Genomic DNA, 72,089 nt, shown 5'->3' with positions numbered 1-72,089 from the left:
ACATAAAAGATCTACTTGGGGCACAAAGTTATTAGTAAATTATATTCTCAAACTTATATGAATGGTATCAGCTTACCCTATCGTTATAATAGTAATAAACAGATGACGCATGTATTGTATAAACTCACTATACAGTTATCGTTACAGTATGTTTGTATGTTCTGCTAACAGCATAAACTATTGCATTCAAAAAAGACATATTCTAAGTCTGTATGCATATTTACACTAGATATGCCTCTGCCAGGGAAGTCCTACTCACTGCCTTCTCGTGGCGGGGGTGTTGCTTACGAAATTGAGAGGACGAAGAGCGAATGTCCGGCGCTTTAACCGGGTTGGTGGACACGGAAAGTCCACCTAGGGGAGTTGGAAAACCCTGATTCCAAACCAATGGTGCACATGGGATCCAAGATTTTGAAGGAACAAATGGCGTATGAATCAATCGTTGGTCACCGGCTACCATGGGACTGCATCTCCTCACGATGCTCCACTGTCTTGTGGATCAGACTTTTAGGTCAAAGGCTCCGGGTGTGGCTCCCTAAGAAAACCGCCTGTTTTAGTTTTGGCACCTGGGCAGTATCACAGCCCTCACACAAATCTCATTCGATTTGTGTGGCGCATATATATCTGGTGCCCCTTTGTACCAATATTTATGTGTTTAAATAAAATAAATAAATATGAAACACAAAAAAAGCTCCATCTAGGTAAAACAATGACGATAAAGCTGTCCAACTCACAACTGATACAAAATTGTCAATATCTGTGTAAGGACACAATTCTTTTTTTATTAGGATGCTAGATTTCTCCAAGTGTTTATCTCTTATCAGTATCATAAATTAATCCAAAATAGTATTGCTTTAATGCTTACTTTTTTTTAGTTTTTTACGCTAAAAACTCATATTTTTCTTCATTTTTATTTGTTTATTTATATACAACTTAAGTCGCCTACTACATAATTCAGGTAAACTTGAATTTGCCATTAGAAAGTTGTGGTTTATAGTTCGTTTTTTCTGCTAGTAATCTCTATCTCTTTGATTCCTTATATAATTGCAGTAATTAACAACTATATTCAAATCAATTCATTTTCATGTCAATAAAGTCTCATTTATCGCGTGGTGATTTTCTTTGTTTTTGGTTAAGATAAAGAGATTGAAATCTATTTCTCACCCCATGCCCCAATATTCCCATGAAATCTGTGCGCAAACAAATAAACAAATTGTGTTCAGTAGTCCTTTTACGCTCAAAAGCTTTTTTTTCAATAATAATATGATGATTTGGTGCCAGATAAAAGCTCGGCATATATTAGGAAGGCCCGACTGGATCTTGCCAACTCGTGCTGTAGGAGAAATATGAGTCTTCCGACCAAAGAACGAGCTTACTGGGCAGCAGTTCGCTCCCTTCTATTTTATGAGTGTGAAACATAGCCATTAGAAGTAGAGCATGTTCGTAGGTTACTAGCATTCGATCATCGATGTCTTCAAAGCATTACTCGTGTATTTTAGGACCACTGAGTAAGAAATGTCTGGGTTAGGGATATGAGTAGGTATTAGGTAATGATGGCGAATCGATTGAAGAGGTGGTAAATATTCATCAAATGAAGTTGTTCGGACAGGTGTGACGTATGTCCAACTACCGCTTATCTCGATGGGCGACGTTTTCTGATGTAGGAGTAGGATGAAAGGAAGCTAGGGTGATCATACCAAAACTTGGGATCAGTCCATCAAGTCGTTGACAATTGGACTGAGACATGTTGATAGTTGTATACTATGTGGTTGAGGTCCGCGTGAGTATTGTAACCAGTGGTTAGAGACTGAATGACACAGCTCAAAATTGTTTGGAATGGCTCAGGTGCATCTGTTCTTCCAAATCCCCTATAGATTTCTTTGATTTTATTGCACTACCTTATATGTTCTTGAATCGTACGTTCGATGCCTAATCATTTCTGTTATCATTAGAGCTGTTACTACCTCTAGTAGTCTTGGATTTGTCCTGACGAAATTATCTCTCTGTGTTAATGGGTTATATGCAGTTGAACCGATGTACAAACATACATATGAGGTTCTACTTTGTGAATAACGTATCCTTAACAAGAAATTTGTGCTACTCATATGGAACTATTTCATTCGCTGGGAACAGTCTGTAATAATGTATTTATCTCCGAATAAATCTTTTTTGGAATTTATTCCTCTGTTAACAGATGGGATCGTTGTACACCTCTCTGTTAGTTTCTAATATATTTCCACACATGATTTCACGAAAAGTTTTTGTTACAGTTATTATTGATTATGAAGGTCGTTTGTCTCATTAACCTATTTTTATTTATTACTTTAATCTTGTTAAAGTTTTACAATGAAAGCTATAATAATATATGTTCATTTAATAAATTACTGATTTTCTTCTGCAAAATCGACATTTTTTAAAAAATCTGCATTCATATCTGATACGTGTTTGCATGTACACGTAACCATAATTTTTTAATACTATCTTTTAATGTTAGTTATTCTGATCTGTCTTCTTAGATCTGGTAACTTTCTTAGGTTTATTGATTCCATCATCATTATTAAACATTATCGTTTTTTAATTCATCGAGATTCTTTTTAATTTCTAAAAGTTAACAACACATTTATTGAAACACCATTAAAAATCATGAAATACTGAACCACTGTATTGGAATTATGAAACGATCCAAGTTAGACCATCGTTGAAAACCTGGAAGCACTAGACGGCTGTTTCGTTCTAGCATGGGTTTCTTCGACAACACTCATCCACGAGCCTGCATACTGGAATCGAAACCAGGACTTTCGGCCTCGCATGTGAACGCTTAACCTTTAAACCATTCACTCAGCATCCGACGGCGTTAGTGCTAAACGTCGATCAACCTAGAGGTTAAGCGTTCGCATGTAAAAAACCATGTCTTGGTCCTGATTTCTGCATCCAAATTTGCAGCTGCACGATCCTTAGGAGCCCGATACTAGACCAAAATGGCCGTCCAGTGCTTCCAGTTTTACAATGGTTGTCTAACTTTAATCAGTCCATGATTTCAAAGAAATTCAAGTCTCCGAAATACCATACTGACTCAATTGTTGTTTAGTTTTCTATAACCAATACTAGGATACTAACATCTGTGAATGATAACGACAGAAACTATTGAATAATCACATTTTGTTATAACTAGGAAATTTCAGTATTAACTAGTATCTTATCAATTGTTATAATGTAAGTCTTTGCATATATAATTCAGTTGTTTTGTACACCACTTTATTATTCAAAAAATCCGATAATTTTGAACCACTTTTGAAGAATTCACAGTTAAGCAGGACAACAAACATGTTTAATATATTTTCCTGGTTTTTATTTCTAACGATCCTTCAATTAATACTACTTTGAAATGATAAAATGTAATAACGATAATCTTAAAACGGTTATCTAAAATTCATAATGATGATTCCTAAAAATCCTAACTTGTTAGCTTATATCTATCTGAATTTTATTTGTCAATTTCGTTTCAGATATCAAATGCTTTAAATTCAGCTGTATCAGTGGTTACCTCAAATTTTGTCACACCATTATTATCATCCTCATCGTCGTCATCAGTAGCAGCATCATCACCAGTATCATCTTCAAACTCAATCAGAACAGTAAATGAGGGTATCGAAGATCCCCCTACTACCACATGAGCCACTATTCTTTCTTTGTTTGATTTTTCCATTGCAACATCTTATCTATGTATTTTGTTGTTATTTTATTCTTTTTTTATGATCAATATGTCGTAGTAGAATTAACAATACAATAAGTTGATTAAGCAAAAAAATGTCCGTTTATCTTTTTAATTTCTTCAAGATCATCAAATAAGCAACTCTATCAATTCTATATATTTAAATTGTAATATTTAATACATTATAACATTGATATAATGAATTGTCTTTTTTGTGTGTATCCTTTACCTTCAAACAGTAATGATGATAATTGTTATTTGTTTGACCGACTGCTTTAGTTAATTCATTCCATTCAGTTTTTTTAATGAAGATTCCCACTATTACTTACATATAGAAAATTGTTTTCTGTTGAGTTAAAAATATATATTACATCAGTACATAGAATACAATTTTCTTATTGCTAGTATTGTAGATCGTGAGTTTTCTTTTTCTCAACTTTCTCACACCGTTGTTGTTGTGCTACTTATATCAACATAAGTAGTATATATCGTGGTCAGGATTAGAATATCTGGCAGCAGAAGATTGATAGGATCCAGAAGGGAAGAACAGAAACAGAAAGCAATTAGTATGGGGATGAAGGAACAGTGAAGTCTGAGACGACTGATTGACATTTAAAAAGGAGCAGTCAAGTTTGATTAATATTTTGCAAATTAAGTATTTACTGTTTGATTCTCAGATTTTACCAAGATGTTCTGTAATTTTTGTGTTGAAATGCATCCGATTGTTCCCACTGATGTTTGTGTTCACCACAGTGTTGCTGTTATTTTATTCAGGAATTGGTTATGCTATTTGTCAAGTTGTAGTAAACTTGGACGGTACCGTGGTTCAATATTCCATTGTTTTTTTTATCTTTCTGATATTTTATGGTGGCAGATATTTCGAAATCCGGTCAAAGTAATACTTGTAGTAGACCCCTACTGAAGATGATATCTAAAGTGTTCTTGAAACCTCTTTTAATGATGAGTCAATCTTTAAAACCAGTTGAACGAAAAACAGTAAGGATGGATAGGTCTGTCACAACTAGGAATAACCTGTATTACATACCAGATTGTGTTATAAAAACAACCAACTAAATTACCATTATCGAAATATCAGCTGAAATAATATGAGTTCGATTATATTTCCCCTTGTTTTCATGTACGTATGCAAAACCCCACTGGAAAGTTTGTCATAATACCACTTGATAGGTTTCGAGAACTGTGAAGTAAATTCTTTACTTATTGGTATTATGTCATTTGTACACTTCATATCGAAAATACTGTCGATAAAATATCAATGTCAAGAATTAAGACTATGAATAGTTATCTAAGTAATTAGTGATATGGAAGATGAAAACGTGTTCGTAGTACTCAATGTCTGAACTAAAATGCTTTTAGAAATTAGATCATTAAAATAGTCCAAGACTTCTTGGTCCAGAATTTCCTAACGTTTTTATTTAACTGATTCAATAATATTTTACATATATTGTGTAAAGTCTTTTAAACAGATAAACTCAATTTGTATTTATTAGGTGACTTTGTATGTCTAAAATTAGTTATCTATAATCATCTATAAGTAGATTTACTCTGTTTAAAACTGAATTTAAAAGTTATTATTTGTTCATCCTAGTTGCTTGTAAACAATGCATACTTATATGAGGGGCACGAACTAAGCCTATGAATTAAATCTTCGTGGATCGGAGAATGAGTGACGTACAAACTAATTTCCTCTGATCGCCCAAGACATTATGTGTATTTTATGTTAGTCTTTCGTATATATGCATTTTTTTTACAAAGTACTCTACTTCTGATCAGCAGTTTCGTCTTTGATTCCAAATCATTTGGGAGCTTGCGTCAACAATACGGTCTAGTGCACACTCTTCATGGCCAGATGCATAATTGCACATCATCGATGAATCAGTATTATACTCATTGATTATGACAATCGGAAATCCATTTTTACAATTGTGATCCATAGGAAGCACAAATGTGGATCGACCCATGGTGATACAACCAGGACCATCAAACCAATAAACTCTAGTCACAAAATCAAATCCAGTGAGGTTAAAGTTATCATGCTGGTAGTAATGCTAAACTAAAATCAAGGAGAGTGGTTCATGAAGAACGAATGAGACTTGGAGTGAAAAGTACGTAATCATTAAACTCAAGTTAAATTAAGCATATCTACCACAATTCAGCTGATTTTAAATTATCTCCAATCATAGAGTATGATTATCTCCCTGGCTGTAACCAAAAAGTTTAGGCATCCCTACACGGCTTAGATTAAGAATCAATGGCTTCATGGATTGTTTCTATGTCATGTCTCACTTTGGATAGCTCTGGCCTTTCAGTTAACAGACGCCCTAACCAAAACTACTCAATCACCCGTCCCACCATATATGAACAATGTTTCAAAGGCAGTATATATAAGTTTCTGAGAAGTTATTTTTTAAAATCATTTATAATTGTATTAGAAATGAAGTAAACCAATTTTAAATTCGCTATCAAAAGTTTACTTACTATATTAACTGGACAACAGCACCGATCTCTGCAACATACTACGATTTCCTTGTACATAATATTTCTATTCAGTAACAAACAATATTAAGCACATGTAGTCAACATTATCGTCAATCCACAAATATTTAAACAGCTTAAGTGTACAGTTTTACCTTTCCATTGTTTTATTTATAACAGAACTGATAAGTATTCATTTGAAGTCCATAAAAAATTTTATTAAATGCATAAGATTGATGTAGTTGAAAAAAAAGTAACCAATAACCTGATTTATGAAATCGATCAAATCTACTAATTGTCCATGAAAAAAAGCCAGAGTAAAAGACTCATAAAGTACTAATTGTACAAGGCAATTTCAATTAAATGCAACTCGATGTAAATAAAAACGGTTAATAAAATAAAGTATAAAACATGGTACAAATAAATAATTTTCTGAAACGTCTACCATGATAAAAGGATTGTATATATTAGAGCAAAAAAAAGTATTCGAAATTAAGCGCCAAATTTTGGACGGATTTTATCAAAATAAATCTTTTCTTTATACAATGCAGAAAATCTTGAAAGTGGTTGGTGTGAAGACTGTCCTTGGAGAGCATTGAGTATTGTATGGAATTCTGTACGTACAAAGTTGTAAAACTCTTGTTCAGCTTGCCAAATCGGATTGTCTTGATATATTTTAGTCGTTGCCTTACTAATTGGTAATTTATAATTTGTGCGTCTTAGATGCCATTTATCTTTTGAACGAGATATTAGATTATGAGCACCGGTAAAGAATGATGGTAAGAGTAGTTCTAACAAGTTGACAAATTTATCAAATTCTTCTGTCAGGCCAACAATAAGATAATCTTCAATCACACGACGTTTAGCAGTTTCTAAAGCAACTGGATTACCAGGGATTCTGCAATACATTGCTTGTCCGCAGAAAAACGGTACCTTAGAAATTCATAAATACAGTGAATCAATAGAAAGTTAAAATTTTGGATAATATACGTTTGTCTACTAATAATTTGATTTGGGCATATGTTTACTAAAGTTAAGACTACATATGACTGAGTATATGTCTCAGTATCTACATCTTCGACGCATGTCAGTTTTTAGTTCTATTCAGCAAATGTCTGAATATTTCCCTATTAACAGACTCAGAATCAACTAAACTGATGAGCTGTGAGCCTACTTAACATAAATTATAGTCATGCTACAGAATAGCAAACGTTCTAGCGAATGATATATATTATTTGTTTAACTTTTAATTCAGCAAAAGATTGATTGAAAAAAAAGTACTAAAAGATATGCTTTGAAGTAAATTCTTATTAATTTAGCTTACAAATAAGCTTCCCGTAAATACACTTTACCATATGTAAACCAGATTCACTTTAGCAATACACATTTATAGATTGAATAGCTGTTTGGTCTGAGATTCTACTGCAAATCACAGTCAAGAAATCTTAACACTAGATAATATCTTGTAGAGAGTAGGTTTTACACCGCCCCCAAATGTCCTGGTACGGCCGAGAGTGGGGAGAGTCCGCTCTCCCTCTCGAAATGCTCTCACATGGCCGCGCGTATATAGCCCCTGCCAGGGAAGTCCTACTCACTGCCTTCTCACAGTGGCGAGGGTGTTGTTCACAAAAGTGAGAGGACGAAAAGCGAATGTCCGGCGCTTTAACCGGGTTGGTGGACACGGAAAGTCCACCTAGGGGAGTTGGAAAACCCTGATTCCAAACCAATGGTGCACATGGGCTCCCGTATCATGAAGGAACAAATGGCGAATGAACCAGTTATTGGTCACCGGCTACCATGGGACTGCATATCCTCACGATGCTCCACTGCCTTGTGGGTTAGACCTCTAGGTCAAAGGCTCGGGGTGTGCCCCCTAAGCAAACCACCTGTTTCGGTTTGGGCACCCGGGCAGTATCACAGCCCTCTCGCAAATAAATGAAATGAAACATTCAACTGACAATTGTATTCTCGTTCATACTAGAAACAAATCAATTTGCATTATCACTATTATTATTGTTATTATTATTATTTACCATATCGCTAATTCACCCCCTTTTATCCCCAATTTGTGTAACCTTACTTTTCGACTTATGCAGCAGCTCGCTCTTGGTGGAAAATCTGTCCTATCTAAACGATCTCCAGTCACTGTCTGGTTGAAAGTGAATGCTTCCACCGATTATGAATACTGAAGCAGTCTTTCTGAAACCACGTACGCCGTTCAAGCTGGCTTCCTTCAACGTTCGCACACTAATGCATATCAGACAACAGATAAGGCTGGCTATGTCTTTGGAAGGTCTTAATGTTGATGTTTGTTGTCTATCCGAGACCCGTATTCAAGACTCTAGTGAAGTACTACAAATCCGCTCTCCATCTGTCGCCTCGAAAAGCTTGTTCCACGTGCGCTTATCCAGGGACCCTGTGGCATCTTCGTCTGGTCTTGCTGGCGTTGGTGTCGCACTAAGCGCTAGGGCTGAGGCAGCACTAATCGATTGGATCCCCATTAACAGTCGGTTATGTGCTGTTAGATTAGAAAGTTCCATCAAAGTGAGAAGAAATCGGCGTGAGAAACGGTGTCTTTTCGTCATCTCCGCCTATGCCCCGACAGATTGCAGCCCGGATGCAATCAAGGATGAGTTTTACCATCAGTTAACTGTTCTCCAGAAAGCGCGTTCGACAGATATTGTAGTACTAGCCGGAGACTTGAATGCACAGGTCGGGCGTCTAGGCACAGAAGAGAGTCGTTTAGGTGGCCGATGGGGACTTGTTGGTCGCAGGACAGATAACGGGGACCGTTTGCTGCAACTGTGCACAGACCACAACCTGTTTCTGGCCAGCACTAACTTCCGGCACAGTCATCGCCGGTGTGCCACCTGGCGTCCTCCCTCTGCATCCCAAGCCTGGACTCAGATTGATCACATCGCGATCAGCTACCGCTGGCGTGGTTGTGTACAAGACTGCCGCTCCTTTTGGAGTACCTATCTGGAGTCTGATCATGCCCTGGTCTGCGCCAATCTCACCTTACTTTTCAGTGGCCGAAGGATTGACCGCCATCAACGGATCGATGTTAGTAAACTGGCTGCAACTTCTGTTGCAAGTAAGTATCGAGCGGAGCTAGCTTCTAGGCTAGCTACCATCCCACCGAAAAGTATAGATGAGCATTGGTTGCATCTTCATGACGCCATGAAAATGGCGAGTAAAGCCGCTTGCGGCTTCGCGAAACGTCCCGCTTACAAGCACTGGGTTTCTTCTGGCTCCTTACAACTGATGGAAGCCCGTCGGTCTACTCCGGGTGACCGTGAGTTTGACCACAAACGAAGGCTGTTACGTAATGAAATTGGGCAAAGCTTGCGTAGGGACCGAGAAGCCTGGTGGTCGGAGCGTGCTAATGAGATGGAAGCAGCAGCTGCATCTGGTAACTGCCAGAAGCTCTTCCAACTCATCCGAGCCACTGGCAGCAAGAAGTCTGGTGTGAGTGAAACAATCTACGAGGATGATGGGATGCCAATCACTAACATCTCTCGACGTCTTGGACGATGGGCGGAATTTTTCGAAGGGCAGTTCAACTGGCCTGCTGCTCCGGCAACATCAACCAGTTTGTCCTGCCCCCCATGGCCGGTGACGACTGATCCACCAAACGAGGCGGAAGTCCGCAAGGAACTCCAACTCTTGAAACGTTACAAATCACCGGTCCCAGATGACTTACCTCCGGCTCTTTTTAAAGATGGTGGTGACTTTCTGACTAAGGAATTGACTGTGTTGTTTGCAAAGGTTTGGGAGCAAGAAAGTGTTCCAACATCATGGAATGAGTCGATAGTCGTCCCTATCTTTAAAAAGGGTTCACGTTGTTCCTGTAATAACTATCGGGGGATAAGTCTACTTCCGATTGCGTCCAAACTATTGGCTTCTATCATTCTTCGTAGGTTGTTTAAAACCCGAGAACGATTGACTCGCGAGGAGCAGGCTGATTTTCGTTCTGGTCGAGGATGCATTGACCACATCTTCACCCTCCGCCAAATGTTAGAACACCGTCATACTTATCGCAGGCCAACAATCGTAGTGTTTCTTGATATCAGGGCTGCCTTCGATTCGTTGGACAGGACTGTTCTCTGGGATTGTCTATTGAAGAAGGGTGTGCCTGAGAAGTTCATTAACATCTTAAAGGCCCTGTATACGAACACCTCAGGTAGAGTGAGGGCATACAACCACCTTTCTCCCTTGTTCCATTCGAGCAGTGGGGTTAGGCAGGGTTGCCCAATCTCACCATTCCTCTTCAACTTTGCCATCGACGACATCCTGGAAACAGCTCTGATGGATGTAAGTAATGGCGGTGTGGATCTGCTGCCTGGAGAACTTCTCGACCTCGAGTATGCGGATGATATTGTCTTACTGTGCGATATTGCCCAAGGCATGCAATCCGCACTTAATCAGTTGGCAATCAGTGTCCGCAGGTACGGCATGTGCTTTGCACCCTCCAAGTGCAAAGTACTCCTACAAGACTGGAAAGATTCTAATCCTGTACTCACCCTGGATGGTGAGCAGATTGAAGTAGTTGAGAAGTTCGTGTATCTAGGTAGCTACATAAGTGCTGGTGGGGGCGTGAGTGATGAGATTGATGCACGTATAATGAAAGCCAGAGCGGCTTATGCCAATCTGGGCCATCTTTGGCGCCTTCGTGATGTTAGTCTGGCTGTAAAAGGTCGGATCTACAACGCGTCGGTGAGAGCAGTTTTGCTCTATGCTTGTGAAACCTGGCCTCTCCGAGTTGGGGATGTTAGACGTCTCTCTGTGTTCGATCATCGTTGTCTCCGAAGGATTGCTGACATCCAGTGGCAACACTATGTTAGTAATGCAGAGGTTTGGCATCGTGTGTTCGGGCGCAGAGATGATAATTCAATTGGTGTCACCATCTTGAAACACCGACTTCGGTGGCTTGGACATGTTTTACGAATGTTGTCCCAGAGGCTTCCACGTCGTGCATTATTTGCCGACTCTGGGACTGGTTGGAAAAAGCGGAGAGGAGGTCAGTGTATGACATGGTGTCGTGGTATGAAAGAAAGCTGCAAAGGGCTAGCTTCTGTTGGTCCTTCACGACTCCCTGGCTGGGGTCCGAGAGATGGTGCAATACAGTGGCTAGAGACGTTATCAGATATGGCTCAGAATAGAAGCCAGTGGCGATCCTGCTGTAACCTTCTACTTTCTTCATAAAGAGCGGCTATAACTTTCCTAACTGAGAGAGCTCTTCTGGTTGTACATTTCAGTTCCCCCCATCATTACTCTTCCCCTTTTCTTTTTTTCCTTCCTTTATATATACGCATCTTCTTCCTTCTCCTCCCATTCTCATTATTTTGTGTGGCTCATATGTATCTGGTGCCCTTTGTACCAATATATGTGATTAAATAAAATAAATAAATAATAAAAGGTTTTACACCGAATAAAAAGGACTAGACAAAAATGACATTAGTCACTACTCAGTGATCAATCAACTGCACACTGAAGTGTTAAATGACGCGAACAATGCGGGGGTGATTTATATTAAAACTAATTAACTAGTGAGACTTATGCTACATCAGTACTATCCAGTCATGGATCTGGATACAATAGTTCTAACCAATGAAAAGTCGGGATTCTTCAATAATAACAAAGCAGATGCTTCCTCTAACAGCCAGGGCAACAATAAACAAAGGGACGTGGAATGTTCAAAAACATAAGACCGCGAGGGTAATTCAAAGAGAGGCAAAAATGAGAAACTATAACCTAGCTCAGCTAGGAATAAGTGAAGCTTACCGGAAACAATCTATAGACAAATGACTGGCGTTAAGATCTCTCTTTATACGACCTAGATACCTTACTTGGTTAGCCCCCAAGGCAGAACGCAGTTGAACAAGAACGAAATTATATTCCAAACAAACAAAGTTAAGTGGGACTAAAAATCAGTGGGAAAACCATTGGTAAATTCATAATTTACACACAAGAATATTCTAGGGTCTCCTCCACATATCATCTAGTTGTAATTGGCTAAAAACGGGCAAATTAGCGTGCTCCAACAAAGAAATCTAAACAACGGCGACGTGAAGATTGGAAAACACACTCAAGATGCCTACATCAGATGACCAGCTCAAACGAATTCTGCAGTAGCACCAAACACAAATTGATGTACAAATGTGGTTGTTAGAAACTCTGACGAAACAGCTTAACATGCACTGTTCAGATCCGTATGTTAAGTCAACTACTTGTGATGCAGTTGCCAGCACCATTCCATAATTCAGTAATGATCCTGGGAGTGGGAATACTCTATCCGCATGGTTCGAGTATTGGGGAGACATATTTAGAATACGATGACGCGTGGGAGACTCGATTGTTGATATCCAAGTTGAAGAACAACGAACATTCACACTACACTGACCACATATTGACACGGTATCTGATATAACCCTAGTGCCTAGAGAAACGAATGCTCTGCTTGGAAGACCGCCAGAGAAACTATATAACAGCTAAAATATATCGCGGGGTACGTTGAAACTTGTTGGCGAACAACAGTGAGAATTTTCCGTGACTGGAATTAATTCTAAAGAAATACGTTATCTAACAGACCGACCAAATACTGTTCTTCTTGGTCTAGATGTGTTAGGAAAACTTGGAATAACCTATCAACAGTGCCTGTAGTGTGTCGTGTTCATCATTGGACACCTCGAGATCTGCGACAAGGACAAGTGGGAGCTCATTAACCAGTACTATCAGATGAAGTAAGAGAAGAAACTCTTCGAGACTCAGGCTGGACGGTCAGGAAAGTACGCCAATTATTCAGTCGTTTCCGAGAACTGCAAAGAGATTACATTACTTTCAGTATCAGGCAATGGTTTCGACAGTGTTGGTGAACCGAATGAGGGATTTTGCAGACAACCGACTTCGAAACAAAAAAGCTGGCTTTCGTAAGGACAGATTAGATACCGACGAAACCGCAAAACTGCGAATCGTTGTTAAGCAATCTATAGCATGGAGCTAACCATTATAATTCAAATTCCTCGTTTCTGAGAAAGCGTTCGACAGTATAGAGTACCTGGAAAGATTTTCAGCGGCATACATAAACCCTTCGAAGGATTGCATTTGAAGTAAATACTGATGTTAGACGAAGTTGTATACTCTTGTCACTTCGATTTCTTCTATCTGTTGACTGAGTTATGAAGAGTTCCGCATATCAGGAATAACACAGGGTGCAGTAACTTGGACTCGGGTGGATGAATTGGACTTTGCACATGATTTAACCCTGGTATCGCATACACAGCAACAAATGCAGGTAGAGAAAGCCAATGTAGCAGTACCTTCTGAACCAGAGGCCTCAAAATTCACAAGATAAAAAGCAAGATCCTGAAGTATAGCACAGCAACCACCAACCAAATTTGGAAGTGGCAGAAACCTTTATGTACCCACCCAGCATCATCGATGAGCAACTTTCTGATGTAGATGTCAAAGCACGATCTGAAAAAGCAAGAGCAGCATTCCTATAATTGGGGATTATGTGGAACCCAAAAGAATTGTCACACAAGGGCGGAGTCAGTATTGTTAACACCAATGTTAAAGCAGCTCTATTGTACGGAGCTGAAAAGTGGAGGACAACCATAACCAGCACCAAAAATGTACTGGTACTTGTGAACAGCTGTCTACACACGATATTCAAGATCCACTGGTCAGAGACAATCAACAATAATCTACTCCAATAGAGAACAAACTAACTGCCATCAGAAGAGATTGGGAAAAGACGCTGAGGGTGAAAGGAAACACTTCCGAACAAATAGTTTAACAAACTGAGCGCCGAGTATATAAAAGATATCAAATGGATATATTATATTTGAAACAATCTCAACGATTGAAACTTGAGTAATTTCAACATTTAGTCCAGCAAACTGGTCTGAGCCTCTTTAGGGTTATAATTAATCGCTGGAATGATTTTAAATACAGTTTTTCACGTTTAGAAATAAAAGTTGTTTACTTACTTGGACCCAGAGAAGTTGTGGACTACAATCACTACCATTTACAAGAACACATTCATCAAATGTTTGGTTGCGAGTCACAAGATCAAACATACGTTTACGCATCAGATATGGCCTGTAATCATCGCCATATCGTAGAAAGTAATAATAAGACACTAATCTGTCTAACGGATTTCTTATCATATTAATATATATTGGGTTAAACAATGATCCATATTTGAGAAAATTTATATAAGCGAAATGCCCATGTATAATCAGTGGATGCATACTGGTCCAATGTGTCAGATTATCTATAAGATATAATTCATTTACACGATTTAAATAATGTTTACTTGAAGAAATGTTCAAGTGTATCACATGTGTATGACTGTAATTTTCTTCAATTAATTGATAGACTAAGTTTATTAAAGATGTACTACCTGTTTTAGGGATTCTGTTGTAAACAACAACTGGATATGACTTGATATTACTGTCCGCACTATGAGCATTATTGTTATTGACAAATGAATAATTATCTGTTTTTGAGAACTGTTTTGCCGACATAAAACAATTTGCATAATGATAATTTAGAAACCATTTATTAGCATAAAAGATAAAAATCAGAAGTGATACACTACTGAATAATGAAAATAACACGAACAATCGACGATTTAGCAGAACCCTGGTAAAAAAAATTATGATCAAAAGAGTTGTATGAGTTAAAAATGTACGTATGTAAGTGTGCCGTATATAATGCTCATAAGCGTAAATGATAAATTATTGATAAATATCTACAACTAAGTATATTTTTAATGAATTGTTCATATACCCTAGAAACAACCGTGTAAAACCAGGAAGTACCGGACATCTGCAATTTCATGGCTGGAAGGGCTCACAGAAAACTGACGTTTGTTAAAGTCTTTAACTTGAAGAACAAAGTCGTTTACATGCTTTTAAAAGGTGGTAATATTCACTAGGACCGTGAAAAATTTATCTAACCTGCAAACACGGAGACACCTCAACCCGTTTATGTCATCTTGCGAAACCATGAGGTAGACAATTACTAGTTTATGGTACTTTGAAAATATAAGGATGGTCATGGTATTAGTTCTTATTTCGTTATTTCATCAAGGACTAAACATTTGGGAGGACATTATAAAAGAATTCAGAAACCAAAGTCAAGTAGTTTGCTTCCGAGTTTTTATTTAGAGCATTTAGTAATGAATTACTGTTATTATTTACCAAAACATATAACACTAGGAGCTTTAGATAGGTGCGTTCAAAAGTGACTGAATTTTCTCAGTTACAAACGCAGAAGAGTAAACTCCCAATTTTATGACTAGTTTGAAAATTTTTGGGTTACTCTTGGGAAAGTAGTAATGGAAATTTCGGGTGAGTTTCAGGAAGATGCGACTAAGAATCCCCAAATTTACCTGTGTAGGATTTTTCCAAAAGTTCACACAATATTTTTTGAAGTCAAAGACTTTTTACAGAACTGACCCCCCCTCCTAGGTTTTTGTCTATGAGACAAAACCGACCGTCTTTACGGATGTTAAGGATTTGGTAAGACTATTAGTCATGGATGGCCTTAGAGTCAAGTACTTAATATAATTCATTGAGTAGTGAAGAACATTTGATTAGTGTTTGGTGGAGCGAGTTAATATTATCTATTTTAAACTCACCTTAATTTTCTTGAGTTTCTGAGCAGAAGGATGAAAAAGCATCATAGCTAATGTTAGATCGTGATTAGAACCTCGGCCCCAATTTCCAAACCTGACTCAAAACTCAAGCTTAACTGGTAGCACCGAACTCTACCTTTCTTGCACTACAACTAATGCAAGTCGGTGGCGAAAACTCTTTGCAGTGATAACTCTAATTCGACACACTAGCATGACTTTTAATATCTGAAATTAATTCAGTTGACTGATCATTTTCTTTAACTACAAAGGATATGACATCCCAATCTCATTATGTTGGGGAAAACTTCAGACATTTTGGGAAGTCTCAGTAGGAAACTTTGGGGAAATGGCAGAAAAACTCAAAACTTTCCGCAGGTCCGGGGAAAATCCCCAAAATATTGGTGGAAATTTTCGGTTTTCTCCAATCATTTGGAGAAATTAAATAAGCGTGCATGGCGATCCAAAGAAAAGGGTGAACTAAATCCACTTTAGGTCTATGATTATTATTTATTTATTTAAACATAAATATTGGTACAAGGAAGCACCAGATAAATATGCGCCTCACAAATCTCATTTGATTTGTGTGAGGGCTGTGATACTGCCAAGGTGCCCAGACTGAAGCAGGTGGTTTTCTTAGGGGGCCACACCCCGAGCCTTTGATCTAAAGGTCTAGTCCACAAGACAGTGGAGCATCGTAAGGAGATGCAGTCCCATGGTAGCCGGTGACTAACAGTTGGTTCATACGCCATTCGTTCCTTCAGGATCCTGGAGCCCGTGTGCACCATTGGTTTGGAATCAGGGTTTTCCAACTCCCCTAGGTGGACTTGCCTTGTCCACCAACCCGGTTAAAGCCCCGGACATTCGCTTTTCGTCCTCTCACTTTTGTGAACAACACCGGTGCCACGAGAAGGCAGTGAGTAGGACTTCCCTGGCAGAGGCTATATATTCGCGTGGCCATATGAGAGCATTTCGAGAGGGAGAGCAGACTCTTCCCACTCTCGGCCGTACCAGGGCATTTGGGGGCAGGTTTATGATTAAATACCGGTTTGTGTTTATATTAGTTTCTGATAAACATTTATACTGAGACAATTACTTCTTATTTTCAGCAGGTTTTGCAAGTGTTAACAGTCGTAACTGTAAGTCTTTTAATTCAGAATATAATTTTGTTATGCCGCTGGTACGTAAGCAACCTTTTCCATGGCATTTAGGATTCACAAGTTGGATGATTCCCATGACATTTGTTTGTTTACTAAAGAGTAGCTTTTTTCTCTTGGAAGAACATTGTGAATGAAATTTCAACATCTACTCAACGTTTTTCTCCGAAACACATGATCAGTTATTAAGTATTGAAAGACCTTATGTACCAATGGATAATTTGTACTCTATTGAACTTTAATAAACATTTACATGTGCGACGAACCAGTCTTTTAATTACCACAATGCCGATTTATCGCGACAGATCGGCTCTGGTTACCAGTTGTAGTTAGATCGCTTTAGCACTGCGTTAACTGAGCGAAATCGACAGGAAAAAACAAATGGAATACATGAGTAGAAACTTTTGGGTACTTATTATCAAATCGCAAAGCCTTCCGGTGATATATCAAAAATTGCGTAAAAACGACACATATGGAAGAATTTCCCCAAAAGTTACCTCATTTTCGAGGTTTCACTACAAAATGTAGATGGATTTCCCCGGTGTTATATGATTCTAGGGAAACATAGAGGGAAAAACCCAAAATTTAATGAATTTTCCCAGATCTGAGGAACTTTTAGGGGTTTAGCGCCATCTCCTTAGAATTCCCCACAGAATTATCCATCGCAACTTTCCCGAAATTTTCTCAAAACGGATGAAATTTTCCCCAAAATAGGGAGATTGGGATATTTCACCAGAATCTCATAACACTTTGCAATTTTTCCCTAAAAATCCCTCAAACTTTAGGGAAAATACCAGATTTCCTACGACCTTGAAGGAAACCTTAAAGCCTTTTGCGGAAAAAGAAGCTGCATAGTATGCTCACCTTTCAATAACTACCAAGGTGTGAACTTTAAATAGCCTTGACACGCCGCGAAAGTTCATTTGGCCGCTTAACAGTTACTCGATATTGAACCCACGTCTGTCAGTTTTTTATTCACTAGTTAAATAGTTACATCACTCAGATCATGCCAGGTGAAAGAAATCTTGAGACACATGAAATTTTCAAGCAAAAGCCTCTAAAGGAGGATGTCTAGTCAAATGACGACGTCTGTCACATTATCGGATTCTGAAAAAATTTAGCTACAAAAGTAATAAAAACATAAGCAGTTTTTTGTTAGCGAACTCCCGATAAAATGATTTACAGATAGTCTTTAATATTTAATTTTTCACATCACGTGCAAGTCATTCCGACTATTTTCAAGTTTATCAACTAGCTTCATTAGCGAACTGGATTCTAAAGGCCACCTAATGTCGCCGCTTCTTCTCATGGAAACTGTCCTGTCAGTACATATAATTAGCAACTGCATGTAGTGAATGAAGCCGTCTATAACATGGCAAGTAAGAGGAAGAAAGTTTGCTATCTCACTGATACTCTCATTACGACGCGCGCTATTTAAAAAGGACAGTGGTATTTTTCCTCGTTGAGTAAATTCTATTGTTTTGATCGTTATTAACGTATCAAGACTACTGTTTTTATACTTTGATTGAATTTCTTTCAGTTAAAGTATTCTATTAGAGTATCATTTTTGGTATCCTAAATAGTTTTGTCGTCGGTACTCCAGAGTACCTTTGTTTTTCTATTGTGTCTGTTAGTACTTTAGTCCTAACTATCTATAGTTTTTTTCTACTTATAGTCAACACTCACTTTCGCATCCTAAAATGACTGGAAGATGCAACAAAAGCATTTGCCACCGCCCAGGATGTCGATATCCTGTTGATAGCGGCATGCAGTGCGATGAGTGCAAAGGTTGGTACCACGAAGTTTGCACAAATCTAACACCTGCAGCTTTCAAGCGGTTCAGTAAAAATGGGTGCGTATGGCTATGTCAACAGTGCTGTTTGGATGCAAATAGCCTGTTAACCGAGGCCATCTCAATAGTAAATGCCGCAAAAAAGTGTCTCGGCAAGCGCGGTCGGGATACATCAGTCAGAACTCAATCTGTCGACACGCAGATTGACACAAGGCAGGCCCAAGTGGGTCCTAAAAATGCCGACCCACACTCTACAAAGGAGGAAGAACATCCTCCAAAGAGGTCTAACACAACCAGAAACTCGCGCAAAAAAGTCTCTTCTGTCCCTCGTATCAAAAATGGTGCCCAGAAGGGAACTTCCGGAAACCGAAACCGCAAGGCTCGATCGGTTTCCAGCGCGAAAGATGACCCAATCTCCCAAGTCGTCCTGAACTTTCCGGAATCCCACAGTACGCCTGACGCGACTGTGGTTACTACTCCAAAGAACGTTGGCGATTGGGTACGGGTCGTAAGAAAAAAACGCCAAAATGACGTAAAAGGAAATCATACCCCCCACCAAAAGGGTCGACAAGCCGAGGTCTGATCACAGCGACAGATCAGTCATTCTCCATAGAGTCAAGGAGAGTGACAGCTTAGAACCGAAAGCTCGTTTTGAGCATGACATTGTGTTGATAAAACAACTACTCAACCAAGTTATGCCCAAAAACATCCCCGGAGTCACCTTGCTAAAGGTGTATAGACTAGGAAATCTAGCGCATCTGAAACCAAATCAGTCTAGACTACTTAAATTCGTTTTCAAATCCTCAAACGAACGCGACTTAATCTTAGAAAATGGACATAAATTAAAGGGTTCAGGAGTTTTTCTCCGTAAGGACTTACCGTTGGCGGACCGTGTTAAAAGACGGGAAGCCGAAAAGGAACTACAGCTCAGATTAGACGCTGGCGAAAAAGACCTGAAAATTGTAAATTTTCGGGTTGTGAGGCTTCGACAGAGGATGATGCCGAAGCCACTCTGGGTGAAGCACGAGGCCACCTAAATAGGCTTCGGATCTGTTATACCAACGCCCGGAGCTTACTAAATAAGCTACCGGAACTAGGTGTACAGATTGACTCAACTAGGCCAGACATAATCGCAGTCACAGAAACATGGCTGACGCCGTCTATAGATAGTAGGGAACTTGATTTCGAGGGTTTTACATTAGTAAGGGCCGACAGAACACAAACGCGTAAAGGAGGGGGAGTAGCTCTATTCATTAGGAATGCTATCCCATTCACCATTATCGACAGTGTATCCCACGAGAGTGGGACGTATGAATTAGTTAGCTGCCGCCTGAAATGCAGGGGACAAGAGTTGCTACTTAGTTTGATCTATCGCAGTCCAAGCTGTGAGGCAAACGAGGTCCTGCTAAGCAGTCTCAACACTTTATCACGAAGTGATCGATGTCTAATCCTAGGGGACTTCAATGCACCCATGGTGGACTGGGGAAATCTGCGGACTGAATCGTCAGCAAATTCCTTCGAACAGGAACTAGTTGATGCGGTAATCACATGTGCCCTAGTGCAACACGTGAAGGAAGCAAGGAGGTACGACCCGGGCTCTGCATCATCCTTACTAGATCTTATATTGACTCATTATGAGGATGATGTTGCAAACCTGGATTACATGCCACCCCTAGGCAAAAGTGATCATACAGTTTTAAGCTTTGACTTCCATATAACTGTCGATCACGAGTACGCTTCAGCTCAATCCAGACCTAACGTCTGGAAAGCAAACATACCAGACATCATGAAATCAGCATCATCAGTAGATTGGAAAATAGACCCAGAGTCATCAATCGAAACGGCTTGGGACATATTCCGGAATTTATACTTAGAAGTTACCGCCCCCCACATCCCTTGGACTACACCTAAGAGACCGAGAAACTCCCCACCGTGGTTCAGTAGGGAGGTTCGCATCCTTCTCCGTAAAAGAAGGAAAATGTGGGACAGATTTAGGTTACTGGGGACTGACGAGGCAAAATCTCAGTATCAAAAGGCTCGAAATACCTGTGCCTCAACCCTCCGTAAGGCCAGAAAGCTGTACGAAGAGAAAATCGTTAAGGAATCCATAGAATGCCCTAAACGCTTGTATTCGTATATAAACCAAAGGGCAAAAAGAAGAAGAAATGTTCCTTCACTATGGGGAGACAGTACTGCCTCATCACTAGTGGAGGACGACTTTGGCAAAGCTCAAGTATTCTCTAAATACTTTAGCGATGTATACACCATAGAAACACCCTTCTCACCAGTCCATGAAAATCCCCCCACACAAGCACTGGACAGCGTAACCATTAAAGAACTCGATGTCTTTGGTCTGCTAGTTAAGCTTGACATAGGCAAATCCACTGGACCCGATGAACTGCATCCTAGGTTACTAAAGGAATTAGCTAACTTTGTTGCGAACCCTTTAAGTGTATGTTTTAATCTATCCGTAACCCAGGGTCGTCTACCAAAAGACTGGAAGAACGCCATAGTAAGTCCAGTCTTCAAAACAGGTACAAAACATAAGCCTGAGAATTACCGACCAATTAGCCTAACTAGTGTGGTTGTTAAAATCTTAGAAAAGATTATTCGGAAGGAACTGTTAAAGTATCTCTATGAAAACCGGATCCTCTCCGAAAAGCAGCATGGTTTTAGAACAGGTTACTCTTGTCTCACAAACTTATTAGTCGCTCGTGAAAGCCGGTGCGCTCTTAAGGACCAAAAATTACCTATAGACGTAGCTTACATCGATTTCAGCAAAGCTTTCGACAAAGTTCCGCATAACCGGCTATTATATAAGCTAAGGAATGTCGGGATTGGAGGCAATCTGTTGATGTGGATAAAAGACTTCCTGGTTGGGCGTCAACAAAGAGTAAGGGTGAACTCCAAGTTGTCTAGCTGGGAAACTGTGCTTAGTGGAGTCCCCCAGGGTACAGTTTTGGGGCCAGTGTTATTCCTCCTGTACGTAAATGATCTCCCTCGTCTACTATCGTCATCGGTCTTACTCTATGCTGATGATGTCAAGATATGGAGAGCGATACAAAGCAAGGGCGATAGCTTAGAACTTCAAAATGACCTGGAGAGATTATCTGAATGGTCCCAAACCCGGCAATTGCCGATAAACACTTCCAGGTGTATTGTGATGCATATTGGCCACCAGGGTACGGATACATACACGATGAGTAACACTGAGTTACCTATTGTTCAGGCACACAATGACTTAGGCGTCATCGTTAGTCAAGACTTAAAGACTACTGCACACTGCCGTGCAATAGCCGCCAAAGGTTTTAGGACTTTATGGTTATTCGGCCACATCCAGACCTATTGGAATCTAGGTTTGGATCTAACACTTGTGATATCTTGTTATGTTCAGCAGCATCTTGACATCTTTCCTTAAGATAAAACGAAAATTTCTATTTATCGTACTCCGTCGGTTTTTCGTCTTTTCGGCAAAGGAACAAAATAAATCGTAAATGCATGGCTAAATACATTCGTACATGCGCAAGGACACGAAACGGGAGACAAAGGAAAATTAACTGGTACACATGCGTTTTTTAACATGCAATAGTGTAAAAGCAATCCTTGCACAATTAGCCTTTTGGAAAAAAGAAAGTAAAACATATAAACATATATATAAGCACTTTGGAAAAATTATTTCGAAATGACATCTACCGTACGATTTTTGCTAACAGACCGGAAAAGAAGGAATATTGTTTGCTTTTGGTTTTTTGACACAATAGTATGAAAACAGTTGAGGCGAAACAACATATTTTGTCGCGTCCCACACTCAGTAATCATCCTAGTGTTCTAGAAACCTCATCCTTTTTCCAGAAGGCGTTGTTTTAGGCCGGTAGTCAGATACCAGAGAAGATTCCTCATGATTGTTGATTATCGAACGGAGTACCGCGACCGAAAAGCTTGGGTGTACAAGGGGAAAATCAACATTATTAAGGTCTCTTTCAAAAACGCCGTCCTAAGATGTTCAATGCCGACGTTTTCATTAGTCCCGCTTTTGTCGTTGATAAACCATTTGAGTTTACGATGAAGGACTTTAAATGGTCCATAATACGCCATTTCGAGAGGCCTTTGCAATCAATCATGACGTGCAAATACATATGTTCTGTGTCGTAAGGCAGGTTAAATGAATCCATCAGTTGACTGTGGTGTAATGCAATCAGGTTTAACTGAGCACAAAGCGTTTGTAACCCTGCTCCTGTAAGAGTTCAGATCCCTGTTATTGAAGAGGACGAATAACCTATAAGATATCTTGAAAGTCTGAGGGTCGTTGCAAATACCGAGTAACCAAAGTGGTGGAGCGCCAGTCCACTGTGGATCGTTTGCAGGTGCGAGTGAAGCTTCCACTTGAATCTGAAGTCGTTCTACCAACACGTTTGCTTGTGTGTGGTAGGCGGTCGTTAGGAATCGTGTGATTCCTAGTGGCGTAGTAAGACAATGGAGAGTTAAGATTCAAGGTCAGGGTTTGAACGCCTTGAGCATCAATAGAGTTTCCAAGAAAATTTAGGGAAATGGTTCCGATTTGACATTTCTTAATGTTTGTATTAACGCTGTATTTTTGCAGTCGTTCAAGTACAAGGTCGAGATGATGGAGATGAGATTCTCTATCCGGATTTGCAGTCAAGTAGTCATCAGCATACGCATGTACGAAGTTGAGACGCAGAAAAACGTCGTGGATGAATCACTTGAAAGTTTGTGCATCTCATAAACTGAAAGGCATTCGCGAAGATTCGTAGAAACTGAAAGATGTGAGAACAGAAATTCTAGGGATGTTATCATCATCCATTGGAATTCGGTTAGATGCTTCAACCAAGTCGATTTTCAAATAAACAGTTGTTCCTCTCGAAGTAGCTGTCACGTCATGAATGTGCGGCAACGAGTACCGATAAGGAATGGTTTTCGCATTCAATTGTCGATAGTCACCAGTTGGACGCCAGTCATTGTTGTCCTCTAGGTGACATGTTTCCGGAGCATGTCCATAGGATATTCGATGGCCTAATAATTCATAGGTTTATTGTGTGCTCGAATTCGTTTTTGGATGACCATAGCTTTTCGGGAGCTAGTCGTTGTGATTTCGAAAATACAGTTGGACTTGTAGTCGCGATGTAGTAAGCAACAGTGGTGGTTTCACACAGTAATTTGGGTCACTTCCGGTACAGATCAAGGTACCCGCCGAGTATGCGTTTACTTTATGTAGCACTCGATTTTCAATTTACCACCTGTAGGTTGAAAACTTATTTGTGCAGTCGGTCTTCAAGATTTGCGGGAAGAACGCTGACTTCTCCAATGTCAACGAGATAGAGAAGTTTCGTCATCACATTAGTTATGTAAAAAGGATAGCTACGTTCGCGGACTACGATTGCCGCTACCAAGTGCCAGCGTGAATTTTTCTCGAAGGAATTTTCGTGCCGCACAGTTCGAAAAATGGGAAACTGAAGGGTCTCCCGCAATTTCCGGAAGATATATGGTGCTTTTAGGTAACCCTCGTTCTGTTGAGAGACGAAACCAAACTAGTGATGAATAAGTGTTTATTTAGCTCGTAGGACAGTCACAGCGGAGCGAGAGGTTACCCGTTCAAATACACAAAACTTTTCAACATTCAAAATAAGATTATAGGAAATTTAGTGTCTATATGAAATAAGGAAGTGAATGTGTACTTGGGCTCTATTGTTTTGAAGTATACTTAGTAGCTTGAGGTCAACTTCTAACCAATCAAACTATGTCGTTACAGACTTACTGAGAAAAATCAGGATTACCTGTCTCTCGTTTTCTGGAGACCGATCTTTTACGTTGTGGTCTTCTTCGGAAATTTCGGAGTGTCTGTGATCATGATGAATATTGAGATAAAGACTGGGAGTTTAAAAGGGATCTGTAATTTCATTATATTTTTCTTTGACAGGATAAACCTTGGAGTTAGGGGTACGGGCGATCTCCAGAATCTGGTCGACAGATTCAGGAAACTTGCCTATAACGTTATTTTGAAATGAGACAAGGACTGCCTGCACCTTTCGCAGAAGCTTAGACAGGAAGTTTTTAAATAAAGACAGAACAAATATTCTGCATCAATATTTGTTCTGTCTTTATTTAAATTCATAAAGGGAACTAACAGGAAGTTTTGTCTAAAAAAGCCCTCGTCATAGGTGCGTTAACTAATGACCTCAAGAATATGTAGTAACATTTCTGTTGCTGAGTCATGTTGCAGTTTGATGCTGAGGAATATTTGGTCCAACCTTTGTCCGTCAATTGGGTCTTTATGTTTAAGGATAGACTCCTTTGAAGTATCGTAAGGTTCCAAAACATCACTAGTAAACATACTAGATGTGACGTGCCTGTTAGTGCCTTCACTACCTAGAGGAATTATGCACTTGGGTACATCACGCCGTATTCGTGGAAGTCATCTTTTGCGTAGCAGAACCAGGTTTCAATATTATCGGGCCGTAGCGTAGTGTTCATATGTATAACCTCGAAATTTAAGGTTCGGGATAAGTTCCACTTTTTCTCAGGCTACAGACCTTCCTCAACAAATATCGTCAGATTTATGACTTTTCGCTGACGGTGTAATACCCAGGATAGAAGTTTTCAGCCAAGATAATAAGCTGACACTTCAGGAGGATTTGACTCTACTTCAGAGTTCAGCAGACATCAATGGACTTGACTCAAACTCTTCGAAATGCAAAGTAGTTTATCTGAGACACGTTGTAGACTACGAATACAACTAAGGTAACTCCTCTCTAGAGGTATCTCAGGTTGAAAAGATCTGAGAGTGTTGGTACCCTATAATCTGCAGTCATATGCTATACTGCGATAAAATGTGTTCCGAGCCAACATTGCATTACTAACGTTGAACCGCATTGTCGGCCAGTTTGACGGGAGAAATTTCCACCCAATCTTCAACTGTTTTATTCTACTCCACTTGGAGCATGGAATTGCAATGTTACCTCCCTCACTCCAGAAGGATAACGATGCACCGGAACGTATTCAAAGGCGAGACGCGAAATCAGTTTGAGGAGTCAAATCTAAGTCTTATGAAGAGTGCCTTCACTGAACATTTACCCATTAAAGTACAGGCATCCTAGAGGTAACCTTTTGATGGCTTATAGCATCCAAAAGACCTCTGGACGTCCCCTTTAACACCTACTTAAGCCTAGTCTCAAAATGAACTTTAGGGGTAACATCCAGGAACTGGGGACACAACACAGCAGAAGGGATTGTGAACACACATCCTGCTTCTTAAGAGTGGTCAAATTTTGGAATTCTCTGGCAGCTGAACTGGTCAAAGGGACTTCCCAGGAGTCCTTTAAGAGAAAACTTGACATATTAGTTGTAACTTTATCAAATAAGAAGACCGTATGCCAATTCTCTATGATTTTATGTCCGGCTTTTATCACGTGATTAATCCACCAATCGGAATACGACTTGTCTAATCTTAACACTGTGCCAAATCCATGACGTTCGACCAGTATGAGTAGTCTAGTGTTCTTATTGGTCCCTTGTCCGCCTAGCCCTTTCAGTTGAGCTCAAAAACATCAATTGCGGCTTCTGCTATGCGAATCATTTATTTCAAGCATATTCGGTTTATATGCCAGACAGACAGACCACATCACGCCATAAAATGGAAAATAATATTTGTACAAGATCAGGCCAAATGTGACTGTGAATGTGGGAGACGGTAATCAGTAAACTGAACATAATTTGGGAACAGTAAATCGTATAGTAATAGTTTATAGGTCGAAATGAAGTTTACAGTAAGATGAATATAGATATACACAAGCTGATTACTAAATAGTTGAACAATAAGAATATATATAGTATAACAGTCCGATAATAGGTCCTGAGAGTTACCTGCACTTATTTCTTCACCAGGATATAACAATATTTTTAAGGACTAAAGACAGTATTTCACTATAATTTGCCAATTCTTTTGCTTTTATCGTTAATGCACTGAAGATAATACGGGTGTTGTAGTTTGACAACACCTATAACTGAATCGCTCACATCCAGTAAAATCAAGATTCAGAAGCGAGGAGGTTGGAAGATATATTTGATAGATTATCAATATATCGAGGAGCGACTGATCTAAACTGGCTAATGATCTCATGAGACGTTGTGCACGCCGTTCCAACTCGTGATCTAGTGGGGATGCATGACCGAGCACCTTCAGCTAGTTGGGTCCATTAAAACGAATAGGGCCAGCATTCAAAGTCGAACACTTACAAAGCTATTGATTTCGGGGATTACAGTAACTAGGTTCTCACCTGAAGGCATTTGTGATCCATTGATACTAGATACGGAATCCCGTTAAGCGGATGCTTCTATTCCGTTTTCAATATGTTGCGGTACTTACATGAATTTCGGCTCAAGTGAAGTTTACTTTCATGTTCGAATTTTGGACAGCTTACTGTCCTTATTTTGAGATGTAGAATTTTATATAGATTAAGAAAATAATATGTAGGTACTACCAATCTATAACGTAATGTGCTGAAATATTCACAGGCTTTTGATATTTAGATGTTGAGAACTCGTATACAAAAGCAGTATTTCATAGATTGTTATTTAGTTGTTCACTGCATATCATTTGATCCTCTATGAAGGGTTCATCCATCAATCAGAAAATTCCAATTATGAGCGAGTTTTAGGGAAGACTCACTAGGAAACCTTGACAAATTCTGGAGACAACTTGACGAATTACTTAAACGCAATTTGCACTTTGAGTAATGCAAGCGAATCAATCGAAAAATCTCTAGAATTACTGCTTATTTTGAGGAAATCCTGAAACTTTTCAAAACTTTAGGAAAAAATCCCAAGTTCATACTGAAAAGATGCGCTTTTCCGTAATACTCTCAACTGAAATCACGTCATTTTACAAACCTAATCCCCCTAGAAAACTAGTTGTTTAACATTCGCCACAGGAAATTCTGCTTGTTGCAAACCTCGCTACGTAATACTACTAACATACGTGAGTTAAAATGTTGTTTGACGATAAATAAATAAGTAAACGGTTCCTAAAAGATAATATACGAATTTGCAACTAAAGACTGCTTAGGTTATCAAGGCAGTCCTATTTGTAAACACTTGCAGTATTTAATATTATATCTATACATCGTCGTCATAAATAATGTGCGCTACATTATAACGAAAATGTGTACAACATTTGACACTTGTTCACATTACATGTAGGTATCATTTGAGAACAAGTGTGGATGATATCCTAACATTTATTCAAACTTCCGTCCATACAACTCTGGAAGAAGTTTCAAAACAGCCGACGATATCATATAAAATATACATAAATACTAATCCGATGATATGCGTTTAAAAAGAAACGCCATTTAAAGGGAGGAGTGAAAATAATCAAACGTATATGAGGTACGAAGAGTCATCTGGAGCAGTTTGTTTGGAATTAATAATTTACAGTGATATCAGTACTTGTAAGACCAGCTGCAAAATGAAAATGTACAGTGATTAGTAATTTCAACGCAAACCTATGAACTAAATATATGACCACATATAAATATATGCGATGAACAAACTTGATTCTACTATGCTCACATCTCCATTGGATCGCCATTGGGCCGTTATGTACTTTATGTCGCATCGTTCAGGAAAGCCTGATTCACAATATCCATCGTTTGTCTAGTGCCTTTGGAACCGTTAACACAAACATCTAACCATTAGTGTTTGGTCTAATTCTGACTTCGTCGATTGTTCTGTAGAATCTGTAATGAATTATACCCACTTTCCTTTCAGTTCTATAGAGAGTATAATTAAATATTGGTTCGGCCGCCACAGAGTTAACAAAATGGACTTTATTCACTTACGATGATCGTTTCTAATGATCACGGACAGTTAAATCGCCTTAATTATAGTAAACAACATTTGAGACCTACGAACTGATCAGGAGATTTCCGTTCTTGTAGTGCAGCTTCCAGCCTACTTAGTCAAGTGTTTGCGATGGGGATTTCAAGCTAAAGAAACGCACACTCCATATATTATTGTCTTTGATAACGATAGATGAACGCGTAATGTTGGAGGTCAATCTACTAATTTGATTAGACAGAACACTGGTGGCTTTCCACATTTCATAGAAGTTTTCGTTACAAGTGTGATACTTGTGGAGATAAAAATAATTGTTAGTGTAACTAACCTGTTCACAACACCTCGTAATTTAGTTGACCTCGGTGACGTAAGGACTTCTGTTTTGAAAAAACTGATCTGTAAGCTTGTATTAAATGCACACTTACTTTGATATCGAGTAAAAATTCTCAGTCCAGTTGTTAACATTAGGAAAATCAACTGGAATCCATCCAGCTTCTACTTCTACAGCTCTCAACTCTTCGGCCCCCAAATGCCCTGGTACGGCCTAGAGTGGGGAGAGTCCGCTCTCCCTCGAAATGCTCTCATATAGCCACGCGAGTATATAGCCTCTGCCAGGGAAGTCCTACTCACTGCCTTCTCGTGGCGGGGGTGCTGTTTACGAAATTGAGAGGACGAAAAGCGAATGTCCGGCGCTTTAACCGGGTTGGTGCACATGGGCTCCAGTATCCTGAAGGAACGAATGGCGTATGAACCAACTGTTGGTCACCGGCTACCATGGGACTGCATCTCCTCACGATGCTCCATTGCCTTGTGGATTAGACCTTCAGGTCAAAGGCTCGGGGTGTGGCCCCCTAAGAAAACCACCTGCTTCAGTCTGGGCACCTTGGCAGTATCACAGCCCTCACACAAATCAAATGAGATTTGTGAGGCGCATATATATCTGGTGCTTCCTTGTACCAATATTTATGTGTTTAAATAAATAAATAAATAAACTCAACTCTTCGGTGTAAATATACATGGCTGATTACTAAACATTTAAAGATAAAAATACTAATGGAAGCGAACGGCTCGGTATTATAGTGACTAGGGTTTATGTAGGGTCAAGATTTAATTAATCTTACCTCTAACTTGTGTGATCAAGCCAGGATTGACGTTGGGTGTTATTATGTTAAAAGGCCTAACATTAGAAAACTTCAAGTGTTGAATTCTTTTGGGAAATCATAATCAACGAGATAAGTTTTCGATGTTGCAAGTGTTTACAAATAGGACTGCCTTGATAACCTAAGCAGTCTTTAGTTGCAAATTCGTATATTATCTTTTAGGAACCGTTTACTTATTTATTTATCGTCAAACAACATTTTAACTCACGTATGTTAGTAGTATTACGTAGCGAGGTTTGCAACAAGCAGAATTTCCTGTGGCGAATGTTAAACAACTAGTTTTCTAGGGGGATTAGGTTTGTAAAATGACGTGATTTCAGTTGAGAGTATTACGGAAAAGCGCATCTTTTCAGTATGAACTTGGGATTTTTTCTTAAAGTTTTGGGGTTTTTTCAATGTCTTCGTTAGCGTACAATATGATGACAAATTGCCAATGAACCTCTTGGTTTAGGGAGTTGTATATTGCTTCTATTATTGGAAATCGGTAATTATAAATATGTTTTAAGATCGGAGAGAGGGTAAATATTGTATCGATACATTCCTATCCATATTTGAAGCTAACCTAGGTTTCCTATTCGCCAACCTCATTTAAGCACCGCAGTGTTTGAGGCTTGCTGTTTAGACACTATATTAGTCAAACCGATTCCTTTGTGATTATCACAGGATGTTTATTGTCTGTTATAAACTGGAACGATTAGCCACCAAAACCGGTCAAATGAGATTACTTTCAGCCCCTAGACTGTAGCTAGTATATCATTAAACCGTACTGCTGAGACGGATTTGCCATTTTTAATGACATCCAATTGGCACTACCGCTTATCTTCACTTCAGGTTAAGTATGATCTTTTCAAACGTGTGATTCGGTGCCTCTAAAAATACATTTATTGCGATTTTAATTATCTCTATCGACATGATGGATACTGAAAAGCAATTTTTTCCTTAAACCAATGATTTTCAAAGGTGACGAATGCAGCACTTACGTTCTCAAATATCCTTATTTTCTTTCAGCTAACCATTATCTATTAAACAAAAATGTTCACGAAGAAAGATTGGTTACCAAAACGTATTTGTGTTCCACGTAAGAGGTAACGCTTCTATTTTGATAATTTTTAGTGTCTCAATTGATGACTCCTCATCTTGGGTCTATTCTTTCGGCCCTACAAATAGTTTACGACCTAGACGGTCATTCAGACGTGTTGCACCCGATTCGGGGATCGTAATAAATACAAAAAATCAAGAAGATGAAGGTTGTATAAATATTTCACCGACGTCATCACCAGAGGGAGAGACCTTAGAGTTCGGCCATCAACTATTAAGTATCGAAAATTTAGATGAACCCATTGTTAGTGAAGTTTGCTTATTCATTTTAAATCTTTTCATTAGAGTTGATTAGTTGTACATCCTAACTGTATCTTTGTTTCAGCAAAACATCCAGCAGTATACGTTTACTACATAGTCGATATTGAAATTGAAATACATAAAATGATCATCCTTTTAAGCTCATAATAATGGAAGTCAAAAATTTGTTGTGGTTAAAAAGTTAAGAATGGAGATTGTCTTAAGACAGTGTTGTGATGTTGATTGATTTGTTTTATGCTTTTGGTGTTTCGTTTCTTCACACAAAACGTCTTCAGACACTATTTTCTGAAGGATGTACGCGAATTAAAATCTGTAAGACATATAGGGCTTGGTTTTTGTGCTGTTTAGCAATGTTAACATGTAAGAAATATTATGACTAACTTATACCACCTGTTAGAGTAGGTGTAGTGTCAATTTGGTTATCAAAGGTTGAGTATATCAGATAACATTTTTGGTGCACTATCGTACAGCTTTGACGCGTGGTTTTTAAAGACAGTTTACTATTACTTGATGGTAATTTGGCTTCTATGCATCAATAGTGTACTGTGAGGATAACAAATGAGCAGTACTGATGTTTGACTTAGCGTGCTGGGTAAATATATCAAATCGTCTTATGAGTCTGTGAGCTCTCGTCAAATGAGGTGGATCGAGTATCCCTCGTCCTTGATAAGGCATTGTACAACGACGGGCTACGCTGGTCAACATGGTGGGAGGTTCCAAGAAGGCTAGAGACGTCAAAATCAAAACATGAGGTCAGTCGACAAGGTTTGCACTGAATAGCTTCGGGACTTTTCAACCTCCTGTTGGAACCTTGGAGATGGTCCAAGCACTTAAAGGACATTCGCAACTGGATAGATATCGGTTGGGTTGAATACTAAGTTATTCTCTTTCATCAACATAGAGTTGCGGCTCGGGTGGATGCTTCTGATGTTTTAGAGTTCTTTGATCTGGATAGCTTGGCCACGGAGCTCTCAGTGCTGTTCTAGACAACATCATGTACGAGCGACCTTTCCAGTGATTCCTTAAGCGTCAAATCAGTCCGTCTTAAAGAACTTTTTTAGAATTGGTTATCTTAGCAGGCTTCATTGTCTTAGTTTGTCCTTGTATTCAATCTGAATGTCTCATTTTGTTGACTTTTGATCATGTGGTTGATTAACGTTTTTCGTATAGTCTGCTAGATTGAATCTTTGTTGATCTGTCCATTGACTGACAACTAAAATTTTCATCAAGTATTCGAAATTGACTTTGCAGTTTGAATATTAGAAGAGATTTAAACTCGGTCAAATATATTCTTTCTAATAGATTTAGCCTTTGAAAAGGTACATCTGTTTCTTAACCCTTCTATCAACAATATAGATCTAGATAAACGACAGGAAGTCATGGTGCGGCTATTCACTCTATAGCGATTCATACTTTGTTTTTCTGCTCTTCAGTAGACCTTTTTAACAAAGTAAGGATTCATGACACAAGTATCTCGGTCGGTATGATGACAAGTGAATGTCCTTCCTATGTCGAAGTTTTAGTTTTCTGCTGAATGTATATGCATTTAGTTAGCTTACACCATCTTTGCAACTAACGACGTTTTGTGTGACTGACTTAACATATTGGGTATATTGTACTATGGGTGTGAGCAGTACAAATTAAACAATTTAATGTCTTTGGAACCACGAGAGATAAAACGAATTGTAATTATAGCATTTTCATCGCTAATATATTACATTTTTGAAAATTTTATCTTCTACGAGTTTTACTAAAAATCTGAAGTCGATGTTCATTCATTGTTTTTGTCTCTTATTTCAGTCATCGAATGAGTTTCAGCAGCTCCAGAATTTGATTTCCGGTAACTGTTCGTCTTCAGTTTCCTCTCAAAATGAAAATGCTGTAATTTGTGAGTATTCTCAGCCAAGTTCTTTGACTGAAGTTGTCAATCAAAATGGGTGCACAAACCTCGATGAATCTGACTTTGATTCCTTATGTTATCTTACTGAGTTGCAACGAGATTGTTCAGGGCTCCCTTATAAAAATCTGACTGTCAAATCTCTTCCTCGTCGAATATCTTCGTACGTATTGCATTTCCACTGTGCATTTATTTAAAAATTACTATTTGTCAGTAACACACTTGTGTCTTATTTAAATTGTTTTTTTGAAGAGTTATTGATAACGATGGTGGCGATCAAGCGGTGTATGTTACAGTTTCTTCAGTAATAGTAGTCGAAATTCAAGGATAAACTTAATGCTTTGTTGATATTCAGAGATTGTACATCGTCAACAGTTTCTATTTATATCCAAGATATAAAGGTATATCAGCTTATTTAGCCATTTAGAAATGTGAATTTAGTCATTTTTGTTAACCTGACAATAATAATCGAGCTAGTATGATGAAACCAAAGTGCGAATATCTTAAAAGCTTTCAAGCTTCTGGAGTAAAGATTTTTCCGTGACTTAAGGTGTTAAATTTTTTTCAAAAAGCCACAAATGCTTGCATCCGAATGTATAAAATAAATATATTTATAAAGTTATTTAAAGAATATTGTTTCTTCATTTCATTCAAATTAGTACAATTTTCGAAATGTCATTATTTTCTATGGGTTTTTCTATTGCTGTAATAATCACTAATTTGAGATATCCTCTACTAAAAACGATTCTTATATCAAAAGATCCGTTGTGTTAATGAACAGTATTGAATATCGTTAACAGAAAATGTGCTATTAAGGAATTTTAGGAGAATGCCAATTTGTGGTGAATAGTTTTATTTTTTACTTGTATTCTATTTATAATAACTTTTGTAATAATGATGGCAGTTGGGTATTGTCATCATTTACCACCGTTTTCCAACTACTTTCTATTATTATAATGCGAAGGTATGCTTTAATATACTAACGGTTTTGATGTGGTTTGTGTTCAGGAATAGTATATTGCGAAAACTCCACCATTTGGTCAAACGTAACTCTTCAGAACGTTCTATCTGGCTCCATCAACGTTCAACTCAAAATATCCTTGGTAATTTTCATGCATGGTTTATTACACTTTTCAAATTTTGAAGTTATGAATGGCCGATTTAATTCAACCAACAAGAAAATGTTACTGAAATATTAGTCATGTTTATTTCATATTTTCACAGTAGAATGTCCGCAGTTTCTGTAACTTCCTGACAATTATAAGTTTAAGACTCTGAAATACCTCTCATCAGGTGTACTAATATTCATTGAGTAAAAGTTTATACTTCTTAAAATCCGTTTTTAACGTGTTGAAACAAATTTGTTATCTATAGCAAGGTTTAGCGTAGTGCCTTGATTATTTGTACATACAAATCCCAACTTTGTCAGTTATCCCTTCGTCCTTTTAGTTTTTGATTAGATAATGTGTTTAATAAAAAGACAGTTACTTGGTTTGTTTGTTTTAACTTGCTTAGTTCTTGACATATCATGAGATTGTAGCTCTAAACTATTTGGTTAGTAAGTTACGTAAAATGTGAACCTGGCATTCTGAGATGCAAGTACATTCAGCTGACGATTACGAAATAGGACAAGATGCACGTCCTGGGTTCCACTGCTTGCAATTCTATATGAACCTGGGACTTTATCTAAGTATCTGTATTGTCTCACCAACCATTGAGGCCGATACTTACTAATATGCCAACATGATTTCATCGGCTTGGTCAATAATGTTGGAGATATGTGTCATTCGAGGTCGCTGTTATTATGTTCTACTTTCTACCTCAAAATTTCTGCCAAACGTCCATACACATATTTAGAAGTGAATATAATGAACCCTTTCCACTTAGTGTTTGAATAGTATATTTATGAACTGTGGCCCGAGTTTTATTCACTAAGATTTTCCAACTTAAAATTTTTACTCTCTAAAATGAAATGAATCTGTTGATTGAAGATATAATTACAGGAGAATCATTTTTCATCAATTAACCACAAATTGTTGTATGACATTCTAGTAACGTTCAATTATTTCTTTAAAATACTACATCCTTTCCTTTTTTCTCGTATTTTTTCTTTACCAGTGACTTCATTGTTACTTCATTTATGCCCTTTATAAAGCGTTTGTAATTGGCTTGCATGTTTTAACCCCCACATGAGTTTATTCTGTTCCTAGGCAGCATAGTTATTTTGATGTTACTGATTATTTTGTACAGTTTGGTTCGTTAATTATTCACTTTGAACCTTGATTGTTCCTTTATACATTCATGTATCTATTTATTTGTATTTTTTACATAGCTTGTAAGCTAGAGTCACGCTTAGTTCTCTCGAATTCACTTTATTACGGAGCTCCAACGCTGTACATATCTGCCGCGTTTCTTATGGTTTTTCTGCCGCTTAACACTCACGTATGTGAAATATACATCCCCAAAATACTCATATTCGACTTTATATTACTCTTCATGGACGTATGTACGAAATAAGTAGCCATATATATATATATATCGTTAGTATTATTTATCATTGTCGTTCATCTTGAAGTCATATTTATTATATTTATTTTCTTATAGATTCTACTAAACATACCTCGAAAACTTTTCAAATTCTCAGGGTATTTCGTAATTATTCAGATAATTTACCTGGATTAGTAGCATTCGGTGTGCGTGAAGTTGTAACACATTTAGAAAATGAAACCGAAACGTTTGATGTTAATGAAAATGTATCAAACAAATTCGCGATCCTTCTTTTACCTATTTCTGGTGTCCCTTTTGGCGCAGAAGAGTTATTTTCATCCACTGCAACAAATTTCGTTTTAGGCAATGATTTAAAATGTGGCGATTTTGTTATGATATTTAGTCCATGGTAAGTTATTCTATTGTATAGTTAATTTCAATAAATTGATTTTATTTATATGTGAGGGGCTAAATAATGTTTTTTCCAAAAAAAGTTTGATTTTCATACTATTTTCCCCATAAATTTGTGCTAAAAATAAAGATTTTATCTTAATTTTGAAGTGATAAGACTGATAGATTGGACAAAAAAGGAGTGATCATCTTAGACGTCAGTAGCCACCATGAAATAAATTTGTAAGATTCAAATCCCAAAACCCCTTCAAAAGGCTGAAAGCAGTATGAAATACCACTTCATGAGATCTGTTAAATTCATATAGATTTTATGAACTAACTGTATTTTGACATGTGATAATATTGATTTCGAACGTAAACAATGGAGTTCATGTACATGGCAAGCGATTAAAATTTGTAGTTCAATAGTAATTTCCAGCAAATGTCAAAATCGAACAGGATCATAAATCATTAAATAGGAATAATATATTTGTAAAATCTCAGCGAATGAACTCGGCGCTCAAATACTGTGAAACTATTCGCTCTAATTTAGACGAGAGTTCTTATGGATCATAAATCAGTTTATAATAAAACTTCCTTCTCGTTTCTCTGACTACATTTAAACAGTCATTCAGGCCGACGTATATTCTTCCATTTTAAGAACTGAATCAAATTTTCCGTGTTTTCTGGGTAACTTCAAACCACAGATCATTCTGTATAATCCATCTAAATAAATTATAGTCATTGTTGGAGGTACTGTATTCCTAAATACAAAGTACGAGAAAGAAAATCAATGGTAGTGTCGCATATCAACTTAAGGTGATTTTCGCTCAGTCAATTGAAGCTTATTTTCATAAATTCTATTCATTTAGTTCCAGTTTATGGCAGTTGTATTTAGTTGCTTGACACTTAGTGCATTTTCGTTGTGTTGATTATTTCACTATGGTTTTGTATTCAATTGCAATTACCCAGTAAATAGAACTGTATAAATAATAATAACTAAATTAATATGTATTTGAAATGTCTTTAGTCTCGTTCAATAAGATTAGTCTTTTTGAGTTGCTGGGGGATTGGAAACTACCAGAGTTAGTCTATATGGTATCGCAGTTTTCATCAAAGTTATCATTGGAGCTTTGGGATCAATGACAGTCGTATAGAGGTATGGAATCAAATCAAAACTTATTTTTGTTTAGATCTGTACATATAAAGTCAGTATTTGAGTAAAAAAAACTGAAGTGACTCAAAGACAAACACAAATCCGTACTCGTCAAATAAAATGGGCTAGGAAAAATATCACATTGATTTCACTTGAAACATATCTCATCACTACAAATCGTCATAGTTATTATTTTCTGTAATTCATATGTCTTTGTTTCAATGTTATGCTTAAAATTTTTATCACTTTCCTCTTTTAATCCTGTTATTTCAAGCAATATGGCACCAGGAGGAGTATTAATTTAAATGTATTGGTTAATTTTTAGAACTAAGTTTAACCTACCATTAAATAAACCGGAACTAAACAGTAACTTGTTTTTTATCCACAACTTCACTTTAAGTCGTATTTAAATGTAGTTGAAGATGCGATTAGGTGTCGTAGAGTTCGGTCGCATTTTTCTTATAAGTACTACTTCTGCTTTAGTCCTTATTTAGTCATTTCTGCATAATGTCATGGCTACCTAAGTAGCTCAGTAGTATTTATCCCTGACTGTGATACTGGCTAGTGCGAGTTTGAGTCTATCTGAAAACAACTATCCCATAAGATTGAATATATCCTGTGTTAATGAGTACCAACCGTCATAAAACTTGGGTCTAGGACTTCCTATTGATTGCTTCTATTCAATTAACTACAATATGTATGGTATTTATGGGTAAGAAAATCTTAAAAACTATGTGAAACAGAAGTAAATACTGCGGGAGACATGACTATATTTATAGTCAGTAAGCCATACATTATGTTATTTGGTGCCAATTGCAGAATGGAAACATAATCTATGATAATTCGATTGTTTATTGACCTATAAGTATTCAGTGTAAAGAATTATTGTAATTTATACTAATAATGAGAGACGTAAGAGGACCTAATTGTAGTGAACAAAAACACGAGTGGGGACAGTTAAATGTACTTGGGCACCAAATTACAGAATATAAAATCTGAGATCCATATAGTAAATAGTTAATTTGCAAAATAACAATCAATCGTCTCAAAATTAACTTTTACTTTTGGGAATATCAGTCCATTGTCTCAGATTTCATTGTTCCTGGATTTCCACACCAATTGCTTTTTGTTTCCGCTCTTCCCTTCTCAATCTTCTGCTGCCAGATATTCTATTTCTGACTCACGATATATACTACTCATGTCGTTATAAGTAGCCCACACAACATAATCATATATTTTTGTTTTAAAAATATCTACATTTTTATAGATGGACCTAATTTTGCCTTCCTATTGTGCTTTAAGGAATCGTTTATTTGTTTTCTTTCTGGTGGTAGGTCAACGTATCCTTCTCATGAATTCAATAGTTTACCTGTATTGCATTCATTCTTCTGGGTTGAACGTTTGAAGCATGAGGTTTTAAGTGATGTAGAAAATGATTTTCCTGATCCCCAAATAACTCCTCATAAACTTGAACTAATTACTTGTTCTTGTTTAAATTCATGTAAGTTGTTTGTTTTTGTTTGTGAATCTATAAGTATTGGCTCTATCTACTTGCTAATTAGCAAAGAAAATGGATACAGGGAAGGAAGTCATGAAAGTAGACGGTTCATTTTCTATAGTCTTTAATTCAAAGTTCTTTAATAGTACTCTCATGGTATATACAAGTTGGACTTTTCAAATTTTTAATTAATCGATCCAATTCATGTCTAATAAATACCATGATCGGAACACTGGCCCTGTAGTTAAGGTATTCAACTTTTGATTATTAGGTTTTACAACTTCGAATCCTGCTCCACCCAATTCAATCTGGATAACCGAAGGATGTTAGTGGCTCTTCCGTTAAAATGTTTATGCTCAAAATTACTTTTGCCTGTTACGCCTCGTGGAGGAGCATTAGCCGCTCACCAGCTCTCTTCATCCAAACCTGTCCTAGACAATCGTTTCCAGTTCTTTCCAGTTGTTATTCATCCTTTTCATATCTGTTTCTAATCCCCGACGCAGTGTATTCTTCGATCTTTCTCTTTTCCATTTCTACTCAGGATTCAAAGTTAGCGCTTGCCTCGTGATGCAGTTTGATGATTTTCGTAATGTATGTTCTATCCACTTCAATAGTCTTTTCCTACTTTCCTCTTCATCTGGTAGCTGATTTGTTCCCTCCCACAGTAGGCTGTTACTGATGGTATCCGGCCAAGGGACATTTACTATCTTACGTAGCCAATTTTTTATAATTACTTGTACCTTCTTGATGATTGTTGTGGAAGTTTCAGTTCCGTACCGTAGAACTGTCTTGACGTTCATATTGAAGATTGTGACTTTGATATTGGTTGACAGTTGTTTTGAGTTCTATATGTTCTTCAGTCGTAGGAATATGACCCTTGATTCTCCAATCATCGCCTTCACGTCTGCATCCGACCCTCCTTGTTCATCGATAATACTGTCCAGGTACATGTAATTTCCACATCTTTCAAAGCTTCTTCGTTAAGTGCAATTAGGTTGATGTTCTCTGTTGTATTTGAGGATCTCGCTTTTTCCCTTGTGAATGTTGAGGCCTACTGGTGCAGAGGCTACCACTGCTACACTGTTTGTCTTAAACTGCATTTGCTGGTGTGTATGGGATAGAAGGACCAGGTCATCTGTGAATTCCTAATCGTCTAGTTGCCTTCAAACTGTTCATTATATTCCGTGCTTTCCGCCAGATTTGGAGGTCTTCATAATCCAGTCAACCACCAGAAGAAAGAGGAAGGGGAGAGTAGGCAGCCTTGTCTGACTCCGGTCGTTACTTGGAATGCATCTATCAACTGTCCTTCATGCACGCCTTTGCAGTGTAGTCCATCGTATGAATTCCGGATGATGTTGACGATCTTCTCAGGTACACCATAGTGTCAAAAACGTTTCCATAAGGTCCTCCTGTCCACACTGTCAAATGTCTTCTCATAATCAATGAAGTTGATGTATAGTGACGAGTTCCACTCAACTGATTGTTCAACGATGATCCGCAGTGTCGCGATTCAGTTTGTGCACGAATGATCCTTACGGAATTCAGCCCGTTGATCTCGAAGTTTTGCGTCTACTGTGCCTTTCATCCGGTTCAGCAACACTGTTGAAAACCTATCCTGGTACCGATGTCGATTCAGGCCCCCAAATGCCCTGGTACGGCCGAGAGTGGGAAGAGTCTGCTCTCCCTCTCGAAATGCTCTCATATGGCCACGCGAATATATAGCCTCTGCCAGGGAAGTCCTACTCACTGCCTTCTCGTGGCACCGGTGTTGTTCACAAAAGTGAGAGGACGAAAAGCGAATGTCCGGGGCTTTAACCGGGTTGGTGGACAAGGCAAGTCCACCTAGGGGAGTTGGAAAACCCTGATTCCAAACCAATGGTGCACATGGGCTTCAGTATCCTGAGGGAACAAATGGCGTACGAATCAATCATTGATCACCGGCTACCATGGGACTGCATCTCCTCACGATGCTCCACTGTCTTGTGGATTAGACCTTTAGATCAAAGGCTCGGGGTGTGGCCCCCTAAGAAAACCACCTGCTTCAGTCTGGGCACCTTGGCAGTATCACAGCCCTCACACAAATCAAATGAGATTTGTGAGGCACATATATATCTGGTGCTTCCTTGTATCAATATTTATGTGTTTAAATAAATAAATAAAAAATCCTGGTACCGATAGTAGTATGATGCCTGTGTACTTTTCACATTTGCTCAGATCTCCTTTCTTTGGTATCTTGATGAGGTGTCTTTCTTTCCAATCTCTGTGGCGCTTATTCTTCCTCTCAAATCTTCCTGGATAGAACGTGGAGCATGTTTGCAGTTGCTTCTCTGTCTGACTTGAGTGCTTCAGCTGGTATATTGTCAGGTCCTACTGCTTTATTACTCTTGATTTATCAGATGGCCATCTTGATTTCTTCGATCGTTGGTGGAGTGACATCTATAGGAATGTCTGTGTGTGTAGCTTCGATATCCAGTGGATTCAATGGAGGTGACCTATTCAAGCGTTCCTCATCTTTTCCTCTGTTCTTGAATCCCAGTGATTGTCTTGCCTTCTATGTGTTTGACTGGTCTCTCTGATTCACTATATTTCCCTGTCAGTTTCTTCGTCGTGTCATGTAGTTGTTTCATATTTTCTGCTGTTGCAGCATTTTTCTCTGTTGTTACCAGTTCTTCCACATATTTCTGCTTGTCAGCTCTAATGCTCATCTATGTAGTGTTATCCAGTGGTACCCATATAGCTTAATGTATGTGTTTGTGTGAGAATATTGTGCGGCCTATAACCAATTTGTTGAATGCACATAAATTTGCAAATCTGTCCCCATTTTCGTTTCTCTCTCTCAGTCCATGTTCCATAATATCTTCATATCCGTGTTATCCATTCCGACTTTGACATTTAGGTCCCAAATAGGACGAAACGCGCGTCGTGGATTTCACTGCTAGCCACTATACATCATTTCCTATGATAAGAATTTATTGTAAAGTTTATTCTTTGTTTCGTTTGTACCTGTTTTTATTTTAATAAGATGAGAATTTCTTTCTTAGCACCCGTGTTTTTTTAATTTTAAAACTCCATTATATAATCCACTTTACTTCTCTTTTGTTTATTTTCTGTGTAGGTGATCCATTTGTTGTTTTGAATTGTTCTAAACGTTTTAAAGTAAGTTGACTAGACTTTATTTGCTGGTATTATTGTTTGATTAAGTAGTTTGAAACAATGTTTATTGTTGTTACTGTGTAGTTTTGAACTTTCCCATAATAACTAATATATATATATATATATATATATATATATATATAACACCAACGCTATTGTTTATATGATTCATAGATTCCCATACATATACCTTAATAATTGTTTTTCTCCTCTCAATTACTTTTTTTTAATCATCAGTATTAAGGCTGAGTATTTATCTCTGTATGTATTTGTCTACACATTAGAATTGAATCCATATAGTAGGCAGTTCGTTATGATTTTTGTGTAGAAGGTAAACCTTACAAAATGCACCTTTTTCAAGGTGTTGTAATATGATGCACTTCTTGTATGTAACCACATAAGAAAATATGGTTGGTTGTGTGTCTTATATTTTCCTTATGATTGGAAATGTTAAGTAACGGATGCTCATCGTGGACACATATCCAATAATTCTTCCTCTAAAAAATGTATACTGGTCTGTTTTACTCCAGTGTTTTGATTATTATAATTGGTTTTTTGTCAGTTATCACTTAATGCAGTGATTTGGATTTTTGTTTAGTTGAGTCCCAATTTAACTAGGTTTTCCTCCAGTATATTTAAATCCCACTTTTACAGTAATTCTTACACAAAGTTTTAAGAAATTTTAGCCAAAATACTGGTCAATTTTTAAATGTCGATTGAGAATGCATCGAACTTGAAAATATTAAAACTATTTGTAAACAGAGTTTAGTTCATTGTAAAGTACCTGTTTGTTCATCCTTCATGCAATCGAAACGGAGATAAGACTAATCTTCATCAAGTCAGTTTTCTTGGACGGTTCCCTTGTGAAAATCCATCATATATGTAATTAATTTAGTCACGATTGAAACAGTTAATCACTCATGATTTTGAATGAGTACCATCACAACGAATCGCGATTAATCTGCACATGGAAATTTTGAAACATTGGATACTTAATCGGCAAACAGTATCGTTTTGATCATGAGGTTTGAGGAGTCTGGATGATCACTGCTTCCTGACAGTTCTAGACTACGGTGGAACAATTGGCCCATGCTCTCAAGATTTCGATGGTTCTAGAGCTCATGCCATTCGGTGGTGGTATTGTATTTTGGGATCATTTACCGGTGAATAACTTTCAAATAATGGTGAAAACTCATACAAATAGTATTAGCACTACGGATTCAGTTTCTTTTTTTTTTAAAATTTAAAGATGTACAATTATGTATTTAAATCCAGTGTGTTTCATTATATGCACTTTATTATACTACTTTATCTTTTTCAAGTGATATAACTATATTCTCTTCAAATTTCTTGGTGTATTTATTTCGAATTAAGGGATCAGCAGAACCAAAGTCATCTGTCATTCAAACGTTTCAGGATTCTTCCGAGAAAATGTTGACAGAAATATTTAATAGGAATTGTTTTTTAGTCTTGGGTTGCTATCGATTTTGGTTACTGAAGAAACTAAGGTTGGTGAAGTAATGCACCAACAGCCGAGTGCATTCAGTTTTCATTTGAATTTACCTTTTGTGCTGCACAACGTATTGTTTACATGTTCTGAAGTTAAAAAGTGTTTTGAAATGAAAAGTTTTACCTTTTGAGTAATGTGACTGGATAGTATAGAATGTGTGTTATAATTATCGAAGACAGTATTTTTTGAGAAAGAATAAGCATCATAAGACATAGGATAGACAAACCATATACACCAATGTAGAACTTTATACCCACAATTACATCATTTCAAGTCGTCCTAATTTGTGGTAGAACAAAAAAGAAACGTCGATAAAATGGAAAAAATAACAAAATAGACATTGAATAGGTATCATTAGAGAATAATAAAAGCGAGTAATAAATATGTTGAATAATAAGAAAATCCAGAAAGGGAAGGATACAATGTAAACGTATCTCTGCAATAATTACTTGAGTTTTTTTTGCAAAGGATTAGTTTGATGATAGTTTATTATATCCTGTCTCTCCCGTGGTGTTGTTTCCATAGGTCCATTTTTGAGTGCTTAAGTCGAGTAGTAGTTGTTTTATTAAAACGTCTGATCACTTACTACTAACTTTCAGGTTTGAACCTCGGTCTATCTACATCTGTTTGAGCAACCTAACAATATCACTAACCCTTACGAAAAAATGTACCACCTAAAGTTTGGCACAGAAACCTCTGCTTGATTACCGAATAACCACATGTTATCAGTACTAATTACTTATAAAGTAGAGTTAACTGCTCTGAGTTCTCAAAATGGCAAAGAATACTTCTAGCACTGTATTTATACTTCCTTTCTGTGCATATACCATATATGTGAATTTTGTATATCCTAGATATTCAAATGACATTTTTGGTTGTTTCATTTCATTTCGCACTCATGATAATTTCTGTATACGATCGAAATATTTCATTCAGAGGGAAAAATTCCATTTGATTGTCTAGATACTTAGTCGAAACACTTTTGAACAGCGGTTAGACAAATAGCTTGTAATATAAAGAAATTAACACTCCAACAGTATAGATAAATTGTAAGTTCAACTCCGCTGTTTCAGATAATGATTAGATGTATGGTTGGTCAACATTTGTTCAGTATAGAATAGATGAAATGTGGCTAGCAGTGAGGTCTAGGACCCGTGTTTCTCCACATTTGGGACTCATCAGCTGTTTAAACATCTGGGCTACCTGCTTCTGCCCTCTAGATATTTCAACAAGTTATCTACTTTTGCTTGTTTTAACACATCATTATGTTTATTAATCGCACAACCTACTCAGGTGCGTTTATGAAAATTTTACAACTTTCTGCTGTACGAGTTACAAATTAATCTTAATTAGAGATATCGTGATTGCTAACAATATGCAGCGAAAAGAATCTACATCATTCAGCTGTCGTTTCCTGGACTGCTAAGTCCTAGCTGATGACCACTCAATATTTATCGTCAGCATGGACCAGGAAGTAAGAAACGGAAAATTGTTGGAATACTTTGTGCTAACAATTCTATATTGTACCAAAAATATAATATTCAATAAAGCTAATAATAATAGTGACAATAATAATAATAATGCACTTGCATCCAGAAGTTGATGTTTACTCCGGGACTCCAACCCAGTAACTTTCTCTTCGAACGACATCGAGTTATCCACTTAGCTACTGAGTTCAGATAGACAATTAATTGTGCATTCTTCATATATGTATCTTGCCTATTTATTTTATCATAAATGTCGTAGACTGCGGAAATCATTAAAATATTCCTTTTTGATTCTTTTCTCAACTGATCCTGTATTTCACTTAGTATTATCATGTCATAGCTGGTTGGTTAACGAGAAATAGGAAGGTTGTATATGATATTTCTTTTTTTGTCAAGTGTAATGAATATGACTAATATCTTACACAACTCGTATATCTATTTGTACATTGTCATTCAGACATATTCTATTAGTTTGGCATTACAACAATGGTCCTGGACTAATTCTTCTACCGGATCAGCTAACTCATTCGGGTAACCTCAATAATCCTATTTCTTATCAAGATTTTCATATTGGAAATGTATACACATCTGAGTCACTTTTACAACTTCCTGATAATCAGTTGCAAGCCAAGTAGGTATTGTTTGCTTCATTCACGAATATGTTTTTATTTGTTCCCTTTATTCGTTAAAACTAGGTTAATAAAAAGCATAGGTGGATTAAATTTTACTCCAAAATATTAAGTTATATGATATATCTAGGTTGTTTTTAATTTTCCATCACTTTGATATGAATAATTTCAGACTGTAAAGAACGATTTCAAGGTTTACTGTAATAAAATCTATTTTAGATTTTCACATATAAATGTTTCCCATTACTATTCATCATGGTTCATATGATATCTGCATCATCATAATGTCTAAAATATGCTACTTTGTTTCACTAAGCTTTTCACCAGAAAATCTATGATTATCTCATCTGAATTTCATGTTTATGTACTTTCAGGTAGAACTTTTAATTTTTAATTTCCTATGGATTTTAATCTATTCATCCAGTGGAAAAGGCACCTCCACTCAATGTCATGTTTTTGATGCTTAAATAGAAATTATACCACATTAAAACTAATATTTTTATTGGTTTTATAACAGTGTTCAAAAGGAAATACATGATCACTTAAATGAAATCAAAGATAGTTTGGAATCGAAATATGCCAGTAATGTAAGTATTTTTCAGTTTTCTTATCATTTATCTTTCGTATTTCAAAGTCAGTAATTTAAGTGAATTGACGATGAATAGAGTACTAGACAATAAAAAAAACATTTGTTTCCATTCAGAAAAATTAATTATGATTAAAAATGCACACTATTTACTTTGATGCTGTCCTTTGATTTTAGTAGAAATAAATTGAAAGAAGTTTGGATAATAATATCGGTCTATAGATTTTCCGAATGTTGACCTGAGCTGCAAATTTCTTTTATATGTATAGTATTCAGCCTATGCTGCAGTGTAATTCACCTGAGTTATAAAGTGAAATCACCTACAAATACGCACTCAAACTGATTAGTGTTATCATATCAATTAGTATTAATATCACCTTTCATCTAGATACTGACTGCTTTTGTTATGGCAATGTTTAAGATGTTATTGAATTAGATGATTTATAGAAGGTCAACGTTCATTTACCTGTGATCCATCTACAAACTAGTTACATTACTTTCAACAAAACATTATCAAAAATTCATTTCTTTAGAACAAAAATAGCTTTAAACACAACTGTTATCGATCAATCTCTTAATGGGTGTTATCCATCCCTTCAACCCATGAATTCTTATAATCTTTTATAGTATATCGAAAAGGAAGCAGTTGATCACTTTACAGATATACTTTGGTCTAACTAAGAATTCTTTCAAAATAGACTAACTAAACATGTATAAAACTAATTTCAACCAACCAACTAATGTTTTCAACATCACTAACTTATTAAGTTCAACCAATATCTTTGCGAAATATCAGTGTTAAAAGTTCACCGTACAATTTCATTAGTATAATAGATGTTAACGGCTATGTAGGAACACACACTCGCACAGAGCAATTTTGTGTTGTTTATGTCAATTGTAATTGTTTAATAAGTGTATTGACAGCTTTATGAAAACCAAATGTTAGTAAAAACAAACCTAACTACTCTACTTTTGCCTTTATTTTCACTGTATATATCAAAGTCTTGTTCTACTCATTGATTCCTCATAAAATTGGAATGTTAGAATGATATACTGCTGAGATTCTTATTAATTTTTACTCCTTTTAAAGTTAAATAATTTCATTCACGGTTCAACTATTCACCATAATCCTATCACTGAAAAAACGTGCATAGAATATTCAAACTATTCGATCAAGTTATGGGATGCTCGTGTATCTCGTTTTAATTTGGTGGAATCAAATTATATTCACTTCAATTTGTCAACTCCATACAAAGTAAATGATTATTTATGAACATAAATTATTTTCTCAATTTTATATCATTGTCTTAGCAAATTTATTTTTAGTTGGTACTCTTTTATTCACTAGAATCAGTTAAAGGACAAATTGAATACCAAGATGTTAAGTGGTTGTAAGTAGTTGACAGGTGATTCTGAATCTAAATTTCATGCTAGTTAATACCTTAACATATCTCAGGCAATGTTAAGTCACTTAGATAGACCAGTAGCCACATTGCAGCTTGATCTACAGAAGCCGATCAGCACTAAAGGACTACATAGTCATGACATTGTCACTACTCATTGGTCGATCAGTTGTAAAAAACAAAAGAACTAGGGAGTATTGCAAAGTAGGTTTTTCTTTGACAGAGTCTTTTCAGTAATCTGTATCCTCATCATGTAGTAATTTATGCATTCGTCTATCAGCCAATGAGCAGTAGATATAAACCTATTCTACTTTTTTCACTCTCGGCAGAAATTAGATTCATCGGCATTCACACCAACTTCATTAGTAGTGTATTATTTGAGACCATATATTGAGTGGTTATGTTTCTTACATTTCTGGTCCATAAAAAAATCAAGTCCTTAAAGTCATATGATAGTCAGTTTCTTGTATTGATGATTCAATGCCATAATACTCGATGAACGCATTTTCATATTATTTGTTATTGGCTAGCGGTGGATTGTAGTATGTTTTTCAGTTGACTTGACACGTGCCGACTGTATATGCATATGTCCTAATAAATGTAGACGTTGTCATTAACAAATTAGTGATAATATGAATTCCAGTAACTACTATCAAACAATTTCCCGTGTTTATCATATTTTATATAACGTTACTACAGATATGTTATATATTTTAACTTGCTCAAGTTTGGTTCATTTACTTTATTGTAAAAGTAGCTGTAAACAGACCTTTATTTTTCATTTTACAGAGTAATCTGGGTAACTATACGCGTTGTTCGGTCAGTGGTTACTTAGTACTTGAGGTATATATTTTTTTATTCTTTTATTTTTAGTATTGGCGCTTTGTGGAAATCGTTGAATTTTTTTTGTTTTGCAGTTTACATCACGGACTGATATTAGTGTACATACCTAACTTGAATCATTTCGCAACATTGTGTGACCATCTTCCGTTGCCTACAATGGGTATGATGTGTCGCTGTCCGTTTTTCTTTTTTTACTCATCTTTTCATTAATTTCAGGCAACTCCAAGTATACACTTTTTATAAATTTATTTTCATATGACTACTTTCCTCCCGTTATTTAGTGTTTCTTAGTAAAATTATTTTAAATGACCACTCTGTTAATGGCATCAATGTATCGCGATGTTGGTAAGTTGATCCATGAAGCATCCTGTGTGTATCATATCTTACTGACTTCTAACTTGACTTTTGATTATTCTTTTGGTAGTTTTTCAGCTACAAAGCTGGTTGAAACAAAAGTGAACTTTCTCACGAGAACCACTGGTTTCTCAGAAACACTACAAAATTACTTATCCTGATATAGCACTACTATCCAAACGTATTTGTGAAACCACAACCTAATGTTCAGACGTAAATCATTTAAAAATATGACATTTTGTCTTAAAATATGAACCGAAAAAATTTCGCTGATTTCTCAGCACACTAAGTGTTTCCCATAGTTCATAATCTGTGCAATTAATATATAGATTACAAATAGAAATACTAATTTGTGAATTATACTTTTCACTTAGTGAATTTCCACTCAATTTTTCTTGTGAACATTTCCATCAACAAATCTCTCGGTAGTCCCAAATAACTCCGATAATTTTAAATCCTTACTTAATTTCTAGACTAAAAGTTACGAGTTAATTTCTTAGACATCACACTGTGTAAGTAGGTTTAGTAAAAAGGCCATATAAATTAGTCGGATAAAAAATAATTTGGGAAAGTTATATTTCATATATACTATTCAACAGGTAAACTGTACTAGGGAATAAATCTGTTTATACATTTATAAATTTAATAGAGTAAATAAATAAACAAACAGATACACATTAACACGTATAAACTAAAAATATACATCGATAAATAATCTGTGTTAATGTAAAGTAATTAATAGGATAATAAGTAATACATCTAATATGCTACTAAGATTCGAGCGTTGAACCAGCTTAATTAGGAACAATTGTGAGTGAATATGTGGGGTTGCTACAAGATTTCTTGTATTTATTTTGTTTGGTTTTTTTAAAAGTGACGAGTATTTAATGTTCTTTGTTTATTGTCGTGAATAACTCTCCTTTATTCTTTAACTTAATATGTATTTTGTTTATGTCCTTAAGTCAGTCACTTGTATCATTTAGTTGACAAGTATTCATTTGAGAATATATTCATAGAATTTTGTTTTAAAATCTATTACCTTGGTAATATCTTTTAAAATTATTTTAAATTGAATCAAGTGAAAAACTACCGATTTGTTTTTTAATTATTCATCTGATTAAAAAATAATAATGTGAAAATATGAAAAAACCAATAGACTCTTACAAGTATTGTAGATTTTTTGTCAAATATAGATCGATGTTTCTTTCCTTTTTAAAACGTAAATGATGCATAGAATTTAAGAATAACATAAGTTCTGAACACTATCCGCTGTTAAAGTATAATCACGTTTAAAGTAGTATTAATAAATGTATAAGAATATTTTTTTGAACTAATAATTGCTCAGTAATTGGGGCCGAGTTAATGTAATACATTAAGAAAGAAATTATATTTATAAAACTCTCAGTAATTCAATGTATATTAGATCTAACGTTTTGCTAATTAATGTAATCCAAGCTTTTTCATTTTCCTTTAAAATATCAATATTTTTGAATTGCTTGTAAAATGCTAGATTATACAATATATCACAAGTAAATGTGATTATTTATCAAAATAACGACTTTCATTAACAATAAAGAAAAACATTCCACATTCAGTCTTATTTAATCTTGAAAAATAATTAAAATATTGATTATGGGTTCCGGCAGGCGACTGGCTTTCAGTTTTATGCCTCCAAATGCCCTGGTACAGCCGAGAGTGGGGAGAGTCCGCTCTCCCTCTCCAAATGCTCTCACATGGCCACGCGTATATAGGCTCTGCCAGGGAAGTCCTACTCACTGCCTTCTCGTGGCGGGGGTGTTGTTTACGAAATTGAGAGGACGAAAGCGAACGTCCGGCACTTTAACCGTGTTGGTGGATATGAAGGATCCACCTAGGGGAGTTGGAAAACCCTGATTCCAAACCAATGGTGCACATAGGCTCCAGTATCCTGAGGGAACAAATGGCATATGAATCAATCGTTGGTCACCGGCTACCATGGGACTGCATCTCCTCACGATGCTCCACTGCCTTGTGGACTAGACCTTTAGGTCAAAGGCTCGGGGTGTGGCTCCCTGAGAAAACCACCTGCTTCAGTCTGGGCACCTTGGCAGTATCACAGCCCTCACACAAATCAAATGAGATTTTTGAGGCGCATATATATCTGGTGCTTCCTTGTATCAATATTTATGTGTTTAAATAAATAAATAATAAAATTATGAGCAGTAATAAATTTGTTTACATTGTTTGTTTTAAAAACAAAATTAACGCTGAAACTTAAGTAAATTGTTTAAAGGATATCAATGGCTTCATACACAGTAAAGATAAAGAAAAGGAAAATATGAGAAAAAACAACTAAAGTCATGCATCAATGAAGTTTTTACAGTTAATAACGTTTGATAATTTATTGTAGAGAATTTGCATACTACTAACATTATGAATAAAGGAAAAATTCCGCATCAAATCATATTGAATAAGTTATTTCTGCAAAAAAATGTTTGCTCATATGTATTTTTTTATACGATTTCCCAATCAATATAAAGTGGTTATTATCAGTTAGTTAAGCACATTGGAAATCGTCTACTATCTTACATGAACTTGAATACAGAATTTTCATGTCTTAATACCAGACAAATACTAATTTAAAATCTTTTGTAACCTTCTTGTATCACAAATAGTTCGGGGTGTGGTCCAGCCTGAGAAAACCACCTGCTTCGGTCTGGGCACCCAGGCAGTATCATAGCCCTCATACAATTAAATGAAATGACATTTTCTTACGTGGCGCATATGTATCTGGTGCCCCTTGTACCAATATTCATGTGTTCAAATAAATAAATCAATAATAAGGAAAAATTAAATGATTGAATACATAGACTTATTAATTGGATACTATTGAGAATCAACTGTTCTAAGGTTTAATCTTAAATATAGATATTCCGTATTAAGTCAGAACAAAACTATTCTATGGTTTTAAATAAACTTGGAGTAATTTTGATTTGGTTATTTATCCTCTGAAGAAGTGACTTACACTGAGTTACGAAACGTCAGAAAATTTAATTTTTCTACTCATTGAGATATTGCAAATATACTAATTTATCTATAACAATCTACTCAATACTTAATTTTTCGAAATTATCAAATCAAACCTTGGTAATGATACTTATATCCTATGGTTTATTCAACTGACCGAAATGACTATTATTTATTCAATATGTTAATTTTCATAAACAAATCAATTGTGATTTCATTCAAACATGTAACATATATATATGTATATGTAGTTTTTATATTCTACTATTTTTTTCTTAATTAGCCAGCAGAAGGTTCACTTGTCAAAGATATTATTTTAGATTGGTATCATCATGAAAGTCGGAGATTGAAGTGTTGTTCTTTAAAAAATCTAAATATATTTACTGATGAACAAAAATCTACACGAATATTTTATTTATGGATTTCTGATTCTGTTACATCAACAACATTAATTCCATGTATTTGTTTAGTTGATGTTATTTCACCTATGGAATTAATATATGAACATTTATTTGCTATATCTTCAACATCGAATTTTTTATCTACTACTGGATTTGGTGTTTATATAATGATTGATCAAGGATTATTTTTTGATAGTAAGTTGTATACAGTAGTTCCGACTGTTTTTTATACAATATTATATATCTCTCTATATATAATATAATTTTTCTTCACATTTTCATGCCACTGTAGTATCGGTTGTTATGTTAAGCCCATATGCCTTATTCTAACTTCTGGACAAGTTAATTCACCTATCCGTCATAAGTCATGTTTTCACGTTGTTAATCATTCACTTATTAACCCTGACCATTTTTATATAAGCGTAGGTGTGTGTACACTTCTTATCCTATTTATCGCATGTCTGTCATTTCTTCTTGTGTGACTATAAATATTGATTAACGCTTGGTTGAAGTGAGTTGGCCTACATGCCTTCTCCAATGCGCATCATCTTTGTTTCGCTCGCTGATACTTACTTATGTGCTTATAACTCTTTGGCCTGCGTCATTTGTCAATAAAACTATAGCTGCCGCTTCTCTTTGTCTTCCGATTTCATGCACCTTTACGATTTGTATTATGAACATTATCGAGGTGAATGATTAACGAAGCACGGCACTACACTACTAATATTCTCGCGTTATTTACTGTATCGTTAATAGGATAAGATAAAGAATTAAGTTCTAATAGTATAATCTTAGTTTATTTGCAAGTAAACAATTTATAAAATTAATTTTGTCCAACATTTTTAATGATATCTTATCATGTTTATTTATATGTTAATGTTTTGTTGTTTTATTATAAGTATGCTATTCGATTTGATAGAAAATAGTTTATTCTTTTGATTAGTGGTCTTTCTTATCTATGAGCTTAGTTCATTTGGGGATTAGAATCATTAATCATGCCTTGTGAACAATCGTTGCTTTGCCATATCGTATTATTGCATTCATTTATCTATTGATATTTCATTTTATCCATTGTAAAAAACTAGAAATTCGTCCATGGAATCATCGAATTCCATTACATATTAATTGTTGGTATTTACATTTTGTAATGTGAGCAGTATCTAATCTATTTGAAGTATAGCGTTTTGATATTACCATGATAAGTAGTTAGTGACTTTACATATTGAGTTTGGTCTAGCTGTAGGTGATAGGTGATTGACAACATGTGTTACCTAACAATGAACTATCTGTTGAAGTAGTAGTACATGTAGTACAAATTTGTTCTTTATTTTGTAGCAGAATATATATGTCACATAAACTACCATAATGTGCTGACTGATACGAGGTACAAGGTCGAAAAAAATAGCCATTGATTTATCTCGATAAAGACGTAAAAGAATACCAATAAAAATACCCGTTCAGTTAGATGAATTACTATATTTTACAAAACTGTTGGTTGTTATTCGCTTTATCGAGTGACCATAATCATAGAGTGTAAGAAACATTTACAAACTCGAAACCTAAAATGATAATGAGATGAGTGGAGAATAAGGCTCTCATGTTTGTCTTACATTCTAACAGATTATTTATAGATTATATTTTAAGAAATATTGACTTTACTGTGCTCTTTAGTTGGAAAATATTGTATACTTACTGACTGTCTGTGTGATTCTTACCTTACTCATGAAATTGAGGGTGATCAAACAACCTATTCAAATAGTTATAGTCACCACTCTAATCGTAGTGTAAGACTATCATAGCGTATAAACAACTGACTAATCCTCATTTATTAAAATGGGTGTGTCACAAATGTGCATAGTATAAAAGAAAATAAACATAGAATTGTTTAAAGACGACCAAATTTCCATGAGGTGAAAGTCGTGGAATATGCAGATAAATTTCTGTTTATCGTGTCAAACTTTCACTTTCTTATGTAATAAATTTGTTTTCATATATACATCATTTGTTATAAATACAGATTTCGTTCGGTATGAAAATTAAAAATCGTCCTAAGACTTTGCCTTTCGTTTACTAAAATTATTTCTAGTTACTTTATAAAATGGCAACTAACTACATATTCAAATGATTGGATATATTCTTCCGAACTTTAATATTACATTTTTTGATGATAATGTCTAATCAAACTTTCACTCAGTTCTCCTTGGTTAAATATAGAGTATTATAATCTGGAAGACTATGTCACCATTGGAAGGCAATTGATCTCAATGGTTCTGATGGTAATATTTTCAGAACAAATCGTCGTATACTTCGCTGAAACAAAATATTGTCAATATTTTAGACGATGTAAAAAGAAACATGAAGGAAACCCTTCGATCACTTAATATGAATGATTTTATTTTTCTTTTTATTTGTAGAACTTAAATTTGTTCGTTACAGATTTTATAAAATTCTTTTAAGTTTCATCAATCGATTTATAAACTAGAATAATTTTTATTATTTTCTTTTTCATCTAGGTTTCATTCTTATAGATCGTTTTACGTTACTTAAGACTGAAAATTACTCTCAACATTCTTTATCGATGCCCTCATTAAAAAATTCTCTCTCCAAACAGATTTATTCCAGCTACATTTTATTACAGTCACTTGAAGATGTGAATAAGTTACGTGTTCATCAAATTGTTAGTTTTTCAGGTAGGAATATTTTTGTTTATTTTTTGCTCCTAACCCTGTTTTCTTTTTGTTAATTTCATGTAATTTTCAATACACGCAAAGAATTAGTGGTGGACTTTTCTAATTTCCCCTTACCTCCAACCAGGATCAATTTGAGAAAGTCTCATTTATTTTACATACACACCTTTAACGTCATCCTTATTTTCATTAACTACATTTTTTCTCTTCAATCGTTTAATTTAGTCTCATCAAGTTTCCTCCCATTTCTCTACCCTATATATAGGCAGACTTCAATATTCAACCTTGCGGAATATAGTATATAAGATCTAAAATCATGCGTTAAATCGAATTTTCGAGCTGTCAGTGTTCTTACACTATGTCTCATCTAATTTGATGCTTCAATAACTAAGATTCTTTATCTTAATTCATGTTCTCAGGTATATAGGCATACTAATTCTTGAAAATTAAATTCTGTACATATTAAAAAGAAATTACCAATATCCTGATAGTCAATTCAATTTAGAGTAAAATTGTTTAAGTTTTTATATGTTTAGTATTACCATCTTTCTATACTTTCGTTTCAATGGATATACCAGTCTATTTTCCTTATAGCTTATAATAAATTGTACCAAACTATAGCGTGTTTTCTAATCGATACTTTCTTATATTTCTATCTGTTTACAGAATTACCATTTGCCTGTATATCCCTAAGCTTCTAATCGACAATCCAATTCTAATATTATGGTTAAAGTAGTTTGTTATAATAGTAATGATAATAGTTGTTTTCACAGTAAAAACTTAGCCATTGTGATAGTATTTTAGTCTGCCGTTTTTCATTCTCTATACGAATCTGTTATCGATTAAAACAAAAGTCAACGCCAATTAATAATTATTTAATACTCATGAAGATTTCTTATCTTTAAGTTTCATTGCCGCCTATGTGAATTTCTCCCAGTTTTCATTATTATGTTTTCATTATCATTATATGTTGATAAATCATTCAGGTACATTGATCCGTGTAGACACAAGTCGATCACATGTTTGGCCTATTTGTCCTTATTGTTCATGCGCTGATTTTGAAATATATTCTGATAATAATGATAAAATCAAATATTTTTCTAAGCAAGAAAATTTGAAATGTGTCCGATGTTTATCGATTCTATCAAATCCTCTTCAACGATTGGAACTAGAAGTACAAGTTTTAATTAATTTTGACGACGATCAATCTACTGTCAATAAATTGAAAAGACATAAATCATCAGTAGAACTGACATTAAATGTAAGTAATTATTAGTTGTTTTCTTAGTTTGCTCGTGTAATACTGTAACTAAGTGCAGATTTATGTACTCAATCCCAAGATACGATCGATGCTTGATTGTGATAGCTAATGATATTATCCGGGTACATAAACAATAGTTCGAACAAAAGGTCAAAATTAATAAATATCGAAACACGAATGTCATTTAAGAAAGATCTGACCAAGTATATATAGTTATGTAGTTGAATTTTAGCTAAAAAGTTCTAACTGTCCAATTACTCAAAACAAAATAGATTAAAACTTGAGATCCAGTGACTAAAAGCTGAATACTTTGTTCACTTTATGGTTATTCTCTACACACTTCTATTTTTATTTTGTATATGATCGGAATAATTAATTAAATTAACGGAGCTGACATTTACAGATTTCCTGAAATGATCTTTTCTCTATGTTGATTCATGTTTTCACGAGATACAAAAATTGGTCGGCATCCAAACATGAAATTAGGTTTTAAGAATTTATGACAAGGATTTTAAATGGCTACTATTTCATCCTTATAATTATCATGTCTGTAGAACTGTCAAATTTAGGATAATACGGATGATTTTCTTTATCTCGCTTTCCTCATTTTTAGTCACTGTCTTTTCTCTGTTTATTTATGAAGGAACCAAAAGTAACACGGAAATCGGTCTTCATTTTATTTGTGGGAAATGAGTAGTTTCCTAAGTTACTAATAATATCTTTAGTGATGCAGTAGTAGTATTGGTGGTATCAGTAGTAGTCGTAGTAACAGTACTGAAACGTGGAACGCCTAACAATATTACTTTTATTCATTGACAGGTACCTGTTTCATCTCTTAATTAAGAAATATGTTTTGGATATATATAAAGTTATATTTATAGGTACCCGTACATTTTAAGACAGTCATTGACTTAAAAATTATAGATATAGAACATTATTCCTTTGAATTTATCAGGCATTTTTTTAAACCGTACTGTTAGATTGAGCCGTATTAGCAGGTACAGATTTACTGGATTAAGGTCCACACGTTTACCGTTAATCAGTGGTTGAATGCATTAGATGAAACGACTCGGAATCAATCATAATATCCTATATGCACTCATTCTTTGTTTCCACTTAAATCATGAATTTCAAAATTATATTTCTTATGATGAATGTAATCCTTATTTCGCAAGTTCACTCTTTCTTATCGAACCGAATTGTTTATGCCTAATCTTTTCTACTACCGTTGATTTTGTTACTATTTCTACCACTCTGGAATTTGTCTTGATAGTTGTGTCATACTGTGATGATATAGTGTGACGATTTAAATCGATGAACATATGTACTAGGTTTTAATTTGCTTATGATTGACTGACTAATGAAATTTATGAATTTATAACCTCTTCCTACTATACAGTAAATCGGTGATTTTTACCGCTTTACTCTTTTGTATATTTGACTGTGTAAAATTTTCGTCTTATGCTTCCATTTATTATTATTATTATCGTCATCATCATCATTTCCTTTTATTTATTTACTTTTTATGCTAAACTTTACTTTCAGATGGCCTCTTGGCGACTTTGCAAATTACTCAATGTAACACCATCAAATTTGTTGAAGGTATCTTATTGATATGTCTTATTTGCTTCGAATAATTTATACTTATATCAGCTCATAGTAATTAGTTAATTGATATTATGTAGTCGACGAGCATGGTTGAAGAAAAAGCCACATATATATCATCAACTTCAAGAAAGATAATATCTTTCTTAAAGTTTAAAACCTACATCACTTACCATTTCAGCCCATTGATTCAAATGGTCACATTAGTTCATGATTGTAATTGACTCAAGTGAGATATAGTGAAGTTAATTAAAAACCAATTCTGCATTGTTACTATAAGGGACCATTTGAATAGAATTGTAAAATTAGACTTGCACTGTTGTCATCTTGTTTAATCGTAACTGTTTCACTACTTTTATAAAACTGTTTGTCTTGGTGTTAACTCTGTTCATAACAAGGAATATTGTCTCTTAAAGATTCTAACATTGAATATTGGTATATGATACTGTGTAAATGCTCAAATTATCGTTGATAAAATCTATTTTAATCATAAATCCTATATTTATTTTGATGGAGATAATGGTGTCAATCCTAAAATGTAAAGCTTAAAGTTTACAAAACAAGTTCATTGGATTGTATACTTTTCAAAATGTGTCTGAATTTCCGGAAATAACCACAATTGAGGAAGTTTGTTTTAAAGTTTTAATCTGCTAAAGTAATTTGAGAGGAAACAAATTCAATTGTGGTGTAATCCTTGTATCGAAGAGATATTTTTCGTTATCATAAGTTCATAAATGCTTAGTACTAATGTTTTAAAGTTGAACAAAGTAATTTTCTGTCATGTTCTGTGACAGATTTCAGTTATTGGTTAGAATTATCTTTGAATTAACCAAATTCCGAATTGTATCGAATTCAATCTTTTCTCCTTGTTTATTATTAGTCAAATCTTAAAACTTCTGAGTTCGATATTCCATCAAAGCTTTTACACTTTCCTTTGAAATAATATTATTATTGAAGAATGTTTCTTTTAAAATTATAGAAGATAAATAAGTAATTTGACAGATAATAATTATGTCTCAGCCATAAGTAATACTATTAATGGTACCACGAAGAATAGAATCACAATAATGATTTCATACTAATTAAAATCAGATGAGTTTTTATGTTGTAAACTCTTTAGTGCTGTAGTACTTCCGTAGTGAATCCACATATTCTTCCAGGATTTTTTTAAATTATATTTGTAGGACTTACTTATTGGCTTATTGTTCATCAGTAGCTTCTGTAATTTTATGTGGTACAATGGTTTGTATTGATAGAAATCTTTTTCTAAGTGCCTAAATAGATGCTTATTACTTAATCGAATGATTATATATGACCTTATCAATAAGCACTAATAATGGTCTAACAAATTGACCTGTACTTTCTGTTCATTAGAAGGAATGTCCTTATATTGTCTAATATAAAGAAACTAACAGATACTCAGATAAGACTATGTGGTACTAAAGCGTATAGTACCATGCTAGTAATTGTCTCCAGCCTAATTTTTAATTTGTTTGTAATAAAAGTAGATTTCTTGATGAAACTTTTCAATTAAGTAGTCTATTGAAATTCTCGTAAAATCTTTACTCATTTATACAAAACTTGCATTTTCTTCAGGAATCGGGCCTTAATGCACAAGAGTTAGTAAATCGTCATTTAGACAACGTAATTGGAATAGTTGTGCATATACCAAATAAAGTGTTTCCAGTCGATAATGTACAAAATTGCAATGATTATTTGAGAAATATTTACGTTATCGAACTAGATCAAATGAAGAATGGCAACTAAATGCTGTAACTATTTACCAATGACTTTATAGATCACAATTGTTATTAGTGTTGGCTTTTCAAGCGCAATTAATTACCATTTGTGATACATCCTTCAAGCTACAGGAACAAAGAACAAAAGAAAAACATAGACAAACAATTTTTCCATCATTTGTAAATACTTTGTTAATTTTGTAAATTTCTTCATAGAATACTATTTTGTGCATTTTCAATTTCTTTGTTCGTTTTTTTTGGAAGAAAATTAGATGACGGATAGTTGGCTGAAGTTTTAAGAATAAAGTGGGCTTTTTATTTTATCCTATCTTGAATTTATAAAATGATGCTGACACAAATAAATTAGTGTGAATGATATTTGTAACCTTGGTTACCATACTTATTACCTTAGGCATATTTCTGGATTTTCTGTGGTTAATTTTGTTAAACTTCTCAAGAATGTCTCCGAAAACAAATGTCTTCTTAATCCTGAAATAAATAGAATTTGTAATAAGTTTTATCTAATTTTTGCCTGATCCAGTCCAGATGAATATTGAAAACTTTTAAATATCGAAACTATATCATTCTGTAAATTCTTTAACAGTACTCGCCTATCAAACTAAATTCAAAACTCAGATATTTTCCATCGTTCCTTGTAGCGTTTGGTCACGATCATATTAAGTTGGTTATTACAAATTCGGTCAATCTGTCATCTCCCACTGAGATCAATGAGCACCACAACTTGAAAAAAACACATTTATGAAGTCCTCATCAGTGTTTAAATTTTCAACCCAAAATCAATTGTATTGAATTATTTTAATGGTTCCCTCTTAAAACATAGTTGTTTACTAAATTTCTATATTAATATAAATACCCTTAAGAAATATGTTCTCTTGATTCCATTGTCTTCCTTTATTCATTAGTTGAAAGTTCTTAATGTTTGTTGATTAATCAGACATTTTTATGTTTCTTTTTGTGGAAAAGAAGATTCTTATATTTTATGGTTTTTATCATCTTTGAATGTTTTTTGAAATAACCTTATCCTGATATATTATTGCAGGACTTCTTAAATGTTTATTGCTAAACTGTCTTAAAATATTAAATAATCAATTGATCATCAAAAAGCATCACTTCATATATTTTGATGTCTAATGACAGACTACAAGTTTAAGATAAAGTATATCTAAAAATCAAATTAACTGTTGAATTAAATCCAGGAATTTTAACTGAATACAAGCGTTACTTTGCATTCACTTGGTATTGTTTGTTTGAATCTTCCTGTCGATGTTTAGGACTGCGACTGGTCAGTCTCTAATTGGCATATGTGCATATTGTGCGTATTGCCTCGATATAGTCTTAATTCACAATCATTGTAAGCAAAGATGGATAGTGGCTAGCAGGGGAATCCAGGACGCGCATTTCGTCTGACCTGGGACTCGTCAGCTGGATGCACCTGCATCTCAGAGTTGATGTTCACTCTGGGACTCAAACCCAGTACCTTTCGCTTCAAACGCCATCGAGTTATCCACTCAGCTACTGAGTCCTGATAGCCACTTGCTTGTGCAATGGGGTGAAGTTTAAATTCAATTAGTATTGTTTGTTTGAATCTTCCTATTGATGTTTAGGACTGCAGCTGGTCAGTCTCTGGATATTTATTGAAATGGATTTTTGATAAAAGTGTTATAGGGATTTGTTTTTCAATTTCCCATATTTTTTTCATAGTGTGTCATTTTCTAATTTTATGTTTATATGAATATATTTAAACTTTCTGAGATCAAACTAATTCAATCTATTTTCAAAGGATAGTAAGAATAAATTTCATTTCAGGGTTAACGGAACCGAATCTTACTGGGATTGCCGAAATTCCTGTTTACTTTATCGTAATAATGGATCAGTGAATACGTAGACAGTAATAGTTCCGATGAGCTTATTATATTCCTCAGGAGTTCTTATGATAATAATTGCTTAACTTTTAATAAACAGCCATGTGTTAAACGTAAAAGTAATATTAATATGTAAAATAAACAAAAAACTAACATAGTGCTCATGATTGTTGATGATCTATCTTTCCGTCTGAAGCCTACGTTTACCTAACGAGAATAATAAATGTAATATGAATTATTTATTATAAAAGTGTTATTTACGACCTGGAAAATTGAAATGTCAACTCCTACGTTCATCGAGTTAACCAAATTGTTATTGGTTACAGCTGAAGACAATGTTATTGTAGGTTTATCAACCTAGTAAGTATGACAAACAATTTAAAATAGAAGTAATTACAGGTGATATATTTACTAAAAGTTAAAATCTTTATTATTTATAAGTGATTAACAGATGAACATTACACTAGAAGGTTAGATGTATTAAACTTGGAAAATTATAAAACCCGACACTAAAACGATAGTATCGGTGTACTATGTAACTCTTAAGTGATATGATTATCAGGGTGAGGATAATATTATTGACTTTCATTTTCTATGTATATACACATGGTTTAGGTTAAGACATCAACCGTCCTAGCAAATTCGAGCTTATTTCTCGAACTTCTTGCAAGCTGATGGTAAGTGGCAAAACGATCTATTTACTGAGTAACTAATATTTTCCATTCATTAATGTCTGCATACTTATAGATAAGTGTTGGGGAGACCCACAAAATTCCTCGAAAAAAGCCAAAACGTACTCTGAAAACTTTGAGAAACAACAAAAGTTCTGCCAGAAACATATAGAAAGTGAAAAGTCACATGTCACGTTTCCGATTGGGTGATTACCTATACTGCTACTATGTTTGTTAGCTTTCCAGAATTTTCCGGAAGCCCAAGTCCATCTAAGATTTTATAAATACCCTAAATTTTCTGTACATAAATAAACCTTGGAGTAAAGGGTTTCTTCCATATTTTGCGCCTTTTCTCTCGTGTTGAAGTTGAAATGTAGATTAGCCTGGGAGTATTACTAGAAGAGCTTAGGAAACAGAACCTAACGTTCAGTTAGATTTATCAACAAGATAGAAAACTGATATCTTCAAGATGACAAGGAACATCATATTGATTGTTTTTATAATACCAAACGTCAAATAAACCAACTATCCTGCTGAAATTCAAAACATTTTCTTTGTAATCAAAGTATTGGTTAAAATAATAAGTAGCTTTATTCAATAATAAAATCAAGCGTTCAGATGGAATTATAGTAGTAAGGTCTCAGGTAAGTCGTGATAAGCTGGCTGATATACACACTTTGTTCAAAGTCGTGTAGTTAAAGTAGTGAAAAATTAATCTTTAAGATTTTAGATCAAAACCTTCATATTTTTTTGAATTTTTCTACATTACTTAATACACATTTATTCATATACACAGTGAAAAATATGAATCCTTGACGACTAAAATGTCAATGACAATTCAGACAAACAGTTTGACTAATTCTTCCTTATGTATAAACATAGACGATAGCAATATTTGCGCGACATTTTGAGTTACGAACCGATTCACATGGGATGCTTGATGTCGATATCCACTGCATTACTGAATAATCTAAAAGAATCTACTTGTTAGTAAGTTTATATTTTGGTTTTTTGCCTTTCATTCACGAACCACCTCCATGCAGGTGGAAATTATAACAAAAGAATGGTAATTATCACCCACTGGTAACTAATCTCGATTTTCGAGATTCCAAAATAGTTGACGAAACAAGAGAGTGGTTGCAAGAAACTGCGGTGAAATTTCTGTAATCAGAACAATGAATTTCCACCACTGGTTAACTAAAAATATTCTCTAACCATATACATTGTTTCTCTATTTGTCGAGAATTCATATGACCACTTAAGATACCGTTTACAGATAAATCCACTTAAAATGTTCACTTCTCTGGATCCGACTTTATTTCAATTTCTTTTAAAGAGAAATGATTATTTCATTTCTATACTTAAATGACTTCGGAGTTTTTATTCCATTTGTTATATCCTGTGAAGATTTATGGATGGTAACTTTGAAAACTATTTATGGACTAATATGATATGTATATTTCCTTTTGTATAATTGTTAAGTAACTAAACTATTCATATTCGTGTTCCTCTTATTATAAGCTTTATTTTGACTTATAGACTATTATTCTGCGATTTACCATTTTTGAGTTATCCCCAGTCCATTAATTACTGTTCCCCCTATTCACAGCCACATTTGGCCAAATCTTGTACAAATGTTACTTTCTATTTTATGGTACGATGTGGTCTGTTTGTTTAGTATACAAACCCAGTATGTTTTAGAATAATGATTCATATTGCAGAGGGTTTTATTGGTGTTCTGGACTTAACTGGCTGGGCTAGGCAGAAAGCAGGACCGAGTAGTGCTCAAGACTGCTCATACGGCTTTTGTGTATTATCGATCCGATCGATAATTCGCTCCTCTCTGATTGGCGGGATTTGTTATGATGAGTGTATTATACATAGCCTTTCAAATTCTGTAGTTCCGAAATCTATTCTGTTTTATTTTAGGTATCCATAATATACATCAGTCAGCTACAACGTAAAACCAGGCACATATATGCATCGGTTCAAGTTGCCACACCTCACTAGAACAACAAGATCAACACAATATTCATAGAAGTAGTTACTTCAATGGTAGTAATAAACAAAAGAAAGATTGTGTATAAGCATATAATACAGGAAGAAAGATTTAAAGCAATTTTAATCTCACAGTTTAAGGGAAGACAGAGAGTTTATACACCGACACCGTCACTCAGAGTCTCCAACCATTGTTTGCGATAGCCTCGCGGGACCCAACCAAGTAGTCTGCATCTATTAACATGGCTCAGACCAGAAGTTGGTGAGTTTGTATTCTGGTGTTATGTTTTATTTTGGCCGCCTCTAGTTTTCTTCCAACCATCCCCAACCCTAGTCAGCATTGCGCGTCGTGGTAACCAGTGTTCAGGCATACGTTACACGTGGCACAACCATCTCTGTTGATGAAGATTTACAAACTCGTCAATTGATTTACCATCATATATATATATATATATATAGCACAAAGTTTATGAAATATACGATTTACCAACACTCATGAATTGAGAAAATGTAAAGTTGTAAGGTGAATACAGAGAAGTGACTCAACCTCTTTTTATTGACTAACCGCAGTCAATCAATAAAGAGTAACTAGATATATCTGGTTAAAAACCGACTTTATAGAAAATGAGACTGCGAACAAACAAGGTTACTGATAAACAGTTCCATACATTATCTAAGTATACAATTAGGAAAGAGTTGTAAGCAACAAAACTTAGAAACATGTTCTTTAGGACTATTTTACTTAATTCGGTGTCAGGGACTATAAATGACTAGTTGTTAGATCTGATTCATGTAAGTTGTTAGAATGATTAAGAATTAATGGTTTTAGAACTCAACAATCTGACTGGTTGTAGATATGTATGATTGCATTGGAAAAGTAAATTTCAGTCTTTGAATAGTATATAAACTGTCGTCAATAAATTAAGCGTATGAAATTTACAAGTATAATAGGCTACAGTTTTTTAAATTACATACAATATTTATGAACATTTACTCTAGTTATATACGTTTATCACCGAAATAGCGAAGTAAATTTTTTAACTGTCATGATTCCTGATACACAAAAGACAAATGCGTGCTTTAACTGTTGCCTAGTAACATAATGAGATTTTTTGGTTTCTCTAAAACGGTAAAACGTTTTGTATAAGTTATCTGTTCGTTGACGCTGTATTTCTTTGCTTCTTAAATAATACAATGATAATAATATATTAATCTATTTTTTCTACCCGATACTGTTAGTTTTGTTGCTAGTTATGCTTTTTTTTCATACCTCTAGACATGTTAGTATTTGAGACGGAATATATTTGTACTGAACATCTGCTGATGCGTGTAGTATATATTGTTGTGCCTTGATTCAATGATCGAAACTAATAGCCATTTGGGAGCAGGTTTTTAAGTCAATTCATCTATTTTACATTGAACTGATGATTGCTTAAATTCTAAATGAGAGGCATTGTCTGACCGTTTTATACATAGGTATCTCGATTATCTTTCCATGAATTGTGAACTCATGCTCAGATGGTTTGGTACATATAATTTTATGATGTAACATAGTAACTTTACTATTTTCGTTTCAGTAGGAGAGGAAAGCATTAGTAAGGTTTACATATCATGATATCAGGTTGCGGGTTTTAACATTACCAAAGCAAATAGTAGCTGTGTTCTATACGCACAAGCTAGTAGAAAAGACTTGATGAAAATGGCTTCTGCAAATGTTACCAAATGTAAATTTCGGTAGATTTTAGAAACATCCTTATTAAATGTAAATGAATCAACTCTTAGTTGATGGTTGTCATATATAATTAAAATACTGTTATCTTATTCAGATAAGTTGGTACTAGGCTATTGTACCCCATAAGTACTTTATCTTATGGTAAATATGTAATGGCATTCAATATTCTTACTTCAGACAATCAAAATTAAGTGTTGATACGTTGTCATTCTTTGAACAGAACTCGTTTTTAGCGCAGTTGACTTTATTTCATTGGGAAACCACTTTAGTCTTTGAGGAAAAATAAATTAGGTAATCCACTGAATTGAAAGTTTTTTTCTGGGATTAAACTTACCTGGAAAACTACTTCAATTCAGTGATCACTGAAGAATTGCCTCATCTTAAATTATAATGTCTCAGAAAGTTGCAATTGTGAAATTAAGGTGACATCAAGTAAATTAGTATCCAAACTTTAAGAGAATTAAATGTTACTGAAACTAGTGAGATTGTTTTGATCCTTGCTAATTTTATTTTCTGGATAATGTTTTGGAATTGGTTTAGTATTTAAAATATCTTCATCAGCCTTAGTTGTTTAAAAGAGTCATGTGTGTAGTTTACTGGAAATTACCAATGTTTCATCCAATTCTTGACATTATGAGATTAAACTAACTTTAGATTGTGTAACGAGCTATCCAATAGGATTCGTATTAACTTTCTATGTGTTATTTTACACAATAAATGTTCTAAACTGCATGGGATAAACACTATTCTGTGAAGAAAAATCAAGACACCGTTCTAAAGGCAAATAAAAACGAGTTGTGTAGGTGTTTTATACTAAGTTGAGTACCGCGAACAGAACACATTCACTATAACACTCAAAATGTCGAAGTATGGGGATGAAGAGGAAAACCTTAGACCCATGACATGAAACTCAGTAGTATATACCTCTTATAAAAACCTATTTATCGTACATTACGAAGCTCACCAAATGATATTATTTTTAAACTCAGAAGTCGGTCAGTTATATCTTCTGATTAGAACCTCTGAACTGGATCTCGAAGCTTGCTACCAGCTCCTTTCATGCCTCAATTTCGTGGTCTAAAGTTATCGAACCTTCCGAAAAACTTGATTTCGGCCGCCAACAGAGTTGTAGTTGCTCACTACTAAGAGTTCCTTAACAAGAAAAACTAAATATCAAGTTGGCTCCTGGCTTTTATTGTTTATCTGGGTGATGTAAACGTGAGAAAAAAATCACTTTGAAATATAACTAATCCTAAGAAACTAACAGAATAAAGAACAGATTAATGAATGAATTGACCAAACCAAAATAGTCATTTGATGGTTATAGGTAGTGAAAGTTATGAATGCGATGTGGCTTTTCATATTTCATTGTTGAATTCAATTATAGCAGTAATGATTATCACGTAACGTCTAATTTACCGATTGTCGTTGTATGCCCTCTTTTTATCTAAATTAACTAGCTTTTTCTTTAAGTGTTGGATGACATTCACTCGAGAGTTTTTCATTTTGAGGAACGCAATGATCTTACTTGTACCTTACTACACTACCAAACTGCAATGTAATAATCACAGCTATTGATTATAAAAATGTCTAATTAGAACCAACAGATATTAAAATATCAGTATAGGGTTGTGGAGATTGTCAGATTTCATTGGAACCGTCAACTAATCTGGGCGTACGTGCAAAAAGCCGCAGATCCAGGGTTTGATTCCCGCTCGTGAGGTAGTGGATGCCCATTGCTGAGGAGTGTCATACTAGGAAAAAACGGCCATGCAGTGTTTCCAGGTTTTCAACGGGGATCTAACGTAGGTTGATAAGCGATTTCAATGAGATATGCATATATTTATATGTCATCTCCACAAAGTATTACAAGAAACACGCAACAACTGAGGCAATATCTCATTGCAGATACATATCTATCGTGTGTAGTGAATGATAAAATACCTCTTATCAACCAAAAATTTCCAACGAAGTATACTGAAACATCCAGTTTACTATGAAAGATGAAATAGACTCCAACTCCCAACTTTCCGATAAGAGAACAGATTGTATTTGTCTAAACCTAATTCATCATAAACTAACATGGAATGACACAACCTGAGTTTTAATATTTTTTTGTCTGTTTATTTTATTGAGAGCTATAATAAAACAATAGCTGGCAAGCTTAAATCTTACTGAATTTGGAATAGCTATTGGTGTCAATCGCCTAAAATGTAGTTCAACTTCAGGCAAATTTAGTAGGTTATTTCATTCTATGAAGCCAGTGTCCGTTGGTATGAATCAAAATGCTTGTTAAATACTTTTGTGTTGAAATCGTTGGATAGTATTAACCACTAGAATAGTTTCATTTATTTGTTATTTTATTTTGAATCTTGAATTAAATGTTATTCCATGTTTCCTATTTTTATTGGTTTCACCTAAAGCGTATTTTTAAGTTCAACATTCTATCGTCGTCTACATTTTTTTCACTCTTCTGTTTTTTTTATTTAAAAAATTTATATTCTCTCTCTTACTTAATCAACACTATCTGGAACTCATACGACGGACTACAGTGCAAAGTCGTGCATTGAGGACGGCTGACAGATGCATTTCCAGTACGGACCGGAGACAGACAAGGCTGTCTAATCTCCCCCTTCCTCTTTCTTCTGATGATTGACTGAATTATGAAGACTTTGACATCTGAGGGGATACACGGAATACAATGGACATCTCAGAACCAGTTAGACGATTTGGACTTCGTAGATGACCTGACCCTCCTATCTCATAAAAACGAATAAATACAGACGAAGACAGCTAATGTAGCAGCAGCCTCTGCATCAATAGGTCTCAACATACACAAAAGAAAAAGCAAGATTCTCAAAAAGAACACGGAGAACACCAACCCAATCACACTTGATGACGAAACTCTGGAAGATATGGAATCTTTCACCTACCTGAGAAGCTTCATTGATGAACAAGAACGATCTGATGCAGACATAAATGCGAGGATCGGCAAAGCAAGGATAGCATTCCTACAATTGAAGAACATATGGAACTCAAGACAACTGTCAAATAATTTCACACAGAGAATCTTCAATACGAACGTCAAGACAGCCAGTCCTACTGTACGGAGCCGAAATGTTAAGAACTACTACAACCATCGTCAAGAAGGTACAAGTATTTATAATTAGTTGTTTACGCAAGAAACTTTACATTCACTAGCTGGATACCATCAATAACAGCCTTCTGTGGGAGAGGACAAACCAGATTGCAGCTGTAGAGGAAATTAGAAAAGGACGTTGGAAGTGGATAGGACAAACATTCAGGAAATCAACAAACTGTACTATGAAGCAAGCCCTAACTTGGAATCCGGAAAGGAAGCGAAAACGAGGAAGACCAAAGAACACATTACGCCGGGGAATAGAAGCAGATATGAAAAGGATGAATGTTAACTGGAAAGGATTGTCCAGGACAGGGTTGGATGGAAAATGCTGGTGTGCGGCCTATGCTCTTCGACGAGGGGTAACAGGCACAATTAAGTAAGTAAGCTCTTACTTTACTGATGTTTTGTTCGACAACTTGGATTATTTCAGATCCTTGGCAGTTGCTACATCTAATTCTCAACATTCTATATATATTTCAACATATTATCACCATTAAATAAGAACTTTTTAGTTGTATTTTATACTTTTGTTTTTTTTTAGAAAAAATTCATCCAATTGTGTCTTGAAATAACAATAAAATACGTAATTAAAATTAGAAAACCATGAAAAACGTTGGAAAATTATCATTCCAAGTAAAATGACAATAATGACAAGGATCATAAACATTGATATGTATTCAATCGGTATTGTTTACTTGTATCTTTCCATTGTTATTTAGGACTTCAATTGATCAGTCTCTTGTATTTCTTTACTTATTTAACCTTATCATTAGTACGATCTCATTAAACTATTGATATACGAACAAAGAATGTACTTTTTTAATCAATCCTTTTTAGGTCTTTCAGTTATGTATTCAAGCTAATAATCTAGAAAAAAACTATACAAGTTTATGACAAATGCATAGCTTATAATTATAGTATTTGAAATGAAACTAACGGTGTTGAAGTGTAGTCTTAACTTGAATAAGTTTATTTAAATAATCTCGTGAAGTCATATATATTTCTTATTGTCGCCACTGCTCTATGTGTGTTACATTTTGAATTAAATTTGTTTTTTTTCTAATTTCTGTTCTGTAAAGTCTTCAAAATTCTTATTCTGTATAGCACTTATGATCATTTGAATGATAGTTTTTTTTTAATGTTTAGTTTTATAACTATTGCGAAAAGAAAAACGTGAATAGCACCTGCTTATTTCAGTCATTATACCATCATTCATTATTATTATTGTCATCTCAAATGGGATGAAACGCTCGTCCTAGATTTAACTGACGACCACCATCCATCTCTGCTTATAGTGTCATTAATGTTGAAAAAATTCCCGAAGTTTGGAAACATAAGTTAAAAATAGAAATTAAATGGAGGTTAACATAAAGGTCATTATTTTTTTCCGCCAAGTCATTTTATAATATTTGCTAGAAAAGTATTCGTTGGTGTATAGAAGTTTTCAATTCAAGCATAAATAACTTTTCTGTTGTTGCTACTAATTAAGACAAAAGCCATCATCCAGAAGATACAGGTGTTTACTAACAGTTGTCTACGCAAGATACTTCCGATACGATGGCCAGACACTATGAGCAACAAGTTACTGTGGGAGACAACAAACCAGATCCCAGCGGAGGAACAAATCCGGAAGAAGCGCTGGAAGTGGATTGGGCACACTTTGAGGAAATCACCAAATTGCGTCACAAAGCAAGCCCTCACATGGAATCCTGAAGGCCAAAAGAGAAGAGAACGACCGAAGAACACATTACACCTAGAAATGGAGACAAACATGAGAAAAATGAACAAAAATTGGATAGAAGTAGAAAGGAAGGCTCAGGACATGGTGAGTTGGAGAATGCTGGTCGGCAGCCTATGCTCCATTGGGAGTAACAGGCGTAAGTAAGTAAGTACTAATTAAGAAACATTTGGCTATTGAAAGAATATTTAATTTGGTCGAACATATGAGAAGTGTCTGACTTTTTTCTGATTATATAACTGTGAAAAAGTTTATTTTGCTACAGCATTACATATAATTGATATTTTAGTTGTTCAAAAAAAAAGGAAAACAACCGCATTCTAATTGATTATTCAGCAATATTTTAACGTTTTCCATCATGGACTGTCCTTAGTTAAACAATCAATAAAAACAAAGATGCTCTGTACAACTGTTTTGTTTTAGTGAGAAACGTTTTATCAATGGGTATCTATGAAAACATCAGATATTGAACTCAACATTCAAACCACTATATTGATATTTAATGGCTTACATTTTTAACTTCATTCAACCCATAATATTGGAAGACTGTCAATCGATGCGATTGCTGTTCACACTAGTAACTAAATTCAATAGGTAATTCCCAGGGTTTCGGGAATAGTCTGTGAATTTTAGCAACACTCCTACAATAAATTTCGATGATGGTTAACTTTTGTCATGCCCTTTTACCAACTTATTTAACAGACAGTATTATTCGGACACTAACAATTCGTCTATTTCTTTGCACTATTATGATCACTATCATGTCTGTATAAACGAGCACACTTGATCATTTGTTACAACTTAAATATCTCTCGATGAATCATTCCCTTCCGTATGTATACACATACTCGAATCCTGTTATTAGCCTTTGCCTTGCTTTGCTGAGCCTTATTCGATTTGACCACAAATTTGCCTCTGTATTCGCTCGCACACACCCGTTAGTGTTTGCTCCAAATTCGACAGATGTGCTTGTAACTTTGTTATGTGCTGTCACATAAAAATGTTGACGAAAGTTTTTGTGAAATATACATCGTTGAAGTTGTAGATTCAGCTATAAATCTCTTTCATCTTAAAACGTTATAGAGAACGCATTTATTGTTGATATACGTTCAAGCCTATAGAAAATGATTTCGACTAAAATATCTAGACAGATTAGCAAAGTAAATAATCACAAGGTTCTGTGTGTTATCCCACGCCTTAGTATATTTACAAACTTCGTCTTCATTTACACGCATATATAAACTTATTAAATATAGCTGCAATCGCCAACAAATTTGTAAGAAATATAGTATACAATGGTATAGTATTTTTAATATTAAAGAACATTTTGAAACGAATGATTTCAACTAGTTACATCACCACACATGGAATGTGTAAGGATGGCTCTTTGGCAAACTCAAGAAGTTCGGAAAAAGTCAGACATTCCAACCAATCACCGCTAGAGAAACATTCTGGAATGTCGACGTGTAGCTCCCCTATTGTATGAACAAGAAGGATCCCCTATGTGTCTACTGGCTGCCCGAAATGATGATTTAATTTCAGCCAAAAACTATAAATACATGAGATTTTTGTACTACATTTGACACTGTTGGGAATAACATTCCTACTTATTAATCTTCTGTCTTCTCTCTCGCGACGTTGCGGGTTCGATCGTTCAAGTAG

General features: G+C 35.3%; 3 protein-coding genes across 4 annotated transcripts in view; 2 read left to right on the top strand and 1 right to left on the bottom strand.

Moving 5' to 3' along the window:
* The window catches only part of Smp_075440.1 (hypothetical protein), a gene marked incomplete at its 5' end in the record, with an annotated part of 35,471 nt that extends 31,382 nt beyond the window's left edge, over positions 1-4,089 (top strand). Inside the window, 2 exons of one of the 2 annotated variants that reach the window (XM_018790957.1) lie at positions 939-958; positions 3,507-4,089. In XM_018790957.1, coding sequence (XP_018645809.1) covers positions 939-953 — 15 coding nt within the window. In that variant the 3' untranslated portion in view covers positions 954-958; positions 3,507-4,089. The remainder of the gene's footprint in view (positions 1-938; positions 959-3,506) is intronic. The other variant, XM_018790956.1, reaches the window with a different exon arrangement.
* A 2,611-nt stretch (positions 4,090-6,700) lies between these two features.
* Smp_075450 (heparan sulfate 2-o-sulfotransferase, putative) lies at positions 6,701-14,379 on the bottom strand (the record flags this gene model as incomplete). Its single annotated transcript, XM_018790955.1, has 2 exons — positions 6,701-7,141; positions 14,200-14,379. The coding sequence occupies 2 exons, from the start codon at positions 14,377-14,379 to the stop codon at positions 6,701-6,703; spliced, it is 621 nt and encodes a 206-aa protein (XP_018645807.1).
* A 16,465-nt stretch (positions 14,380-30,844) lies between these two features.
* Smp_162860 (hypothetical protein) lies at positions 30,845-59,606 on the top strand (the record flags this gene model as incomplete). The annotated part of the gene is made up of 14 exons (XM_018790953.1): positions 30,845-30,897; positions 30,926-31,154; positions 32,972-33,059; positions 35,673-35,964; positions 38,436-38,602; positions 41,715-41,755; positions 43,127-43,260; positions 45,207-45,380; positions 45,896-45,965; positions 47,055-47,219; positions 51,854-52,166; positions 55,645-55,919; positions 57,465-57,521; positions 59,121-59,606. 14 exons carry the CDS (start codon positions 30,845-30,847, stop codon positions 59,289-59,291), a joined length of 2,229 nt encoding a protein of 742 aa, XP_018645806.1. The 3' UTR covers positions 59,292-59,606.
* Between the last annotated feature and the right edge of the window lie 12,483 nt (positions 59,607-72,089).

The sequence above is a fragment of the Schistosoma mansoni genome, assembly GCF_000237925.1.
Source record: "Schistosoma mansoni, WGS project CABG00000000 data, chromosome W unplaced supercontig 0185, strain Puerto Rico, whole genome shotgun sequence".
NCBI lineage: Eukaryota > Metazoa > Platyhelminthes > Trematoda > Strigeidida > Schistosomatidae > Schistosoma > Schistosoma mansoni.
The sequence above is the reverse complement of the archived record's forward strand: the minus strand, read 5'-3'. Positions and strand labels throughout refer to the sequence as shown.